General features: G+C 38.5%; 3 protein-coding genes and 2 pseudogenes across 3 annotated transcripts; 2 read left to right on the top strand and 3 right to left on the bottom strand.

Moving 5' to 3' along the window:
• Nucleotides 1-2,788: 2,788 nt before the first annotated feature.
• LOC115989823 lies at nt 2,789-15,000 on the bottom strand (annotated as a pseudogene).
• A 3,883-nt stretch (nt 15,001-18,883) lies between these two features.
• LOC115989492 lies at nt 18,884-21,994 on the top strand (annotated as a pseudogene).
• A 19,996-nt stretch (nt 21,995-41,990) lies between these two features.
• Nucleotides 41,991-43,707, bottom strand: LOC115989824. Its single transcript, XM_031113701.1, has 2 exons — nt 42,842-43,707; nt 41,991-42,741 (listed from the first exon to the last, which is right to left on the bottom strand). The coding sequence occupies exons 1-2, from the start codon at nt 43,705-43,707 to the stop codon at nt 41,991-41,993; spliced, it is 1,617 nt and encodes a 538-aa protein (XP_030969561.1).
• Nucleotides 43,708-45,791: 2,084 nt separating this feature from the next.
• Nucleotides 45,792-53,471, bottom strand: LOC115989825 (putative disease resistance RPP13-like protein 1). Its single transcript, XM_031113702.1, has 2 exons — nt 52,775-53,471; nt 45,792-46,786 (listed from the first exon to the last, which is right to left on the bottom strand). The coding sequence occupies exons 1-2, from the start codon at nt 53,469-53,471 to the stop codon at nt 45,792-45,794; spliced, it is 1,692 nt and encodes a 563-aa protein (XP_030969562.1).
• A 17,273-nt stretch (nt 53,472-70,744) lies between these two features.
• Nucleotides 70,745-71,206, top strand: LOC115989829. The gene has a single exon (XM_031113705.1). The coding sequence runs from the start codon at nt 70,745-70,747 to the stop codon at nt 71,204-71,206; it is 462 nt and encodes a 153-aa protein (XP_030969565.1).
• Nucleotides 71,207-72,089: the final 883 nt, after the last annotated feature.

Here is a 72,089-nt window from a genome sequence, read left to right on the forward strand (position 1 = left end):
GTGAGTTTTTTTTTTGCTCAAAATGTGTAAAATTGACTACTTTTTATATTTTGCAAAATTTTACATGAACTGATGCAGTTGCTCGAATATTAGTCCATCGCCATCAGTGATGAGCGGCTGCAATACAACAACAGGTAACATCACAGGTCTATTTTTAAAGGATTTTGCTAATGTGTGCCCCTAACCAGACCCATTTTTAAATTATTCCACATTTTTCGTGGGAGTAGGAGTTTGTTTGTATTGCAGAGATAATCATTCAGCAGCAATAATATCAAAGGCAAATGTACTATGATTGTAGAGTGAAGCAGAGAAATGTAGACTTTTAGCTTACTCATGAGTCATGCAGGTGGGACATGGGTTCACTAAATTATGTCTCCCAACAGTCGAAATACTGGTGATAACATGCCACACCAACACTTAACATGAGTCTAGTTAGCAAATTCACACTATTCTCACATGGATAGCAAAAATTTGTAACCAAATTAACAACTTCACCAACATCTAACATCCCTTTTTTTTTTGCTAGGTAATTGTTTATTGCGGGGGCTCGAACCCCCGAGCTAGCGGTTTCATGGTAAACTGGGTACCACTTGGGCCACAAGGCCCGGCGGTAACATCTAACATCCCTAATCCATATTCTCTTCTCACCTCTCTACTCTCAGCCATCCAGTACTCCACCCATCTGACTCAAGGACTTCACATTTGATCTCACCCACAAGAATCGCACTTTCAATTGATGATGACGAACAATAAATCTAACAATACAAATATTTTTTGCAATTTTTAAAATGATATATTATAATTAATATTAATTAAAGTAATGTTAGTAATGAAATCATATAGAAATGATATTACTTTAATCACATCATACCACTTCAGTTATGAATAATAATCTTTCCTCAAAAAAAAAAAAAAAAAACTTATGAATAATAATTACGTTTAACGGTAGTGGCATCTATGACACACATAAAAGAAAAATGATCGGAAGTTGGAAAAGGGACGGAAAAATGGCGTAAAATCCTCGTGATAGCGGAAAGAAAGATGAGCTTATCATGGGATGCCGAATCCTGATGAACATCTATAATGGAAAGAATGAAAATGAGAAAGGAAGTCTATAGTAAGATGCTCAAGAAGGGATAACAAAAACAAAGCACGAGACTCTGTGATGGAGTTATAGTAAGAGAGTGGGTGCAAAACAAAAGTCATCACCATGTTCAAGAATCTAGGATCTTTAGCAAAGGGCTTAAATTGGGTAAACTGACGATCACCCCAATCAGAAGGGCGCTCGAAGAAAGCAGACATGAGCTCATCCTTAGACACAGTCCTCAGACACTCACAACTAGGGTAGTTAGGAAACTCTACTCTAGGAATCCAAAGCACATCCGCAACAAGTTGCGGTGTGACAGGAAAGCGCGTACCTCAGTGGCAGAGCCAGGAATTTATATTTGGGAGGGCCAAACATAAAATTAGACAATTAATTATTTCTGTGTATATATTAATTATATCCATACTAATAGTAATGTACATACAATTTAATAATCAAAACCCAAAAGTGTATTATTTCTGAATTACCAACTCCTAAACTTGTCCATGAATCTAGATTTTTCAAATTAAATTATCAGCCATTAAATATAATGACTAAAATTTAAAAAAATACTAATAATTTAAAGATTTTTAAATAAAAAACAAACAATCATTCAAATTTCAATAAAAAAAAAAAAATAGCTATAACTACAATCAAATACATGTTATATTATTTTATATATAAATAAAAGGATAAAAATAATATATTTTAATCATGTACATTTATGATGTTATGATACATTGATTATTTTAATATTTTAAGAACAAATAAAAATATGAGAAAGTGAGAGTAGCCTACACAGCTACACAACTGCTTTTGCAGGAAGTATTTTAATCACACACATGGTTATGTAGTGGAGTAAAATTATTTAAGTGCTACCTCTACAATATTTTACAATAATTTCACAACAAATCTTAAGTGGTAAGTTATTATTAGTTTTAATTTTAATCCACAACTAAATAACTTTTTTGCGCACATGTAACAGCCTATAATAACTTACCACTTAAGATTTATTATAAAAATATTGTGAATATAACATTTCTTTATTAAAATAACTCTACTATATATGTACTAATTTTTTCAAATATTTTGGAGGGGCCAAGGCCCCCTTGGGTCCCAACGTGGCTCCGCCACTGGCGTACCTCGAACACGAGTGAAGAAGTGAGGTACAGAACGGTCAATTCCATGCATATTGGAGTAAAACTCCTGTATAAGCACAGAATGACTGGTGACCGGGATGTCACACGGCAAAACTAATCTGCTAACAATACCAGAGACAAGCAAACTAGACAAAAAAAAAAATATATCACGACAAAATGGAAGAACAATAAAGTCAGGTGCACATATCATGCAGAAATGTTCGTATACAGAACTCTTTCTTTTAAGAATTACACAAAACTTCAAAGCTTCAAAGTGCCACATTCTATTCTACGTTTACTTCACAACTTCAGATGTATGATTCTGGAAGTATCTCATCTCAGTGAAAATTCAGCTTTTTTAAAGTTTGTGAATCAAGGTTATTTTTCTGAACTAAAAATTCCTAATGTATTTTAGCCATCTCAATTCAAGGGGTTTCCATACAATGAAATTCAAGGTGGAATAGCTTCTAAAGTGTCATTCCAAACACTGATGGTTTTCTTCCAATGGATTAGTATGAATCACAATATTGGTGCAGCCAAAAGTCACAAAAGATTCCAGGGCTGAGTTATATAATATCTGTCTAAGAACATAAACGAGGAAAAACAATTCACAAGTAATTTATAATTTTTTTCTAAGTGAAGGCTAAGCCTAAACATTCATTGTATTTGAGTTCAAATATCACTGGGAGAACAGGGCCAGCTTAGTCATGAAGCTCTTAATAAGGGGGTACTTGGCAATAATTCAAACTTTCAAGACATAGCAAATTCATGGTAAGAAGAATTATTTAAAACTAAAGGTAAAAGTAAAAGAAAGAAGCCTTAAGAAGTTATAATAGTTACCTCCAACCACTGGTAGGATGTAGTTAATTCATAAGTTGCAAAGCCACCATCAGTATTCTGCAGTGATCTAAGAACATCCATTAGAATGTTTATAACTCACCAGCTACTGAATTGCAAAACTAATCTGCTAGCAATACCAGAGACAAGCAAACTAAACAAAAAAAAATATCACAACAAAATGGAAGAACAATAAAGTCAGGTGCACATATCATGCAGAAATGTTCGTATACAGAACTCTTTCTTTTAAGAATTACATAAAACTTCAAAGCTTCAAAGTGCCACATTCTATTCTACGTTTACTTCACAACTTCAGATGTATTATTCTGGAAAGAGTAATAAAACATTAAAAAAAAAAAAAAACCCAACATGCTTATAACCAAATTTAATACTCTGCACATCATCTAATCCAATCAACCAAGACTTTTTAAAGCATTCATGACGTTAAGATATGTGTAAGAAAAACTATAGAGTAGACAAACTACATCCTTTGTTGGAGGAATTTCTTTTCCTCTTCCACTATTATCTTCTGAAGATATCTATCCGAATAAAAAAGAGCATATGAGAATTATGAACTTCAGAGTAATGTCTACATTTTTCAGAGAAAATCAGACAATAAACGTTCAGGTTAATATTTTCATCATTTGTGAATCAATGATAAATCCTTGGATGTTCAGAGTTCAGTACTGCCAACACTTACATTCTTTAAATACTTAAATAGTTAAGCAAGCCCAAGCTGAAGGCACAATTAGCTGCCATCAGGGAGGGAAATTTACATATTATAAATTACTCTAGTCACTTCTACCCAGATGAACAAAGCCTTGAGTTAAACAAGTCAATTACAAGAATCATGAGAGTAAACTATTATGTCTTTTTTCAATCTGTTAACATTTTTTTTTTTTTTTAAAACTTGCTATGTCAGATTCCAACTTTGAGCTTCTAAAAATGCAACATATCTAACAATTACCTGTAAGGAAAGGAGAACATTTACAGCATCATATAACTGCTTCACATCTAACGACTTCCCAACTGTTTCTGATGGGAATGTTTATAGTAATAAAACAGCCTGCACAAAGAAATAGATATCACAAATTTTTTCCATTATATAGTATGGAACTGTTTGTTCTAACTTGACCTTCAATCCTTCTGCAGTGCAATCAGAAATAGGCCATCCATGATCTGCAGTTGAGAATGGCCAAGCACCTTTTGAAATGTGACAATACCAAAAATTTAGATCTCCAGGACAATCTTCTAAGACCTTCAAAGCAAACCACAATTGGTCATGAACATATGAAAAGAATAATTTTAAGATATAATAATAAAAAAATTCTGCAAAGGAGAACCTGCGAATCCTTTATGTAGTCATGTGCTTTTCTTAAAGTTGCTCCATATTCTTCAGCAATGTTAGTTGATATAATCGCTTGAATAGCAAAAGAAGTATCCCATGATTGACTCCCATTATAACCATACATCAAAATTAATACAAACACACAATGTACAATTCTCAATATTTGAGGTAGTGAAACACAATCATGGGCTCTATATACTTCGTTGAACAATTCAAAAAAATAGTAAGGGCTTCCCCCCACAGGGAGGGGGGGGGGGGGGGGGGGAATACTGAGAGAGAGAGAGAGAGAGAGAGATGCTTGTTAAGTCAGTTCAAAACTGTTAAACAGTAAATGTCTGAACCTGCATTTTCATGCCATCTTCAGCAATCCACAAATAATCAAAGATTCTTGGAAGATGTAATTTGAATGCCTCTGAGTTTGGATCCTCCACCCAACAACAAAGCATATTCAACACCTGCATCATCCACAAAATACAAGGCCAATAGCTCAATGGAACTACCAACAAGTACAGTGAGTGCCTTTGAGTGAAGGTGTAGAGCTAAAGAAGCTAATTAATCTAACTCTTCAATTGATATTATGCTTGAATGACTATCAACCATTTTTCCTCATAGCTTCAAATTAAAATTTTACAGTGTCAAACTTTGCTCTCTAGTTCTCTCTCACATCTTAAAAAAAATTACCTTATTGACAGGCCCTATGCATATATACCGAGTATTTTCATCTTCATAGTGGATATGCTGCATTACAGTTTGTAGAGCCTTCTCCCTCAATATTTTTGCAGGCCAACGCATAAAAACAGGTTCATAGGCATAGTATAGAGATCCCCAGAGGATATCCTGAACCAGTGGATGGGGTTAGTATAGATCTTCCTAACAATATTTGTAAAGCAACCCATGTATGCATCAACAGAGACAGTGAAACATGACAGAAGTTGCATATTAAATCTTATTTTGAACCAGATGTTCTATCGCATATTAACGTATCTAGGAACCCAAATTAGCTCATTGTCTAATTCAGTTGTTTTTTTCCGACCAATTCAGAGGGTATGTTAGTAAAACTTAAGAACAATAGTCATATAGTTAGCTTACATTCACATAGCCCCAAAAAATAAGTTAGCTTATATTCAATAGACAACAAACCTAAGATGTGATTTTTTTTTTAAATTAAAAATAAAAATAAAACCTTGATGGTATTGGAAAGTGCTAAAAAGCTAGCAAACTGTAGTAAGCAATAATAATACTCTGGGCACCATAGGGTTTTGATACATATCTGTAATTGATGTGACATTTTTTGTTTATGAACTCCACATTTTTTGATACTATGGATAATGGTTTTGAATAGGAAATCATGATACAATTTGGGTTTGGGACAGAAATGGGTTTGATGTTGACCCTCTGGGAGCCTGACCAAACTCTGCCGTATTGATTAATATCTTATTACAATTCTAAATCTTGACGCAATCATTATTACTTAGACAATATCAATTAATCCGTTACAGCAGCTATTTTGAAGTATCCTTGAAACCTAGTATTTGAATTATTTTTCTGTGCAACAGCAAGAGCTTGAAAAAAGAATAAAAAATATTATAGTGTGGAAGGCTAAAATTTAAATGTAGAAAACTTAAAGGAGAAGAAAAGGTATAATTTTTACCTACCTTTGCACAAAGATTGCGAGCCTCATTCCAATCTATCTCATGATAGGGAACCATATAAAGCTCCTTTCTCAAAGATCGGATTGTGGACGTGATAGGACCGACAAATCTTTTCCCATATAAATAAGACATGGGCAAATACACCATTCGGCAATGACACCACATCCTTCCTATTAACAGAAAACATGGAAATTCAAAACCAAGAAACTGAGGACAAAGCCATTCTACTGCAATTAGCAACCCTCTTAGTTGACACTCATGAATCAAAGTTCTTCCTCACAAATTTTAACAGAGAATATGCAGATTGAACAAATTTTAAGTGATATATATTTAGTTTGGCCCCTGAAAAAATTTATGACTCCGGATATATTTGAATTAGTTTGGCTTGATAACACATGGGTAAAACTAAACGTGTTAGGTCATAATGTGTTTAGTACAAATGGACACTGCAAAATGTTCTCTCTTGAAATAGTGATTATAATGGATAAGATGAAAGTGCAATGTATATATTTGTTTCCTGGAGAAAAGATTTTTGTTTAGAAGGTTTTTGGACAAAATATTTGAAAGTGTAACGTACAAAAGACTATGGCGTCTATATGTTAGAGTTTGTCATTTTCCCATATATTTACTATTTTTAACCATTCAAATTTAAGTAAAAAATTGATTCTCCAAAAAAAAAAAAAAAAAAAAATTGAGTAAAAAATAATTAATCTTATATGATCATATATGCCTAATTCAGACCAATTATTTTCTACGTAGATAGATATCTTTACATAGGTTTCTAAAAAAAAGATAACTTTACTTATTGTCGGTTATTGTTGACTTAATTTGTAAAGTTTTTTGTCGTCAAATAAGAGATCTAGAGTGTGTGTGTATATATATATATATATATATATATATATATATATATAGGGCTGGGTGCAAGTTACACCTGGTATAACTCTAAGCAATGTTACACCACCCAATAACTTGTTATTGAATTAATATTTGAAAATCCAATCGTTGAATTACATGTTCTATATGTTCTTAACATACATGCCAATTTTCATATCAATCGGATGTTATATACCATTGATTTATAAACTTGTCTTTTATGTATTATTTTAAACTACAAAAATTTTAAATTAATCTTTGATCATGGCTATTAATCTTTGATCATCTTGAAATTTTGTAAGCATGAAGAATATACAAAGATAATGTAATCCAACGGTGGATTTGTCAATATTCGCATCCAATTAAAAAATATTGAGTGGTGTAACATCACTTAGAGTTATACCAGATGTAACTTGAACTCAACCCATATATTGATATTTTATTCATATATCATTTTTTTGTTTGTACGTCTTTGTTAAAAGTTAAAACGCTGATAGTTTAGCATGAAATTAAAAAATTAAAAGAAAAAAGAAAAAAAAAGGATATTTTGCTTTAGCGTATGATAGGCACAAATTTAAAGTTTTGGATCAAGTGGAAAGCAATAATAAATAAAGAAAGAGAAAATGCTAGTATTAATTAGGTAATAAAGTAGAAAGCAATAACATTTAATAATGTTTTTTTTAACCGTTAAATCTCTTAGAAATCTATGGTATAAAAAATGTGTAATTTTACAAGAGTTTCACCAGGTCTAACTTTACAAGAGTTACACCAGGTCTAACTTTACAAAAGTTACACCAGGTGTAACTTGAACCCATCTTATATATATATATATATATAGTTATCATCTATTCGGACCAAATTTAACTATCAACAGATGACTGAACTTTATTTATTTATTGAACAATGCCAGAAATACAAACTATTTTACAAAAAATTTTACAAGCTGCTAATGTGGTGAGTGATTATTGGTAAATAAAAAAATGATATTAATGGTGGGTCTAGATGAAAACCAATAAGAGGTTAGTCACATCAACATTTTGTAAAAATGTTGTAAAATAGTTTGTGGCTATAACATTACTCTTATTTATTTTTAAGGTAGACCAAATCTTTTTTAAGTTTAAGGAATGTTTAGAAATAAAAATATTAATTTTTAAAATTTAGGAATGGAAAATGAATTTTTGGTAAGTTTTAGGAATGGAAACAATATTTTTTTACTTCTTATCTTTTTTAAAATTTTCAACTGATTAATTTGTCAAATAAAAAGATGGATAAACTACATAATTAGTCCCTATCTTTTACACCAAATGTCAATTTGGTCCCTAACATTTTAGTGTCATATCAATTTGGTCCATTTCGTTATCCTTTGGATGGAAAAATCAGACGTGTCAAATGGAATAATAAAAAATTGGTTTTCCCTACACATCAATGCCGAAGTGTACAACCATGACAAATTAAAAACCCCAAATTTCTATTCACCTGTGTGTTTAAAAAAATACAGTGTTTAACCTAAATTACAAGTCTATCTAGTATTTTAGAACTTAGAAAACAAAACATGGCACCAAGCAAAGCTACTCCTACTCTGTATGGAGGGCTAAATAGTTGTGCTACTTGGGAATCATATCAGCATTGTGGACTAGATCCCCAAGATCTCAAACTTTATATGCGTTTTTAGAAGGCAGTGTCACGATCTGAGTAGGACATTGAGGCTCTTGAAGCCTTTGTTCAAAGATTTAGAAGAGATCAATGTCAAAATCTTCGAAGAGACTGTTAAGGCTCTCATTTTTTTCAAGGAAGCTTTGGACAAAGCCAAAGATTTGCTTCTATTTGGAAGCCTAGGCAGCAAGCTTTACATGGTCACAACCAGTTTCTTCTTTTTCCTGAAAAAAATGTTTTGTTTTTTCAATTCTCTAAGATTTGATTGTGAAACTCTGCCTCTAGATTTAATGGTTTTATGTGGTTACAGATACAGAAGAGAGAACAAATAAATGATAGATTTAAGAAAGTTACAATTTATTTTTAAAAGAACGTCAACTGATATTTCCTATGTCAAATTTGACATCTTAGATGAAGTTAAGCCTATTGAAGAAGTGGAAATTTTAGATTTTAAAATTTTCCCTGAACTTTAAAACTCACGTGGGAATAGAAACTTTTTTTTTTTAATATAAAAAATTTGACGTGGCTGTATAGTTGATGGCTATATAATTGGCAGTTGATGTGGCAAGAAAAATTAATTTTTATTATTTAGTTTGACACATCAAAAATTTTCATCCAACGGATAATGACAGATATTAAATTGATACAATACTGAAAGGTTAGGAACCAAATTGACACAATTGAAAGTTTAGGGACCAAATTGACATTTGGTATAAAGGAAAGGGACCAATTATGTAATTTACCCTTAAAAGATTGAGTTTAAAGAAACCATCTACATTTTTAGTTCCCCACTCAATTATGTATTTATGTTTTTCTCATTGCAAATGTTAATACTTGATTTTTTTTTTTTATAGTTCTTTTATAATTTTGTTTACAACATAATATTTCTATTGAATTAAAAATGCCACCTAATAGAGTTTTGAAAAAAGTGTTGGATATATACGTGTGAACGGAAGTCTTCTTTGAAGAAAAATTCTATGTGTTATCTCCTCAATAAATAATATCAGAGCACATAATGGTGTGCAGTAAGATTAATCGCTTTAGAGGTGTGCTATGCAAGTTGAGTTGGGATGCTTTCATGTACCATATTTGGATTCGAAGAAATGTTAAGGCAATGCTGATCATACTAAGTCTTAAGGAGGGTTAATACAAGCTATGAAATGGATAGTTAGAACTCGATCATGGTTAAAATGAGCATTTTGAAACTTAATCCTTAACAAAATCCTTTGTTAAAAGTGGGGAATCAAATTCCCCTGAGTATTTTGATGGAGTAACTAATTAGTTTTGTAATTCATAGTGTATTTGGAGGTGTTTCCAAGTCTTAAAATTTCTTCTCTTATTATTATTGCTGTTGTTGTTTTGATAATTTGATAGTTACAACGCAAGAGGAGAGATTTGAACCTTAGATGTTATGTAAACACTAGAAGGTACAAACCAATTGAGTTACATGGCTCTTGAAAAGTCTTAAAATTTCTTTAATTTACTAAAAAATGGTTTCTTTAATGAATTTTCTCTAATTTATCTACTATAAAAAAAATAAAAACAAAAACAACAACAACAACAACAATGTGGATGAATCTTTATTGCCTATCTCTTTCACATTCTGAATATCATTATGGATTTTAGTATGAGATAGAAATAAGAATGACAATATATCCATCAATTTTGAGATGTGATATAGAAATAAGAATGACAACGAGTCGGGTATGATAAATTTAATCATTTAACCAAATACTTCTAACCATAGTTTTAAAAATCGGATTGGACTAGTCGATTGAACCAGTTCAACCGGAAATAGGGAGCTAATCTGGTCCAATTCTCTTAAAAAAACCAAAAATAATAGAAAAAGTATATTTAACCGGAATAACCGAAAACTAGTACGATTGAACCGATTTTGCAGATATTGTGAAGATGCTCTGTAATGGAGTAATTTTGCAGCAAAATGTCAACTTTTTTTTTCCTTTAGATCTGGAACTTAGGGCGGCAATGAAGGGAGGGCAGCAAAATGTTGCTTCTTCTTTTTTTTCTAGATTTGGAACTTAATAGTGCTTTGGGAAATTTTTTTACACTATGTTTCAGTTTCAAGATGCGGTGTTTTAGTTTTTTAGAGAGAAAGAGTACGCTAGGAAGAGAAACCGAGAGAGCCAGAGAGGTGGAGACGTTAGGTTGCTCGTTTTTGAGATATATATATATATATATATATATATATATTTTTTTTTTTTTATTTGACTATTTGATTTGTGGGGTAGTAAACCTCCAGTTACATCCTTCATCACTTTAATTTGGCTAATGCCAAATATTTAATTTGGCTAATGCCAAATATTTAATTTGGCACATATTAAACCAATCTGATTGGTCAAATAAAATTGAAAGGAAAATTTTAATAAATACCCTCCTTTTAGTCTTCCTTAACTTAGGACTAAATAACTAAATATTCTGTAAAGTTGTGTGTTACAACTATGTTTATGTTGGCTTTAATTCTGTGTTAAATTTGATTGTAATTCTGTTCAATCATTTCCTTGTATTTTTGTGGGATTTTATGCAAGGGCTGTGTGTGAGAAATTGGTGAAGAATCTATGAAGAAGTGGATTTCGTGACTTGCTCGCGACTGACTCGCAACTGTTGACCAGCGAAACAAGGTACATGAGAAGCACATGCTAGAATTTGAAGAATCCATGACATGCTAGATTTTGCGAGTGACTCGCGACTCAGGCCAAGTCGCGAGTGACTTGCAAAACTCACTTCTTGTTGCTTTTTGAGTGTGACTTTTCCCATTCTTTACCAACACTATATATACCCTCATTACCCACGAAATGTAAGGAGTATTTACAAGAAACTTTTGAGAGAGAAGCCCTAGCCAAACACTTGAGAGTAAGAGATTGTTTTACCCACAATCCTCTACATCATTTCTCTAAAGTTTCCATTTACTCCCACCTCTCCATCTACATATCCTTGAGAGGTTCTTAACCCAAACACTTACCTCACCTATTCTGAGTGTTGAGAGAAGTTTTGGTGCCTTTGGGAAGCATTGGAAGAAGCCATTGAGTGGTGGATACAATCGGGTGGAATTGCAGGATTCGGATAACTAGTGAAGAGAAGATTTCGAGAAGTACATTGGTAGCAAGAGCTTGGAGGGCTCAAGTACATTGGGTAGATTAGGCTTGGAGGGTCTTTTTGATATTAGTGTACTCCAACTTATTCACTAGTGGATCGATTTTGGCTTGAAGGGCCATGGAGATGTTTTTCGTCGAGTACTTCAGTTTCCTCTTCGATAATATGTCTTGGAGTTATCTTTGTGTTTGCATCTCTCTTCCCTACTCTTTAAACTTTGCATTTATTGCTTATTGTACTTGCTTATGACTTAGAGTAGTGTTCTGGTTTATTGTGCTTGTTTTATTCTTGTTCTGCACTTAAATAAGTTAGAGTAAAAGCAATTAAGCCGTAATTTAAAATTTTGGGGTCTAAAAAAAATAAAAACTTATCAAAAAAATATGGGAGAGAATCAAGAATTGGTGATAGAGAATTTAATAAATGAGTTTGGTTTACCTCCAATACTTTTTTAACTGGAATTTTCTTTAGTTTTAATGAGAAACTGCCACATCATCCACTATCTAAATAAAAGAGGGAGATTAAAATCCACTACCACTTGCCATTGTATATTTAAAATAAAAGGACATTTTCAGTTAAAAAAGTACAAGAAGTAAGCTAAAACCCTTAATAAATTATATTGAGACCTTTTCTTTTGGAGTGCATATCATGGTGGAGTCAATGGAGTATATGTGATACTCTAATTTGATTGATTGTGTGATGTGTGCAAGTGTGTGATAAGTCCCACATCGGGTATTTACTGGGTAGATCTGGGTTTTTATTAACAAATACAAGGAGTCTCAATTGTAAATATTCATTTTAAGGTATAGCACAGATGTGGCTAGCGCTTTTCCTTGGATTGTTACATATGGTATCAAAGCCGGCCCGGTAATCCCGTGTAGGCTCACAGACAATACCCCACAAAGTGGGCCCTAACGAGGATGTTAGGGATTTAAGTGAGGGAGATTGCGATACCCCAATTTGATTGATTGTGTGATGTGTGTGGGTGTGTGATGAGTCCCGCATCGGGTATTTACTTGGTAGATTTGGGCTTTATTAACAACTACAAAAAGTCTCAATTATGACTAGTCATTTTGAGGTATAGCACAGATGTGGCTAGTGCTTTTCCTTGGGTCATTACAGTATATGTGTGTATTTATGGTGTAATAAAGTAGGGCAAGCTAGTTTTTGACTGTTGGATAGCTGACCACCTTTCATAATTACACATTGCCTCTTTTCTTTTCTTTTTTCTTTTTTGGAATTTGGTACATTCATCTTTATTAAAGGAAAAACCAAAAATCCTATTGATTTTTGGGAAAGATTTATTAAATCCATTTATTCACTTTTTTTTTTTAATTCTTATGATATTACCAAATGAACATTAAACTTTCTTTATTTAAAACATTTAGTTTTGGGTATAATGAAATTATGAACCTATTTTTGGTTTTATTGGAGGATTATTGTTTATTATTATCTCAATGGTTTAAGAATAATTACTTTATAAAGTTAATATTTAGTTATAATTTTTATTTTTTTAATATTCTTAATAATATGTGAAAAATTACATAAAATTATTTATATATTTTTTTAACTAAAAATAATTAGTTTTAAACTTATTATGTATTTATTTAAATAATTTAAAAATTATTAATTAAATATTAATGGCATCACTAGTTCGACCATCGATCTGACCACAGTCGGACCATAAAATCGGGAACCACTCTTTTTTCCGGCTTTTTAACCAGTTTGGTTTTTAAAACCATGCTTCTAACACTCCCCCTCACGATAGAATTTTTTTTTTTTTTTTTTTTTTTTTTTTTTTTTTTTTTTTATTGCACCTGATATTTTAAATGTTTGATAACTTTTTTTATTTAAAAGGATAAACTATATAATTGGTCCTTATCCTTTACACCATATGTCAATTTGGTCTCAAACATTTCAATTGTGTCAATTTGGTCCCTGACCTTTTAATGTCATGTCAATTTGGTTCCTACCATTATCTGTTTGTTGAAAATATCTGACATGTCTAACGGATTAATAAAAATGTTTTTTTTTTTTTTTTGCGCCACTAACTGCCATCTGTATAGCGAATTCATACTAAAATTAAAAAGAAAAGAAAGAAAAGAAAAAACAATTATTACCCTATTGAAAAGAAAAAATAAAATTTTGATAACTTTATTTAATGGTAATTTTTGGAACTTTTATCTTTTTATTTAAGAGACAAACAATTAATGATACTCCCTTAAAAAGCACCCCATATTTTAAATTTTTGATAACTTTTTTTTTTTAATTTAAAATTAGAAATTTTTCGATAACTTTGTTTAAGGATAATGTAAGGTTGAATTTAATCAACCATTTTGTTAGCTTTATTCCGTACCAATTTGCTTGTAATTCAGCATTTAGAAATCCTGTATTTAGGTGGGAATCATGTAAGAGTAGTGTGTGAGAGAGTGTGAAGAAAAAGCTTAAGAGTATGCACTCAGCAGGGTCTAAAACTGGATCTCACGATTGGTTCGCGATTGGCAAGTCGCCGCACACGTGTGAAGCATGCAGAGGAGCTGAAGAGTCACGCCAACTGGAGCACTACAAGACAAAATTTCTAGTATGGGCAGGCCGTTAGCTCGCTACTCAGACTCGCGACTCAGTCAAGTCATGAGGCTAAGTCGCCAGATCACTCTGTTTGGGAAAAACTGACCTTTCGCATTCCAAACAAACACCAGAATAAATACCCCTAATACCCACGTATTGTAGAGAGCTTCCAGAAAGAATTTTGAGAGAAAAACCTTAGAGAAAAACAAGATTAACTTATCCACAATCTTCATCCTTGTTTCTCCAAATTTCTTTACTCTCACCCTCTCTATTGTTATATCCTTGAGAGATACATTTAGCCAAATCCTTATCTCACCATACCCATATCTGTGAGAAGGCTTTTGGTGCTTGGGAATCAATAAGGAAGGGACCAATTGATATTGGTTGATGCTATGGAATATAGCAGAATTCGATAAGCTAGAGAAGACAAAGGTTCAACGTAACCTCGTTGGAGCAAGAAACTTGGAGGGCTTAGGTACACTGGGTAGATTAGACTTGGAGGGTCTTCTACTGTTCATGTATCCCAACTTCATTATCTAGTGGATTATTGACCGCTTGGAGGGCGGCGGAGAGGTTTTACGTCAAGGACTTCGGTTTCCTCTTCGATAACACATCGCTGTGTTGGCTTTGTGTTTGCATCTCTCTTCCCTTAATATTTGCCATTTAATTTCTGCTGTGGTTGTGATGTTATTTGGTTTAGATTGTTTTATCAATTCTGTTTTAGCTTATCATACCCATTATAAAATGTCTTGTAGACATTTGCTTGATTTTTAGGGATTTTGTGTTATACACTATTTGGGAGATATCTCTTGTATACCTGATTGGTATTTGCATCACTAGGTTGTTCTTGGAATGTTTTGAGCACACACTTACGTTGTGATATGTTAAAAAGTTTGTGATAAAACTCTACTGCGTTCTGTTGCTGTGTGTTATCTCATGACATGTTGTTTTTGAGATGGATTGTAGACTAAATATTTGATTTAACTTTTTGTCCTTGTCAATGCTTCTAATTTGTTACTAATTGTTGGGTTTCCATATTTTGTTCTATGTTTTGTGGTCTTTGCTACTATGGTTTTGCAAATGACTCCTACAAAGAAGAAGACCATTGCAAAGAAGGGTGACAAGAGGATGAAAATGGACAATACAAAGTTCAGGTCTACCAAACATTTTGAGAGATACACTTAGTTCTACTTGAAGGCACCCATCATCCAAAAAAGATTTGTGGATTTGGTTGACTTGAAGGACACTTTCATTCCTAGTTGTTTTCAGGATAGAGGTTGGGATAAGCTACTGAGTGATCTGCCTGGGGTATGTGAACCTCTGATTAGAGAATTCTATGCTAATGCTATTTTAAGAGAGGATGAGATCAACTCTTGGATACGAGGACATGAATTCAACATAGATCTGGATGATATTGATGAGGTGCAGGGTTTTGAGGAGTTGGACCATGATTTCACACACTATAAGGACAGGATGCTCTCCATAGAAACTGTCCAATCTCATATTGGTGGAGTTAAGAGAAGGGAGATGCCTCAACACTATTACTTTTCCAGCTGACATGAGATGTCTTACAATGATCATGATGTTCAACTTGTACACAGTGAAGAAGATAACCACCATTAATAATGCTAGAATCCATTTTCCTTATGGAGCTCAAGGAAAGAAATTACATTGATATAAGTGCTTATATCTTCTTTATTATTGCTAATGAGACAAGAACCACTTCATGGCCAAAGCTGATTTTTCCTAGTCTACTTATGAGGCTTTTTAGAGCAAAAGGTGTGGAAATTCCTCAAGACATCAGTCTCATGTCTACTCTCTCAACCATTAATACTCTAACCATTACACGGATAAGAGTTCGTCTTCCAGGTGATAAAGAGGAGGGTGCTCAAGAAGAAGTAGAACCAATGGTGATTGAGACAGAAGCTGAAGGACAACCATCAAGTTCAAGAGGCCGTGGCAAAAGGAGCAGAGCTTCATCATCCTCTGCAGTACCTCCAGATGCACTCCAGATCATCCTTGAAAGGATTGATGGACTCCAAGATGTCCAAAATGAGCAATCTGACAGGCTGGCTGCTATCCAAGAGCAGATGAACCTACTTTCAGCAAAGTTTGACAGTTTTACCACCCAGCAATAGCCCTTTGGCCATTCCGGTCAAAAAGGGGGAGAATTTTGGAGAAGAAGAATGGATAGCTCTTGAGGGGGAGCAAAGCCAAAAACTTATTTTATGCACTTAAGAACTTTAGTTTATGTTTTCTATGGTTTTTGTTGTTATGTTATGGATAATGTTTGCTCAGTACTATGTTAAACTCTTTGGTTAAATACTTGGTTCTTGTTTAAATCTTTTGAGATATTTTGGTTTATATAGATATAAGATAATATTCAGCTTGTGTTTTGTACCCATGCTTTGTAGCCTAGTACTTGTTATTAAATGTTATGCATTTTTCTTTAAGTACTTCACTCTTGTGCCCTATGTTGGATTTTATATCCTTAATACAATTACCTTATGTTGTTGTACTGGTTGAGTGTTGGACATGCAAATGATACTTTGCATTGAGCTTATTAGCTTGTATGTCTGGATGTTCATTCCTTGTGTGAATGAGCATTGTGGTTACTATTTATAGTGATTGTTCATTTTTGGTCAAGCCTTGCTATTGCTTGATCGCATTGTGCTTGCTCCATATGCATTACAAGTTTTCTGCATACAATGATCATATTGTGTTGTTGTTTTTCAGGAGATACTTGTTCTTATGGTTCAAGAGCTACACAGATTTTAAAATTAGGTGTGAGTGAGTTTTGTTCAACTATTCTCAACTCACATGTTAAGCCTAGAGTTTGTTTTAGGGTTTTGTCACAGAATAGCCAAAGCGGAAGATTGTAAAGTTAAATTTAATCAACAATTTTATTGGCTTTATTCCATGCCAATTTGCTTGTAATTCAGCATTTAAAAACCCTGTATTTAGGTGGGAGTCATGTAAGGGTAGTGTGTGAGAAAGTGTGAAGAAAAAGCTCAAGAGTGTGCACTCAGCAGGGCCGCGTGACTGGATCTAGCGACTGGCTCACGGCTGGCAAGCCGCCAAAAGAGACACACATGTGAAGCATGCAGATGAGCTGAAGAGTCACGCCAGTTGGAGCACTACAAGAGAAAACTTCCAGTCTAGCCAGGCTGTTAGCTTGTGACTCAGACTCGCGACTCAGTCAAGTCATGAGGTCAAGTCAAGAGTGTGCACTCAGCAGGGCCTCGCGATTGGCTCACGGCTGGCAAGTCGCCAAAAGAGGCACACGTGTGAAGCATGCAGATGAGTTGAAGAGTCACGCTAGTTGGAGCACTACAGGACAAAACTTCCAATCTGGCCAGGCCATTAGCTTGTGACTCAGACTCGCGACTCAGTTAAGTCACGAGGCCAAGTCACCAGATCACTCTGTTTGGGAAAAACTGACTTTTCGCATTCCAAACACACACCAGTATAAATACCCCTTATACCCACGTATTGTAGAGATCTTTTAGAGAGAATTTTGAGAGAGAAACCCTAGAGAAAAACAAGATTGACTTATCCACAATTTTCAGCCTTGTTTCTCCAAATTTCTTTACTCTCACCCTCTTTATTGTTACATCCTTGAGAGGTACATTTAGCCAAATCCTTATCTCACCATACCCATATCTGTGAGAAGGCTTTTTGGTGCTTGGGAAGCAGTTAAGAAGGGACCAATTGATATTGGTTGATGTTATGGGATATAGCGGAATCCGGTAAGCTAGAGAAGAAAAAGGTTCAGCGTAACCTCGTTGGAGTAAGAAACTTGGAGGGCTTAGGTACACTGGGTAGATTAGGCTTGGAGGGTCCTCTGCTGTTCATGTATCCCAACTTCATTCTCTAGTGGATTATTGACCGCTTGGAGGGCAGCGGAGAGGTTTTACGCCAAGGACTTCGGTTTCCTCTTCAATAAAACATCGCTGTGTTGTCTTTGTGTTTGCATCTCTCTTCTCTTAATCTTTGCCATTTAATTTCTGATGTGGTTGTGATGTTATTTGGTTTAGATTGTTTTATCAATTCTGTTTTAGCTTATCTTCATATTCCGCAAATATATTGTTTGATAATAAGCTTGAACTGGTAATTTGTAATTTTGGGGTCTAAACGTTCAAGGTGTTTTACACACTATTTGAACATTCAGATAATTTTGGGAACATTTATCTTTTTATTTAAGAACAAAACAATAAATGAAATTCCCTTAAAAAGTTGGATTTTATAGATACGATATTCACAACAATTTCATAACATATTTTAAGTGGTAAATTGTTATTGTTATTAATTTGAACTACCACTGAAATTACTTTTTTGTCCACTGATAATAACATGTCACTTAAAATTTATTGTGACAATGTTGTCAAAATTTTTTTCCCCATAAGTTTATCATATTACCATGAATATCTCTATGCCTCTCTCCTCCCCAGGAACAGGAGGTGAGCCAAATGACCAAATTGCCAACCACAATTCTTTATTTACACCAATACTTGATGATGTGGCACATTATGGTTGGTTGAATTTACCGCGTAGCAGCAGATTTTTGTCTTCAAAATCTGGCCGTTAGAAATACAAGGATTCATCATTTCTTATCCCTATAGTGAAAAACTCTGAAAACTTCCCAAGACTATACTTTCAACTTCAAGGTCTCTTTTCTCTCCCATGGCTTTCTCTGCAACGTACTCACAAAACTCATTCTCATGCCTCTCTCAACTCCCTCACAACTTAAGAAGAAACCCTCTTCGTTTGCCATCAATTCGAGCAGTAAAATCCACTGAACCAGAGAAGGAAAAGACTGTGGAAACAAAGAGCGAATAATCATCTGTTTCTAATGCTCAACCATCAACCGCACCTCCGAAGACCCCCAGAAAGCCCGTCTTTTCGAGTGAGTTCTGAATTTTCAAGAAAAATATTCTATTTTTTCTTATGCTTTGACTTTTTTTTTTCTTTTATTAAAAAAAAATTATTTATGGGCAGTGAAGAGGTCAGATTGTGAGGGTGGACAAGGAGAAGTATCTCAGTAGTGTCAATGTAAGTTTAATAAGTGGGTTTTTTTTTTATAATGCTAAAGCTGGATTGGTTGAATACAATTTTCCCATGAAGTCAATTTAATGCTAGTCACAACGGATTTGATATTTGGTATTGTTGGGAAATTTCTGTAGTCATTTCCTACAAAGAAGAGGCTTGAATATGAATAAACTGAACTCAGCTATATGAATGTGTTATTATATAGAGGATATTTGAATCTTAGCTTTTGTGTGTAACCCTTTCTTTCCCTTTTGAATTTGACTCATTATATACTTAGCTTTGGCATAAGCTGGAATGTGTTTGATTCAAAATTTCAGTATCTATCTGTTGGGCACCCACCATACTACAAAGGCTTGGACTACATTTATGAAGACCGTGGTGAGGTAGCTTCTTTACACTCTCTGGCAGCACTCATGAAGTAAGGCTGGCCATTTCAATTTTCTGATGACAGCATAATACTCTTTTAGGTCTTGGATATACGTAATTTCGAAACCGGGGAGTATGCACTAGTAAGTGATTTATGTTTGAGCTCTTCTCTTTGATATAAAACATTCAGATTTATTTGGACATTGAAGATTAGTCTGCAGCTTAAAAATAATAAATAACATGGCTTTAATTTCTGTGTTATGTCATATGTGAAAGGCTTTCTGAAACTTATGTCAAGTAAGGAATAACCTGTGGTTGGTATGCTTGGATTAATGTTTTTGAACATGACATTTTTAAAAGTGTCAAACCATATCAAAGATTTTACTTTTATATACAAAAGTTGCAACATTTGCATTGAAATTTCAAGTTTCCTATGTTATGACTTTCACCATATCAACCAAGATAAATACTCTAAGTGAATATGTGACTTTGAAGGATTTAAGAATGATGTTTTTGCAGATTGGATGGGTTGGGATCCCAACTGCACCAGCTTGGCTTCCAACAGACATGCTTATCAAGGTACTGCTAACAGTTTGTTTTATTGGATGCTTCATACTGCTGCTCTAAGAGAGCCAACAAGCCAAGCTTAGCTTGGTGTTTAAGTATTGTGATTTTGTGACTGAACTTAGATCAAGATCAAGCTCAGCAAGCCTAATTCAACCTTGAATCATGTTTTATTTAGCTGAGCTCAAGTTATCCAGGCTAGTTCATTAGCCTGACATTGGTTCTATCTCAAAATCTAACACTTCTTTTAGACATTGCAAATTAGCACTTTCTTCACAGTCAAGATTTTTACTCAGCTCCATAAATTCTATTATAACCGTGCCAAACTAAATCGAGCTGAGCATATGTTACCAAATAAAAAACTTATTAGCAGTTAGACACTGGCTCATTTGATTGGTGAGGACGCAGATCTGCTGCTCAGTTGTGCCTTGCTTCACTCAACTATTCAAACCTTCTACTAGGAGCTTTTGTGGTTATTTTGGTCACCTGACCCTTGTGTTTGATTGCAGTCAGATAAACTCAATTACGAGAGAATGTGATCCAGGATCCAGAAGCATAATTGCCTGCTATTACTGATGGATGCCATCGCTTGCCATCAGAATTATATCTCAACAAGAGTCCCTTGGTTTCTGATAACCATCAGCAACTTCCGAATCTTTTGTCACAATTGATGTGATTGATGTTAGGCAAGAATAACATGATCATCAACATAATTTTGTTGAGATTTTGTTCTTATTCTAAAAAGTATACAATATTAAGCATATCAAAACTATGCATGTGAAACTGTTGAAGCCTTGAAGGTGCATTATTTCAAGCTATATATATATATAGTGCACAAAAATTGATAAACAATACAAGAAAATGACTTAAGTAATACACCATTGAACATTCAAGAGTGGATTTTAATAGCAATGTTTTAAACACGTTGATTTATGCATTGATGTTCTGCACTAGGCTAAACTGAGATAGGGGTAACTGGTAAGCATGTCCTTCTTACACATGGCTAAAAGAGTGATGAACACACACACAAACATTTATCGGTGCTTTAGGTCTTGCACGCACAAGATGAACCTTGGCATTGAATTGTGGTATCAATTCAGTTTGTTTTTTCTATATATTTTGTCCATTTGTTATGGTGGTACTTATAAAAGGCTATATTTTGTATCCTTCAAAGTTGAGGGGTTTTCTCTCCATTCTTTTTTGTTGCATTCCCTGAAATATCTTTGCCTGATGTGTTTTTGTAAATCAAAGACTGCAGTTTTCATCTCTTCTTGGCATGAGGTGGTGCGGATACTTTGAGTTAGACTAATAGAAAATGAAGATAAGATCAATAATCTGGTTTGTGCTAAGAAAGACTGGGGAAAAGAAAATAAAAAAACAGATTATGCTTATGACTTCCTCATATATAGTATATATAGTATTCTTTATTTTCTTTCCCTTGTTTCTGTTCCATAATTTTCTTTTATCCTTTTTCCCTAGTCTTTTATTAAGAAATAAGATAGTGAAAGGTACTGGCAGAGCCAGGATTTCAGTTTAGGGGGGCAAAATTAAAAGATAATATAAAATTATAAAAAAAAGCCTAAAGAAAATCAATCAATATTAATAATAAATAAATAAACCACTATAAACAACTATAATTGTTATAACATTTTGTTGTATCTCTAACATTACTTATTATTATATAATTATATTGTGTATAATATTAATATGGGGCCCATTGATTGAGTTGTTGTGGCTGGTTTGAAAAAAAAAAGAAAGAGGATTGGGGAGAAAATATAAAAGAATAGCGGGAATGGTGTAGTGTGGTGAAATCATGTGTGATAGTGGCTTTCAAGAAGTGAGAGTTGGTGTCTTTTTCTTAGGTGCTAGGCTTATTGATCAAGTAATATAGGTTTTTGGCTTTTTTCTTATGTCAGTGGTACATATTGATTATTGTGGGAATGCTTCTTTGTTTTTTCTTTTCTCATGTCAGGAGGGGCAAGACCTTAAAAGAGTTAAAGTTGTTGTTCATTTAAAAGTCATTTTTTGAGGAGTCAGGGAGGGTACTTGCCCCCTCCCCCCCCCCCCCCCCCGGGGCTCCGCCCTTGTTGGAAGGTTAAGCACCAAAACATTTCTTGTTGGGAATTCCCAAATTTGTGATATGCGAAAATAAGAAAGAAAACAATCACATTACACAAGAAATTACATGGTCCAGCAGTTTGTCTACATCTATGAAGTTGCAGTAATTTCACTATTTTAGGGAAATTTTATAAAATGTGGCAGTTCAGTTTTTTTCTCAATGCAACAAACCATATTTTGAAGCAAAAGTATCTATATCTTAGGGATGAAAATGTTGCCCCGTCCCGCAAAAGTAGTGGGGCAGGGATGGGGCAAGATTTTAGACCCGCACCATGGGTAAGGCGGGGATGGGTTTACACTTTTTAGACCCCACCTCGCCCCATCCCCACCCTGGCCCGCATTAATAAGGGTTAAATTGTAATTTTTTTTTCATACTCTAAAACCCTACTATTTAAACAAAAATATCATCAACTTATTTTATTCTACCTAACGTGGCTCTCTACCTCTTTTTTCTCTCTAGCAAAGTTGGAAATAAGGTACTAATTTTAACATTTTCTTTTGTCTTTATTAGAAACAAATTTATATACTATTGAATTACTGATTTCATTCATGATTCATACGTCTTTCTCAACTTACTTTTCATCATGAACATAATTTTTTTTTTTATTTTAATGAGGTACGGGTCTAAGTCTAAGACTCTAAATATTTGTGTTTGTGTCATTGTGTGTGTGTGGGCATTTGGCTGTTACCGGTTTGAGATTTTGTCCCATTCTCTATGAAATAGTCACAAAATGGGAGGACCTGAGTGTGCTAGTTTTTAAACTTACATAGGAAAAAAAAGACAACCAATACATCATATAGTTTTTCTTTGTTTGGACACAATCTGTTACTTTATTTTATTTTTTGGATTATTTTATTGTGTCATACTATGAGATTTTTGTTGTGATATTGTCTTGTTAAACATTTAGATAATATTATTCAGTTTTTGCTAAAAATTAGTTTGATTTGATAGAATAAATTTATTTATAATTTCAAGTATATTTTTATTATTGAAACATGTCATTTTATTTGAAAAAATGGTAAGAGTTGTAGGGAAAATTAACAAGAAATAAATTTTTACGGGGTGGGGCGGGCCTTCGCGGGGCCTTAACGGGCGGGGGATGGGGCAAGAAATTTTCCCCATCATGCAGGGCGAGGCGGAGATGGGACAAGAAAAATCTATGCGGGGCGGGGGCGAAGACCCCATCCTTCGGCCCTGCCCCACCCCATTGCCATCCCTACTATATCTCACTCAACAGATACACAATGAGCTAAAAAGGGACCAATTTTTTTTTTTTGCTTAATATCATGCTCAAATTCTGGCTATTTTATCTTATTAGGTACATTTGATTCAAAAAATTCACTAATAGTCAAATGGCACTGCTGAGTGGCGATGATGGCTAACTATTTGTTATGATATGAAATATCAAGCAATAAGTATAAAACTTCACAATTTCCAAAAACTCACATGAGCAAATGAATTAACCAACAAAATACAGTACAAACCCAATCATTACTATAAAAGAACAGTTACCAGGGCAGGGGAGAATTTGTAAATGATTTGGGCACTGTCTCGGAGAGAGACTTGGTAAAATAGTCATGCATGTGACCATCTGGACTACCTATACCGGGACAAAAAGACCCTGTGAGGGGGGAGGGGAGAGGAGTGTTCCAGAGTCATTTTTTCTAAGACTAAATTACATTTTTGGCACTTAAAGTTCAAGGTTGTTTTCATTTTAGTGTCACTAAATTACTAATAAAAATGAACAACACGACCAAAAGCAGAATCAAACATGAATGCCACACAAGGGCTTAGTTAGTTGATCTAATGAGAAAGAAGAGATTGAGAGGCAGAAAGAAAGAAGTGAAAATTAAAGAGAAAGAGGAGAGTGAGCGGCAGAGGAAGAGGAAGAGAGAATGATGAGAGAGCTGTTCTGACTTCTTTTCAGCGTGTGGGGCCTGTGCGCTTCACAACTTTTTCCCAAGTTTTAGTTTTTTGGGTGAGAACTACACCCGGGTAAAAGAACCAAACACAAACTTTTGTGAGAAGTGAGAAAAATAGAGATAGAGATATGAGAATTGGATTAGAGTTTAGAGTAATAAGAAATGAGTATTGAGAACTGAAATTTGAGTTACCTCTAAACCAAACACCCCCTAAATATCCCAAATGACAACTCCAAACTTTCTTTTTTTCAACATGAAAAAGAAGTAGGTTCATATAGAGGGCTGAATAATTATCTCATACACTGAATATATATTTTCTTTCTCTAATAATGTAGTTGTTCCATAGTCATAGGGACCTATACATAAGGATCTTACAACAGGATGTTGAAATCCCCATAAAAATACCACTATATCAACTGCCAGTGATTTCGTATCCGGTCAAAATCTTAGCTAATTGATCGAAGTAACACCAATATGTTGTAGGAAAGCGCCTCTGGATAGCACTCCCACCTCACCTCAATATTGATTGTGAAAATATTATGACTATAGAAAGATCTCCAAGAAATAAATAATAGGAACGAAGCAAACCCAAACACTGAAAATAAACACACAAACAAAGAACACCAAGAATTTACGTGGTTCGGCTTTTGGCCTACATCCACAGGCAACGACGAAGAAATTCCACTAATCAAATATAGAGATATACAAGTTGGTGTATCAATATTCTCACACACACCCAATCCCCAATACACGCAATAGCTCTCTCACAAATACAAGGAATAGAGAAAACCTTGCACCCTATGCTAAACTAGAGAACTCTCACAAAATCATGAAGCAGCCAAAAAAAAAAAAAAACTCTCTATTGCACTCTCTATTTTCTTTTTGCTTCTCTTTAATTGCCGCAATACCTATGTCCTATTTATACAAAGGTAGGTCACCTAGGTGATCATAGTTTTACACGTGACTTGCTATGAATCCTAGTCTATTACAATTAGGAAATATAGATGCACTTGAAATAGGAAATAGAATCCTACTTGAAATAGAATTCATGTCTTGCAAGCCACTCCAAAACTAACATGGATTAGGATCAGATCAAGCCACCGCCATCACACAATAGACACAGATCCTGGAATAAATAGGGTGGGATAGGCCCAACCACCACACTACGCATATAAACGCGATCCCCCTTGTAACTGTATGTGCGACTCTCTCTGCATACAGCTCACACAGGGACTCCTAAATCCAACTCGAGCCGCGAGGAGTGGGACTATCAACTATGGGAGTGGCTCAACCAACCAGAAACTCAAAAGATAACGCGAAGGGAAACTCAACTATATTTGATGCATTAGAGATAAGGTAAAGGTTATGAGAATATCAACCTATTTTATTTTGAATTTTTGATATGTTTCTAGCTTGTATGTGATTTGACACGTACCCAACAGAGTCAAAACACTAAAGCCTTCCGAATTGTCCCTTTTACAAAGCATACATTCAACACTGCGTGTGTTTGTATTTTTGGCATGAACTTTGACCTTGTGGAGCTTTTGGGGAAATTCTCGTATAACATACTGTCGTTTTTATTTAATTTAATTGTTCTCAAGCATGGTTATGTGAATTCAAGCTTTGACAAAAAGTAAATTGATGTGGAATGGGAAGTGAAGAGAACATCTTATTGTTAGCTCAAAATATTATAACTGCTAATGAAATTAGATAATTTATTTTCCAAACATAATATCAATAGAATCAAACACAAATACAAGTTTGAAGGAAATTATTTTGATTTACTCAAACGCAAATAAAATACAGATATAAGACGGGGTATAAGAACCATGTAGAATACTCGTCGATATACTATAAGCATGTTTATCTAGAACGCCAAACATGTCTTCCCATCCATTGTCAAACTTTATGAGCCTGCAATTACTTGATAGAAAACAAGGTAAATAGGAAAATGTCAAAGTAAGTAAAGAACTTAATACCAACATTTAGAGGGTTAAAAGTTTGATTTTTTTTTTTTTACCTTCTAAATATTCAAGAACGTAGTGCTAAATCCTAGCGCCATGAAGAATGTCTCTGACCAAATACAGCTCAGACAAGGCCTTGATAATGTCCCATCGTTCTTGTGGCAACTCCATAGAGCATGACACACCAATCTTGACCATGGATATTAAACACTCCTTTGTTCTGTCTGTATCTCCACAATTGTCTTGTTGAATCACTTCATCATCATTGTTTAAAAGTTTTGGGTCTGAAATCTCCATTACACGGTTAGGCAATGCCATGCTAGCATAGTTGTGAAGGTTAAAGCCTCCCTCAAACATAGGATTTGTGGGTCTCTTTCCTGTTATCATCTCCAATAATAAGATTCCATAGCTGTAGACATCTCCTTTTGTTGACACATCACATCCTACACCGTACTTTGCCATTCAAAATATTTGATATAGAAAATACGTTCACATTACAACTTGGGATTGCAAAAAGTAATTATGGTTAATGTGGGAAAGCATATGTTAATAATTAAAAAGTTTAGTAAATTGTTGTTACCTGGAGGAGTGTACCCTATTGTTCCCCTTATTCCAATTGAGTCGCTTTGTTTCGGATTTGTAAGTTCTAAAAGAAATTTTGCAAGCCCAAAATCTCCAATATGAGCAATCATATCAAAATCAAAAAGAATATTACTTGGGAGGGGTAGCTCACCATGAACACCCCACAGGGGCGTTACCAGGCAAGAATAAAGTCTCCATCAAGGCTCCACCAACGGCTAGAAAGAAACACCTGTGAGCACATGCATATAAATACATAACCCCAAAAGGGGAGGAGGTAAGGCAGAAAAATTCTAGCATATTATTTTCACAAGCTCTCTCTTGTCAATCTTCCTGACTTTGGCATCGGAGACTTTTTGGCAGGTACCACGCCAAAAACCTATACCCGTTCTTCTCTTCACTCGTTCCTAAGGATTGGGTTAGTTAAGGACGACATCAATCTGGACGATCATCCTTGGCTGATGATCCGAGCATCATCATGAACATAAAATTTATCTCAAAGTAATTTTTTAATGTTATATACTACATTATAAAAAAAGTTCGATAATTGTTTTATTAAGCAGCTTGCTTTACATTTCAAGTGATAGATAGCATTGAAAGTTTTATTATTGCTTTTGCTTCTCTCTCTCTCAACAATTTAGGAACGTTGAAGTGGAGATCATCTTCCTCTACATATAAATAATCTTATAAATCATCATAAAGTTAAAAAATATACGACTCTAAAAATATTTAGAGCTAAACTCTCTTCCACGATAAAAGATGACAAGAAGAATCTCCATGGTACTAATATAGGACAGGCTGGTTTTTTTCTAATATTGCTGAAGCAGGATTAGTTGAAATAACTTTCCCATGAAGTCAATCCGATGCCTAGTCAGAGACTCACACGATTTAAGCACAATAGTCTTGGACTCATTACTGCAAGTGATGATTCTTTTCCCCTCCTTTTCATTTCCAATGTGAAAAGTTTGCCTTTGTGCTTGACAAAATTATTGCATTTATTCGGCCGAAATATTGGTGCACCATGGCCTTGATATTGACAAAAATAAAAAGATTTATTTTTGTTGCTATCTCTTGTGACCGCGTACCAAAACAAACAACATTGTTGCCGCGCAACTTGCTTAAATAAGATTCAGGATAATGTTGACCGTGTGCCATTGATTGTTGACATTTGAAGACCAATCCTAGCCTACTTGAATTTTTGGTAGAATTCTAACTGAATTCCTATTCCTTGTGCTAGTGTCTGTTTGGATTTTTGTTTCAATTTTTTAATTAAAAATTTTTAACAAAATTAAGTTTGAAAAAAAATTAAAACTTAGATACATAGTTACAATACATTATTTTCTCCAATTCAATTCAAACACTTCGTATTTTAAATTTAATTACTACTAGCCGCGAACTTGCACATTGCGCTTGATAATTATTTTTATGGTGGTTTTATTTTTATTTTTTACGATTTAAACTAATTTAATAATAAGTGATGTATTTCATAATCATATTTTTATTTATTATAAAAACAATAAAAAATATAATATAAGAAAAATCATAAATCATAGATATAAATTTTGTCGTACTAAAATGAAAATAATACAATTTTTCTCAAAAATTCAAAAGGCAAGTTAACGAAAATATTCATTTTTTAATAAAAGTTATTTATAACATTATGGAAATCATTTAAAAGAATATAAAATTTGGAAATTATTCTTTTAGTTTTAAACAAACTCTCTCAAACCTTTTTTTTTTTCCTACCTATAATCCAAAATACCAAAAAGCATAACTAAAAAAATTAATAAAACTTAACAATGATTAATTGGACCAATTGGGAAAATAATTTGTTATTGATAATCTATTAAGATTATTTTCTTTGCAGAATATGTAATTTCATCCACCCAAAACATATTATTAAATAAACAATTATTAGCAAAATCTAAAAATTAAATTTCTATATATGCATTGTTAAAAAATAATAATAATAATAATGGTAGGGGCAAAGGCTCACAGGCCCAAAAGTCATACAATGGGCCTTGGGCCCCATACGAGACGATTAACCTTGTTCGAGGAGATGACGCAGATAACAAAAGGGGTCCCAGTCCAGTTCTCGTAGGCCTAAAGTCACGTAGAAGGTGGTCCGAGGAGAAATGTCTCCTCGAACGTAACAAATATGGCTCAAACATGCATTCTGCTTGCTAGAAGGACCCACCACAGCGGGCACTAGTAACAAGGATGAGTCCTACAGGCCGCAGGAAGGAAGGAAGCGTACGGTATCCAAGGAGAGGCTGCAGCTGCGGCATTAAATACATTGCAGCTACTTTTCTGGCCGCATTAATGTGGAGAAGATCTGTGAACAGTGCTACCTTGGCTACCACAACTCACAGAAAGATGGGGGGGATGTTCGATGGGACAGGCACTCAAGTGAGGGTCCAGATGATCAACAAGTGTAAGGCCCTGATGACTTCAAGAAGATTATGTAAGAAAGGGGAGTCCCCATGAAGACGGGGGGAGAAAAAAAAAGAAAACTAGAAGAGAAGAATAGTGAAAGAACCATAATCTTTGAACAAGGACCCTTGTCCGTTCCTCACGTCTCCTCGGACTAAGAATCTATGGACATGAAGGGCTCATTCTTACTTTCAATCGTTCTATGGCCCAACTTTAGCTTGTATACACTTTGTTTAGGCCTAGTTCTATAGCCCACTCTCTATAAATTCATTGTCTCAGGGTTTTTTGGACCAGAACCCCATACCTGTTGGGCCTGAACTCTGAATTGTGACCCTACAATTGGCGCCGTCTGTGGGAAGAATTTGTGCCTCAGCAAGTGAGACCATTAAAAATGGAAGGATCTGGTCTACGCCAAACGGGACCCGCAAACTCCCAATAGTAGGACAACTTTTTGAACCTCGAACGGGAGAGAGATCAAAACAAGCGACGAAAGGGTAGCGTGAATACCTCCCACACGAGCAAAAGTCACTCGAAAGGGAAAGGTCATGCATCCTAAAAGCGGGATGATACTAGGGCTCTACAGCAAGAAATCGACGACCTGAAGAGGAAGTTGCACCGAGCGCAGTGAAGGTGTCCTTCCCCCAATCCGACCACCAGCGATGAAGAGGACAATGAGTACAGGCGAAGGTCGAGAACCCCACAAAGTGAAACCTTCTCCTATGAGGAAGAGCAACCTCATAAACGCGGCCACAAAAGTCCGTCTTACAAGGGCTTGGTAAACTACGCCATGAGTAAGGCCTTGGACCGCATCTCTCAGTCACCCTTCATGCACAAGATAGAGGGGGCTGAACTTCCTCGGCGGTTCCACCAATCCACTTTCGCTATATATAATGGTCTGACGGACCCTGTAGAGCACGTGAGCCAGTTTAACCAGAGGATGGCCGTCCATTCCAGAGACGATGCGTTGATGTGCAAGGTGTTTTCGTCCAGTTTGGGACCCATGGCGATGAGATGGTTTGACAGCCTCAAGCCAAATTCCATAAATTCTTTTAAGCAGCTAACCTAGGCTTTCGGTTCTCGCATCATAACGAGTAGCAGAGTTTCTCGGTCTTTAGATTCCCTTCTGTCCTTGTCCATGCTAGAAGGAGAGACCCTGAAGGCCTAATCGGATAGATATTGGGAGATGTATAACGAGATAGAAGGAAATTACGATGACGTCACCATTAGCACCTTCTAGAGAGGCCTGTCGACAGAGCACGGATTAAGGAAGTCCTTGACTGGGAAACCGGTCACCAGCGTGCACCGGCTCATAGACCGAATCGACAAGTACAAGAGGGTCGAAGAGGACCAACAGACGGGAAGGACAAAGCGAAGGTTATCCTTCAGGAGAGGAGGGACTTCAGATCGGATCGATTTGGCAACAATAACCGGCCGAGAAGGGATTACTCGGAGCAGTTTGGATCCACCGGGGCACAGGCAGTCCATGCTGTGTTCCGAGAACCATTACATAAGATCTTAGAGAAAGTCAAGAATGAGTCGCTCTTTCAGTGGCCGAGCAAGATGGCAGGCGACCCCGCAAAACGTAATTAGAGCCTATATTGCGAATACCACCAAGAACTGGGGCAACCACTGATGACTATAGAAACTTGAAAAACCACTTGGACCGGCTGGTTCGAGAGGGAAAGTTGAGACATCTCTTGCATCATCCCGTTGGATGGCAAGAGCAGATGGGCGTCGAGGCAAGGCAAAGCACCTTGAGACTGCCTATTGGCACGATAAATGTCATTCTTGCCGCTCCAGGAAGAACCAGCTCCCGTCCTTCAGAGTGATGTCGGTGGCCCGACTCCCCGTTAAGGTTGATGACTGTGAGTCTATGAAGGCTAAAGGGATTGTCTCGCCCATACTCGTATTCTCGGATGAGGATAAAGTTGGAACCATCCAGCCCCACGACGATGCTCTAGTTGTCACATTCAGGATTGGGGGATATGACGTGAAGAGGGTGCTAGTTGATCAGGGCAGTGCTGTGGAGGTAATGTACCCCGATTTGTACAAAGGGCTGAAACTGAGACCAAAAGACCTGACAACATACGACTCCCCTTTGGTAAGTTTCAAAGGGAAAACTGTTACTTCGAAAGGCCAGATTAGGCTGCCTATATAAACAGGCTCGGACATAGTGGAGGTGGACTTCATAGTGGTGGACGCATATTCACCCTACACCGCCATTGTAGCCAGACCGTGGCTTCATGCCCTAGGAGTTGTATCCTCAACCTTACACCAAAAGGTGAAGTACCCGTCAGATGGTTAGGTCAAAGAAGTAATAGGGGACCAAGCCATAGCCTGGCAATGCATGGTGTCCGCTATCTCACAACGACCGAGTACCGAGCCCTCTACTTCTGCTGAGAATGGCTTATAGCAATTAACAGCCCCAGCCCCGGGTGGTGGGGGACCTGCCGAGGAGGCGAGTTGTGAGGATTTAGAAAAAGTTCTTTTGGGCTCTGATCTGGAAAGATTTTTTCAAGTCGGCTCGGAACTGCCACCCCAAGAGAAGGAAGAGCTAATTGATTTTCTTAAAGAGAATGTGGACGTGTTTGCACGGGACGCCTACGAGGCTCCGGGGAATTTCATTTGCCATCATCTTAATGTTATTCCAGCTATTACACCTAAGAAACAACCTCCTCGGCGACCATCGAAAGAGCATGCGGATGCAGTGAGGAAGGAGGTGATGAAATTAAAGAAAGTAGGGGCTATCAAAGAAGTTTTCAACCTTGAGTGGCTTTCCAATACAGTTGTGATGAAGAAGAAGAGTGGGAAATGACGAGTCTACATGGACTTCACGGACCTAAATAAGGCCTGCTCGAAGGATCCTTTTCCTATGCCTCGGATAGATCAATTGGTGGATTCCATCGTCGGACACCCTCGAATGAGCTTCTTAGATGCCTTTCAAGGATACCATCAAATACCCCTGGCTGCCGACAACTAAGAAAAGACAACTTTTGTCACTCTCGTTGGAAACTACCACTATAAGGTGATGCCTTTTGGCTTGAAGAACGCTGGGTCCACCTACCAGAGGATGATGACCAGGATGTTTGAACTACAGATGGGCAAGAGCATTGAAGTCTATATAGACGACATAGTGGTGAAAAGTAAGTTGGTGTCCAATCACTTGAGGGACCTCGGCGATATCTTTGAAATTCTGAGAAAGTACAAGCTACGCCTGAATGCCTCTAAATGTTCGTTTGGAGTTGGATCAGGGAAATTCTTAGGTTATATGGTGACCCATAGAGGTATTGAAGTCAGCCCCGACCAGATTAGAGCTATCCACAGCATGCAGCCTCCTCGGAACCCCAAGGAGGTCCAAAAGCTTACAGACATGATTGCCGCCTTGAACTATTTTATCTCTCGCTCAGTGGATAGGTGTAGATTCTTTTTTCTCTTATTAAACAAGTGGAAAGGGTTCGGGTGGATTGAAGAATGTGCCTTAGCCTTCCAATAGCTCAAGGAGTATCTATCTCGGCCGCTAATCATATCCAGTCCTGAAGCCGACGAGGTTTTATTTGCCTACATTGTTGTGGCCCCTCATGCAGTGAGCCTGGTGCTGATCCAAGAGGACAATGACATACAACGGCCTGTCTACTACGTGAGCAAGTCATTGCATGAGGCAGTAATCCATTACTTCCCACTGGAAAAGGCCATCTTGGCGATCGTACAAGCCACGCGAAAGCTCCCCCACTATTTCCAGGCACACACCATTGTTGTATTAACCCAACTCCCGCTCAGGTCAATACTCCGGAGTGCCAATTACACAGGGAGAATAGCTAAGTGTGGGACCATTCTTGGTGCCTTCGACATTAGGTACATGCCTCGCACCGCTGTAAAGGGCCAAGTCCTCGTGGATTTGGTAGCTGAGTTTGCTGAACCCTCACCAGAAGAAGGGAGAGGAGTACCAAGCGCAGACAAAAACTGGTCGGCACAGTCTCTCAACAAGGGCCTACTTGTTGGAAAGCATACGTTGATGGTGCGGCCAATCAAAGGGGCTCTGGGGTAGGGCTCGTCCTGATTTCCCTTGAGGGGATTACCATCGAGAAATCACTAATGCTGGGTTTTTCGGCTACAAATAACGAGGCAGAGTATGAGGCCTTGTTGGAAGGAATGTCTATGGTCGAGAAACTAGGCAGGAAGTCCATAAACATGTTCTCGGACTCAAGGCTTATTGTAGGACAAGAAAATGGGGAATTGGAGGCAAGGGATGAAAGAATACAAGAGTATTTAGTTCTGGCTAAGCGCTTGCGGATGCATTTTCACCCTTTTAGCTTAGAGCATGTGTCTAGGAGTGGAAACACCCACGTTGATTCTCTTGCCATGCTAGCCACCTCCTCGGCGCAATGCCTACCTCTAGTTATACTCGTGGAAGATCTACATAGGCCCTCGGTGGTGAAGGCCGAGTTGATGCATGCTCATAGCGTCAGGGCAGGCCTTAGCTAGATGGATCCTTTAATACTGTTTTTAAAGGAGGACGTCTTGCCCGAAGAGAGGAGCAAGGCCGACAAGATTAGAAGAAAGGCTTCTTGATTCTGGCTGTCCGAGGACTTGAAATTGTATAAGCACTCATTTTCAGGACCGTACTTGCTATACGTACACCCAGATGCCACAGAGCTTATCTTAGAGGAATTGCATGAAGGAATTTTTGGGAGCCATACAGGGGGTAGATCCTTGTCCTATAGGGCCATAACCTAAGGTTACTGGTGGCCGAGTATGCAGAAAGAGGCACACGAATACGTGAAGAAGTGCGACCAATGCCAGAGGTTCGCCCCAAATATACATCAACCGGGCGGGACCCTCAACCCGCTGTCCAGCCCTTGGCCGTTCGTACAGTGGGGCCTCAATATCCTAGGACCATTTCCTAAAGCAGTGGGGAACAAAAGGTTCCTTCTTGTCGGCACTGATTATTTCACAAAATGGGTCGAAGCCGAGTTGCTGGCAAACATTAGAGATGTAGATGCCAAGAAATTTATTTGGAAGAACATTGTCACCAGGTTCGGAGTCCCACACACCCTAATCTTGGATAATGTCTCCAGTTCGATAGTAAAGCTTTCAGAAGGTATTACAGCGAGCTGGGAATTGCGAATAGATACTCCAATCCAGCTTACCCACAGGGGAATGGGCAGGCCGAAGCCGTCAACAAAGTCATAGTAAATGGGCTGAAGAAGAGGTTAGATGACGCGAAAGGAAGATGGGTAGAAGAATTGCCCCATGTCCTGTGGACGTATCGCACCATGCCACACAGATCCACAGGGGAGACCCCCTTTTCAATAACCTATGGAACTGAGGCTGTTATTCCTTTAGAAACAAACTTCCGAACACTGAAGACTAGCACGTTCTGTCCTAATGTTAACAACGGGCTGCTGGAAAAAAGTTTAAACCTCATCGAGGAAAGAAGGGAAAGAGCAATGGTCCAACTCGCCTACTACCAACACAAACTTAAGCGAGGTTATGATGCCAAGGTGAAACTAAGACCACTAGTACCTAGGGATCTGGTATTAAGAAAAGTTTTGGGCACTGTAAAAAATCCCTCGTAGGGAAAGCTCGGACTAAATTGGGAAGGGCCATATCGTATCACCTCGGTGGCCGGCATAGGGGCCTACTTTTTAGAAGATTTGGATGAACATGTGGTGCCACGTCTTTGGAATGTAAATAACTTGAAAATGTATTATTATTAATGAAAGCTCGTATTCTTGGTGCTAACCACCGTGCGTTTTTCTCTAAGTGTTAAACAGAACTCAAGTCCTGTGTGGTTCCTCGGACTACAGGTTTGGGGGAAATTAATTACTACACCATTTTAACTAAGTGTTAAACAGAACCCAAGTCTTGTGTGGCTCTTCGGACCACAAGTTTGGGTGAAATTAACCACTAGGCCATTTTATACAAGTGTTAAACAGAACCCAAGTCCTGCGTGGCTCCTCGGACCACAGGTTTGGGGGAAATTAATCACTACACCATTTTATACAAGTGTTAAACATAACCCAAGTCCTGCGTGGCTCCTCGGACCATAGGCTTAGGGGAAATTAATCACTACGCCATTTTATACAAGTGTTAAACAGAACCCAAGTCCTGCGTGGCTCCTCGGACCACAGGCTTGGGAGAAATTAATCACTATGCCATTTTAACTAAGTGTTAAATAGAACCCAAGTCTTGCGTGGCTCCTCGGACCACAGGCTTAGGTGAAATTAACCACTAGGCCATTTTATCCAAGTGTTAAACAGAACCTAAGTCTTGCGTGGTTCCTTGGACCACAGGCATGGGGGAAATGAATCACACTGCCATTCTAACTAAGTGCTAAATAGAACCCAAGCCCTGCATGGCACCTCGGACCACAGGCTTGGGGGAAATTGGTTACTATCGTCATATTCATACTTAGCCGTATTACTTAAACTACGAGTAATGGGTTATCCCCAAAAGTCTAGTAACACCGTCAGAATTCATTCACAATGAAGACAAAAATGGAAGCAGTAAGATGAAGTTAAAAAAAAAGGGAAATTATATCATTCATTAAGCTCTGAGATGCGTCATCTTACAAACACTAACAAATGCTAAGGAAATGAAAGACAAAACAAAAAAATTACAAGAAAAGTCCTACACTAATGCCCTAGGCTTTATCTTGAGTTGAGCTCTTTGTAGGAACCTCTGCCTCAGGGTGATCACCTTTTGCTGTAGGTTTGGATTCGGCCTCTTTGGCTTGCACGACCACGTCCTTTATAGTGAGGGCGTCCTTAGGTGACTTGTCCTTGGGTGGTGGCTACACCTCCTCGTTCCCTCCTTTCCTTTCAGGTATGATGGAATCGGGAATAGTGGTTGGGGCGGAAGAGGGCTCCTCAAGAGGATCCGAATCAGGAATCTCGTGAATATCATCAGGGAAGAAGATATTCTCAATTCTCCTAAGGTTAGAGTTCATAGGAACTGCTGCTCGGTCCAAGGCTACTCCCTAGGACTCGGTGATGTAGTTCTTACAGACCACAGCCACCTCCTCAGTTAGCCTGGCCTCAGTATCCACCACTTTGCGTTCGTAGGAGGCTGCCACCACAGCCTCGGCCGCCTCCCTGGCTAAACGAGCCACCTCTTTCGCCTGCAGTAGCTGCGCCTTGAGGTCTGAGACCATTTGCCTCTCGGACGCAAGGTTTATCTCTGTTGTGTGAAGCTACTGGCGCATATCCTCGGCCTGCTTCGTTGTGGTCTTTAGCCCCGCCTCGGCACTATCTCGGGCCTTGAGTGCCTCTTTGATCTCCTTGCTCGAGCGCTCTTTATCCAGCTTGAGAGCACCTGTAACCTTCTCCGTGGCGAGGCGGGACTGAACCTCAGCGTTCAGCTTTTCCCGAGAGTTCTTCGCCCACTCCTCAGTGACGAAGACCTGTTGAGTGAGCTGCACAGAAATGGCGGAGAAATCATTAAAACGAGAACGACAGATAGATGAGCATGGAATAGAGAACCTAAACAAGTAAGAGTCTTCATTTTACCATGGCAAGATCTTTCTTCAACGACATGAAGAGGTCAGGTTTCCTGGTGGCTTGGAGCCCTTCTATGTCACGAGGCAGGAGGAGGGGATGCTGCAGGGCCTCGGTAAGGTACGATGCTTGCCCTCGCTGGGACTCCCAAAGAGTTGCATCCCACGGAATAGGGGTGCTATCCAACTCCAGGTGAGGAGACCAAGTGCGCTGCTCCATCCTAATAGCCGCCTCCTCTCGGTTGTCAATGGACTTTGTCCTCTTATCCTTTGGCTCTTTGCCTTTTTTCTATTGTTTGGCCTTCTGAGGGCTGACCTCACCTTCCTTCAATTCTTCCACTGGCTTCTTCCGCCTCAAATTGGGAATTGGTTGTAGCGCGGGATCAGTGGAAGGTGAAGGAGGAGGTGGGAGTTTAGCTGGAACTTGCTCCTTAGGGCCATCCCTAGAGGAATGCCCCTTGTTCCTATTGGACATGAGCCCCCTCAGCCCAGACCTCGACTTCAAATCCATATCCGCCTCTTCGATTTCTTGGCTTGTGTCAATCTGAGCAATTACTAGGCCAGAAGGGTCAGCCGCCAAGAATCAATCAAGATCCGAGCTAGAATCTGAAAGATCTACAGGCCTTGTTGACACCTCGCCCTCCTTGGCGAAATGGAATTGGTTAATTTCAGCCTCGAAGGATGAACGCGAGGAGTCAATTCCCTCCCCTAGAGCGGCTACCTCTTGGAGAATGAGCTAGACGAGAAGTTGGACTGGTGGTAGGTCCCTCAAAGCAAGGAAGCCCGGTTTAGAGACGTCAATACGGGCTAATCGGGGACTCCCAGCCTTTATTGCTTGGCCCACGTCTACAAAAGCGCGAGAAAGTAGTCCAAGATAAGGTGAGCAGCACGTAGTTGCCTGTCCTCGCTCACAAAGATCTCGGACCTTAGAAGATAGTTGAGGGCTTGGACGTTGACCAAACTTATCCTCGGAGTTGTTTGTTCCTTGTCTGCAAAATACCCAAAGGGAGGGTTATGTCAGTCCGATAAGGCAAATAGTCAAAACCAAAACCGAAATAAGTGAAAGAAAAGCTCAAAACTAAGATCCTCACCGAGGGATCTGACCTTATAGTGCCCCACCTGGTATCCCCACCCTAACTGGGCAGCGAAGACTGTCGTGCCATGCTTCGGAGACAATCAAATGGTCGTCCTTCAAACCTTTGTTGGACTTAGGAAGGCAGGATATCAACCTCTCCTCGTCGGACCTGGATTTCAGGTAATATGACTCATTGAGACAATGGCACTCATACAAGTGAACTACATCGTGCCATTAGAGGTTGAGGTTCATCTGTTCGTTCAGAGCGTCTACGCACCCTAAGATCCGAAACATGTTAGCGGCGCACTGGTGGGGGGCCAGCCTATGACCACGCAAGTAATCCCTAGTTATCCTTCCCATGGGGATCGTCATTCCTCCTTCTATGAAAGCGATCATAGGAATGGCGACCTGCCCAGTCTCTCTCTTGGTTAGAATTTGGTCCGAGGAGCAGTATTCGAGACCCACTCCCGGTGGGATACGGTATTTGGCCCTGAAACTTTCCATACAGGCCGGAGAGTCTACCAATTTCTAAAACTTACCCATCCTACTAACCCTAGGTGGCACGGAGAAGGTTTGCTAAATGGAAAAGATGCCGAGAAAAACAACAAAGAAGGAAAGTAAAGGGATATGGGGAAATGAACACTTACGCGAACGCAGATTCTAAACCTCTTGAGCTTTCAAAGAATCCGCCAGAAACCCTCACGGAAATGGCTATAGACTTTTGAGTGTTTTGTGAGAGGAAATGCTGAAATACTCTGGAACGTTTGGATGTCTTTTCTAAAAAGAGGAAGTAATTCCCCTCAGAAGTCTTATATAGCAAGGGGAAACTGAATGGGATTACTCCCGCCCAAAGAAGTGGGGAATGTCAACCATTGATTGAATGACCCACCGTTGGATATGGGGGACACAAAGCCGCTTGGTGCAATTAATAGCACCTCGTGGGCCACGAAACGCCAGTGGCAATAATGAAGCATGTGAGGCTGTACCCCCACATGCATAAGCCAAGAAATTGTGATAATCTACTCAATAAGTATCAAAATCCCACCTTTTCTCCTCAGATAAAGAGAGAAAAACCGTAATTTTGAGGGGCTATTGTAGGGGCAAAGGCCCACAGGCCCAAAAGTCATACAATAGGCCTTGGGCCCTATACGAGACGATCAACCTTGTCCGAGGAGATGACGCGGATACTAAAAGGGGTCCTAGTCCAGTTCTCGTAGGCCTAAAGTCACGTAGAAGGCAGTCCGAGGAGAAATGTCTCCTCGAACGTAACAAATATGGCTCAAACATGCATTTTGCCTGCTAGAAGGACCCACCCCAGGGGGCACTAGTAACAAGGATGAGTCCCGCGGGCCCGCAGGAAGGAAGGAAGCGTAGGGTGTCCAAGGAGAGGCTGCAGTTGTCGCATTAAATGCATTGCAGCTACTTTTCTGGCCGCATTAATGTGGAGAGGACCTGTGAACAGTGCTGCCTTGACTACCACAACTCACAAAAAGATAGGGGGATGTCCGATGGGACAGGCACTCAAGTTAGGGTCCAGATGATTAACAAGTGTAAGACCCCAATGACTTCAAGAAGATTATATAAGAAAGGGGAGTCCCCATGAAGACAGGGGGGAGAAAAAAAAAGAAAACTAGAAGAGAAGAATAGTGAAAGAACCATAATCTTTGAACAAGGACCCTTGTCTGCTCCTCACGTCTCCTCGGACTAAGAATCTATGGACATGAAGGGGCTCTTTCTTACTTTCAATCATTCTATGGCTCAACTTTAGCTCAAATACACTTCGTTTAGGCCTAGTTCTATAGCCCATTTTCTATAAATTCATTGTCTCGAGACTCTTTGGACTAGAACCCCATACCTGTTGGGCCTGGACTCTGAATTGTGACCCTACAATAATAATAATAAAATTGCAAAATCTAAAATTTGTCACTCATCCAATTATTTTCCTTTGGCTAACTTTTGTTTTTCTTTAAATAAATGACATTATAAAGTACTTCTAATACAACTATTAAGAATACTTTGTCCATGACAAAAGATTAAAAAAAAAAAATAGTAAAGTCTCATAGTTTAACATCTAAATGGAGTACCATTAAAAAAAAATGCTATGTAATAGAATAAATACCAAATTACAATAAATACCAAAGTATCCAAATCATATTATGTAATCGAATAATATTATATTTTTAGATGCTATATTTAATTCTTTACGATAACATTTAGCAATCAAAGAGAACAAAAGAAATTAAAAAAAAAAAAAACCAAAATATAGTTTTAAAGAATATAAAAAATTATCAACCTAAAGCAGAGATGCAAGAAAAATAAAAAAATCCATCAAAAAATAGAGAGAGAGAGAGAGAGAGAGAGAGAGAGAGAGAGAGAGAGAGAGAGAGAGAGAATCTTTTTTGTGAGGAAAAACTATGCATAAAATGAAAGAGGTAGTGGCGAATTTATACTAAGAGGGTGTGAATAAGAAGAGACAATAATAAAGGAAGATGAAGGGAAAGAGGAAGAATAATATTAATGTAGAGGGAAGTGGGGAGATGAAAAGGTAAGGGAAGAAAAACAGTTGGAAAAGTAATGAGGAGATGAAAAGGTAAGGGAGGGAGAAAGGTTGAAGTGTAAATATTAAAAAATAAATAAATGTTAAAAACAATTATAATAAAATTGGAAAGAAAAAAGATAATAACGTGGATGCTGATATGGCTCAATTGGAGCATAGCAACAATAGATGTTACGCTTCAGCTTTTAAATATATATAGATATAGATTAGAAAAGAGTATACGTTTTTCTATTATTACTATTGAGATGATAGAATTCCAATTTATGACACCCACTTTAAGATGATTTTTATTTATCAAAAAATCAAAACATAAATTGGTTTTTGATATAGGCATGATTTGAACCCTAGATCTCTTATTTGATTGTAAGAGACTACTTAAGTTTTATCTTTTTAAAAGTAAGCTAATTCTTGTTGTTTTATCACATATTTAGCAAATAAACTACCAAAAACATATCTTGTCTCATATTTAGCAAATAAGCAAAGAGCTCCTTAGGTTGTTTTTTTGTTACTCTATGTGTGCTGCAACAATTAATATTTGTAAGATCTTTTGGCAGTAATGTGCCTTTTTTTTTATTTGGTGCAAATTTCTTTAGTAGTTCTCTCTTTGGTTTGTACTTAATGGCAATTTGTATTTGGCAATTGTGCTTGACAAAGTTATTGCATTTATTCGGCGGAAATATTGGTGCACCATGGTCTTGATATTGACAAAAAAGAAGAAGATGTATTTATGTTGCTATCTCTTGTGACTGCATATCAAAACAAACAAAAAAAGATAATGTTGCCCATGTGCCATTGATTGTTGACATTGAAGACCAATCCTAGCCTACTTGTGTGTTTGGTAGAATTCTAATTGAATTCCTATTCCTCGTGCTAGTGTCTGTTTGGATTTTTGTTTCAATTTTTTTACTAAAAAAGTTTAACAAAATTAATTTTAAAAAAAAAAATTAAAACTTAGATACATGGTTGCAATACATTATTTTCTCCAATTCAATTTCAACACTTTGTTATTTTAAATTTAATTAACATTGAAAAAGAGTATACTTTTTTCTATTATTACTATTGAAATGATAGAATTCCAATCTATAGCGTCCGCTTCAAGATGATTGTTATTTATCAAAAAGTCAAGACATAAAGTGATTTTTGATATAGGCATGATTCGAATCTTAAATCTCTTATTTGATAACAAGAGACTACTTAAGTGTTACCTTTTTAGAAGTAAGCTAATTCTTATTGTTTTATCACACTTTTAGCAAATAAACTACCAAAAACATATCTTGTCTCATATTTGGCAAATAAGCAAAGAGCTCTTCGGCTTGTTTTTTTTTTTTGTTACTCTATGTGTGCCACAACAATTAATATTTGTAAGATCTTTTGGCCGTATTGTGCCTTTTTATTTGGTGCAAATTTTTTTAGTAGTTCTCTCTTTGGTTTGTACTTAATGGCAATTTGTATTTGGCCATGATTTGGTTTGGATTTTGTAGAAATCTCTTTGAGGGTGTTGCGGAGTGGAGAAAAGTCTCTATTTTTTTTTTTTTTTTGAAAGGAATATAGATTGCATTGCAAACGAAAAGGAAGGTACAGAAAGAAGCCTGCTGTGCAGGACTTTTAGAGCAATAAATCTACTTGTACAGTTGATTCTGAAAAGGAGGGAGTAACCCCTTTCCACAAATGATGAGATCCATTCCTGCGAGCAAAGAGAGCAAGCTCATGAGCTGCATAATTAGCAACCCAGTTTAGGTGCCTAAAAGAGCAAAAAGCAAAGGTTTCTTTGGCTTGAATAATGTCCTGAATAATGTGCCCAAATGGAGTCCCTAAGGCAGAATCATTGATAGCATTTATCACATTGGAAGCATCACTTTCAATCATCACATGAGTGAGCTGCAAATCTTGGGCGAGCAAAATGCCTTGCTCCAAAGCAAGGACTTCCGCTAATTTCGCTGGGAAGTGGGACTGAAGAGGTTTGCAGAGGGCAGCAAATGTATTGCCATTGCAATCTTTGATGATGACTCTAATACTAGAGGTTTCATCAAGGTCTGAAGAGGCTCCATCCACATTAATCTTGAATACACCAGGAGGCGGAGGGGACCAGCAACTAGCAAGAGTAGGCCTTGGAGCAGAAAAATCAATGGTTGCTACATCAGAGAAGTCTGCAATGGAACTTCTAGCCATCTGCCAGACTTGTAAGGGGGAAGAGCACTTGCCTTCATGAATAACTCTGTTTCTGTTATACCAGATTGCCCAAGCAGCAGTGAAGAATAATTCAAGATCTTGAGAAGGCTTATGAGAAAGAATGAACATGGCCATGTAAGGGAGAGTCCAATTGCTCCTACAACCCATCACACCAAAGATTCCAAACCTGGGTAGCAAACTCACAATGTAATAAAGTAAGATGAATAGGTTCAATCTCCCCATTGCAGATCGGGCATTCATTGCTGGTAATAATGCCACGGGAGCACATCTTTTCCTTGGAAGGCAGCCCATTGAAACAAGCCCTCCAAGCAAAGATTTTAATCTTTGCAGGGAGGTTGAGGTGCCACAAACACTTCCAGAGGGGCTTGAGAGGATCTCCCATAGGGCTTCCCACAACATCCTTTTCTTCAACCAAGCAGTGGGCAAAGTGGTATGCACTCTTCACAGTGAACTCCCCACGGCTGTTTCCCATCCATATTAATTTGTCTTCAGGCAAGCTTCGACTAAGAGGCAATTTTAGGATTGTTTCAACTTCAAAAGGAAGGAAGGTTGCTCTAATAACATCAACTCTCCACCATTTTGTGGCCGGGTCAATGAGGGAAGAGACCATAGGGAAAAAAAGGAGATTATTAGGGGGAGTGATGACTTTGTGTGTGGTGGGGGTCGGGAGCCATTTATCATCCCATATGTGAATTTGTTTGCCATTGCCCACACGCCACCGAGTTCCTTTCCTAATAACCTCTAAACTGTTAAAAATGCTCCGCCAAGAGTAGGATGGATTAAAGCCAAGAGTTGTACTAAGAATGTCACCGGAAGGAAAGTAGCGTGCTTTGAGGACCCGAGCAATAAGGGAAGTTGGGTTTGTGAGGATTCTCCAAGCTTGTTTTGCCAACATGGCTAGATTAAAAGCTTGCAAGTTCCGGAAGCCCAAACCCCCTTTAGATTTAGGATGACACATTTGTTTCCAACCAACCCAAGCCATTTTTGTCTCTTGGTGCTTTTGGCTCCACCAAAAATTCCTCATCATGCTTTCAAGATCATCACATAGGCCTTGGGGGAGCTGAAAACAGCTCATGGTGTAGGTGGGGATCGCTTGGGCTACCGCCTTAATGAGGATTTCCTTTCCACCCATGGAGAGCAATTTACCCTTCCAACAGGCTAGTTTTTGCCCAACCCGCTCCTTAAGAATAGAGAAGACCTAATTTTTTGACCTTTCAATGAAAGATGGGAGTCCAAGATATTTGAAGTGCCTTAAGTCTTGCATCAGCCCCAAAATGGCAAAGATTGCATCCTTTATATCCTAATGAGTATTCGGGCTGAAAAACACCGAGGATTTATCTGTATTAATCTTCTGGCCTGAAGCATCCTCATACATCCGAAAAATTTGCTTAAGCTTTTGCAACCAAACGTGCCTTATGCTTTGGATTGAGCCATCTTCATTGTACTTAGTTTTGTAAATCCATTTTAAGCCAATCACATCTCTTCCATTAGGCAGGTCCACAAGCTCCCATGTCTGATTCTTCTCAATGCTAGCAATTTCTTCATCCATGGCTTTTGCCCACACATTCTCCTTTGTAGCATCTTCACTCATTTTTCTCTTGTTTATCTTGGTACCAGCAATCTCTTTTAGAGTGATTAGGAATTTTGCATCTAGTGCATCTAAAACGACATTCCCTTGACTCATGACCAGGTTTCTTGCAAATAAAACATTGACCACTAGAGGTACCTGGTTTTTGCTGGTATTTTTCTCCATTCCTTCCTCGTCCTCTGTTCTGCCCTTCTTTGAAGTTGCCTCGACCTTTTCCATACTGACCCTTCTTTTGGTAATTGCCTCCTTTTTTCCCTTGTTCTTCTTTGGAAAATTCATTATGAGAAACATTCAGCTTTGATTGAAATGCTTGCTCCAATGGCTGGCTTGAAAATCTGCTCATCCTTCCTTCATGTGCTTCAAGAGACCCCATCAATTCATACATGGTAAGAACTGATAGATCTTTGGATTCTTCTATTGCTGCTACTACATGATCAAATTTTTGAGGCAAACTCCGGAGTATCTTCTCAACAAGTTTCTGCTCTTGAATAGTATCTCCATAGCTCTTGATTTGATTAACAATCTCAGCAACTCTTGAATTGAAATCTTTGACAGTGTTTCTTTCATTGTCAAATTATCAAAGTCTCTCCACAAATTTTGAAGCTTAACGGAGATGGCTTTTTTTGAGCCTTGAAATTCCTTTTGCAGAATCTCCCATGCATCTTTTGCCTTTTTAACACCAAAGATTCTAGGATAGATAGACTTGCTTACCCCATGATGAATGATCCTCAAAGCAGTAGCATTTTTCTTCAATTTCTCCTTGTACTCCTTTTGATTTTCATCAGTCCAGGAAGAATTTCCAGTTCCAGGTGGGTCTTGGAAACCATCTTCAATCAAATCCCATAGATCTTGGGAAATGAAAATGGTCATCAATTGAGAGCTCCAGTAGTCACAGTGTTCTCCATTGAAAATAGGAACCTGGTTTGTTGAATAAGAAAACAAGACATCTCCAGATTTGTCATCCATGGAGATTAACTTAAGAGAGGTTTAAAGCTGGGTGAACAAAGAAAAATCAGGTGCTGTATTGGCTGAATAGGCTGGCTCTGATACCAAAATTTGTTGGCATATGCGGGAGTTTTACTAAAAAATAGCAATGGATTACAAGGCTTTTTTATTTTGTGATGCAGAGCTGCTGCTCCTGCACAATGCTAGGCAGATTTTTCTGATCTGCATAAACCAGTACAATAGCACTTATTTATACTTGAAAGAGCCTTCTAGACTTCTAGATACAAGTAACTGACCCTTAGGAACACAGAACACCAACAGACCTGAAATACTAACAGCCATCATCTAGAAAATTACAAATTAATTCTAACAATCACTTCATTGTCAAGTTCTATGACTGGTATATGCTTTATCTTTTGCCAGTCTTCTCCATTCTCACTTTGGCACTGTTCTTTCAGCATCGGACATTTCTTGACTTTCAGAGAAGTTAAAGAAGTTGGCAAACCCTCTTCTGGCATGGACTGGAAAATTGGGCAGTAGCCAATACGCAAAATTTTAAGTTCAGTAAGATGCTGAAGCTCACCACCATTCAGAGATTTCAAATGCTGAAGATCCCAGATATCAAGGGATATAAGAGAAGATGGCAGCAGCCCCCTACCCGAAAGGACTCCAGATTTTCACATTTACCCTTGATACAGACTTCTAAGAGAGGATAGTCCCTGTAAACCCCACTCCACGCGGCCGGGAATTAGTTTGTCACAAGAACAGATTTCAAGTGATTTTAAACTGGATGGCAAACCCCCTTCTGGAAACGACTCAAGTTCTGGACAATTCTGTAAGCTTAAAGTAACAAGAGATGGGAGCAGGGTGTGCATCTGTTCAGGCAGTGCCTTCAAATTGTAACAGCTATCAACACGAAACCAGTTCAAGCTGGGGGCAGGCAGTCCCTCTTCGGGAAAGGATACAAAATTAGAACAGTTACTAATTTCCAAGCTTCTGAGAGATGCAATATGCTGAAGTGGTCCATGATTTGGAACAGAAAGGGACTGAAGATTCAGACATCCATGGATATCAAGTTGATTGAGCTTTGGAAATAAGTCTAATTGAAAGGACACAAGAGAATCACAGCTACATCTTATGTGCAAACTCTCAAGGGATGCATAGCATTGGTGCATTGGAAACATTAATTTCCCACAGTTCTTGACACTGAGTGATTTTAGTGTATCAGATATACCACTACTAGGGAGCAACATGAGAGATGGGCAATCAGAGATATCCAACTCTTGAAGACAATGGTTGTTGTCCATATGGAAGGACTCCAAGGCATCATAACCACTAATTCTAAGCTTCAACACCAGAGGTGGTAATTCATTCAACAACACCTTATGACAATATTTCAACTTCAATTCACGTATGGCTGGAGCACTTGGAACTGAAGCCACAAGCTGCTGACACTTATCAATCACCAGTACTTTTAAAGAAAAAAGGCCATCGGGAAGACCCTTGGTCAGTTGAGGACAGTTTTGTATAAAAAGCCGTTGGAGACAAGGGAAAGCTACCTTACCTCCGTTCACATCTGTGAAAGGAAGCCATTCCTTCAATTGCAACATGTTCTTGAAGCGCAAAGTTTCTAGCGATCCAAAAGGCTTTATCCCAAAAGCAGCAGTCCCATAAAAATCTGTATCAATAGTCTATACATTTAATCCCACAATGGAGAGGTACTTGAGATTGGGCAGTTTCCCAAATGGTGGCAAGAAGAAGCAATATTTACAATTATTATGTAGGTTTACATATTCAATTTTGTAGGAAGCATGTCCTAACCAATCTGAAAATGTTGTGCCACCATAATTTTCAATTGTAAGCCTTTTTAGATATGCATGAGGTTGCAGTTGGTCCAGTACTTCTCTATCTTTTTTGGTGTCATTCGTATGTCCACCCCATTTCAACACTAATTCTTCAAGTTGTAACTTATCCCTCAAATTGGCCTCCAAAGCGTCTCTAGCATTAACAACGTTTTCCAACTTCAAAACAGAAGGCTTCCCTTAAGTTGCCGAAGTTCCCTCAGTTCATTGATTCCTGAGCCGCCATTTTTTCCCAGAATAAAAGCAGATAAGGTTTGCAGACTTTTCAATCTTCCCATTTGCAGTGGCATTTTTATCAACTTTGTTCCGCTTATATCAAGATGACGCAGGTTGATTAGACATCCCATGCTGGCAGGCAACTCAATGAGAGAACAACAACATGACAAAAGCAAAGTTTGCAAATTGTATAGAGTACAGACAGATTCAGGTAATACTTTGATTGCAGTTTGAGAAAGGTCCAAATATCGCAAATGTTTCAAATTGCAAATCAGGTCTGGCAATTCTGTCAAATTTCTGTAGGAAAATAGAGATAGTACCCTTAAGCTTCTTAGTGCTGGCAGTAAGTTGAGTATAACATTATTACTTAAAGTATCCATGCGATGCTGAAAAAATTGAGGACGATTGTAGAAAGGTTCGCAAACCCTTGGCTTTATGTAAGGCTTCAAATCTCTCATAAGCATCACACTTTCTTCTAGAATATGAAAAATAACGAGTCTTTTCCGACAAGCCATCTGAATTGTTACCCTCCATTCTAAAACAAAACTCCCTAGACACAAATTTGTTGAAGTGGGCCGTGTGTGGCTTGAATTGCCACAAGCCCAGTCCACCTATTGACCAAATCCTATTTGTAATAGGATTTTTTACTCCAGCCGACTTTTGACATATATATATATATATTATGTTTAAGAAGTAGTGCAGCCGTGAGATTAAAAAAAAAGGAGTAATTCCAATTAGCCTAGTTAGCAGTCGCATGAGAGAAAATAGAGAAAAGAGAGGCAGTCAGTTTCTATTCTTATTTTTCTGTAAGAGAGTGCTAGGGTGCAATTGGGATTTGGGTTTCTTGAGAGTGTTCTTGTGCACTATTGTATTTTTCCCTGATAATAATGAAATTCCTGCAACTCCGTGGACGTAGGCAAATTGCCGAACCACGTAAATATTGTCTTGTGCGTGTGATTATTTTTCTTTGACGTGTGTTTTCTCTATTTGTTTTGTTTCTCACAGGTTAGGAATTTTTGGTTAAATTCTTTACAACTGGTATCAGAGCCTAGGGTCAGGTTTGAGTGGGAGCAATGGCAGAGGAAGCAGGAAAGGCGTCTGGAATAGAAAAGTTTGATGGCACAGACTTCGCGTATTGGAGGATGCAGATTGAAGATTATCTCTATGGGAGGAAATTGCATTTGCCTCTTTTAGGGACAAAACCTGAGGCTATGAAGGCTGATGAATGGGCTCTTCTTGACAGACAGGTACTAGGAGTTATCAGATTAACTCTGTCTAGGTCTGTTGCACACAATGTTGTAAAGGAGAAGACCACAGTAGATCTGATGAAGGCTTTGTCTGGTATGTATGAAAAGCCGTCAGCAAACAATAAAGTGCACTTGATGAAGAAACTGTTCAATCTGAAGATGGCAGAGAATGCATCAGTAGCACAACATCTGAATGAATTTAACACTATCACAAATCAATTGTCGTCTGTAGAAATTGACTTTGATGATGAGATCCGTGCACTGATCGTTTTGGCTTCTTTGCCAAACAGTTGGGAGGCAATGAGGATGGCAGTAAGCAATTCTACAGGAAAGGAAAAACTCAAGTACAATGATATACGAGATTTAATTCTGGCTGAGGAGATTCGCAGAAGAGATGCAGGTGAATCCTCAAGATCTGGTTCTGCCCTAAACCTTGAGACAAGAGGCAGAGGTAATAACAGAAATTCAAATTGGGATAGATCAAAATCCAGAAATTCTAATCGGAACAGAAGTAAATCTAGATCAGGCCAACAAGTACAATGCTGGAATTGTGGGAAAACAGGTCACTTTAGGAATTAATGCAAAAGTCCTAAGAAGAAGAATGAAGATGATTCTGCTAATGCTGTAACAGAAGAGGTACAGGATGCATTACTTCTTGCAGTAGACAGTCCACTTGATGATTGGGTTTTGGATTCAGGAGCTTCGTTTCATACCACTCTACACCTAGAAATCATACTGAATTATGTTGCAGGTGATTTTGGTAAGGTGTATTTGGCTGATGGTTCAGCCTTGGATGTTGTGGGTATGGGAGATGTTTGAATATTGTTGCCCAATGGGTCTATTTGGTTACTGGAGAAGATTCGACATATTCCTGACCTGAGGAGGAATCTGATTTCTGTTGGACAACTTGATGATGAAGGACATGCAATACTATTTATTGGTGGTACTTGGAAGGTTACAAAGGGAGTTAGGGTATTGGCTCGTGGAAAGAAGACTGGTACTCTGTACATGACCTCAAGTCCAAGACACACAATTGCAGTTGCTGATGCAAGTATTAATACAAGCCTATGGCACCACAGACTTGGTCATATGAGTGAGAAAGGGATGAAGATGCTGCTGTCAAAAGGAAAACTACCAGAATTGAAGTCCATTGATTTTGACATGTGTGAAAGTTGCATCTTAGGAAAGCAGAAAAAGGTGAACTTCTTGAAAACTGGCAGGACACCGAAGGCTGGAAAATTGGAGTTAGTACACACTGATTTGTGGGGGCCTTCTCCAGTTGCATCCCTTGGAGGTTCAAGGTACTACATCACTTTTATTAATGACTCAAGCAGAAAGGTATGGGTTTATTTTCTGAAAAATAAATCTGATGTATTTGAAATCTTTAAGAAGTGGAAGGCCATGGTTGAGACAGAAACATGTTTGAAAGTAAAATGTTTGAGATCAGATAATGGAGGAGAGTACATAGATGGAGGGTTCAGTGAGTATTGTGCTGCACAGGGAATTAGGATGGAGAAGACCATTCCTGGGACACCACAGCAGAATGGTGTGGCTGAATGCATGAACAGAACTCTCAATAAGCGTGCTAGGAGTATGAGGTTGCATGCTGGATTACCAAAAACTTTTTGGGCTGATGCTGTTAGCACTGTAGCTTACCTGATAAACTGAGGCCCTTCAATTCCCATGGAGTTCAGACTTCCTGAGGAGGTTTGGAGCGGTAAAGAGGTAAAGTTTTCAAACTTAAAAGTTTTTGGTTGTGTTTCCTATGTTCATATTGATTCTGATGCTCGTAGTAAACTTGATGCAAAGTCTAAAATATGTTTTTTCATTGGCTATGGTGATGAGAAATTTGGCTATAGGTTTTGGGATGAACAAAACAGGAAAATCATCAGAAGTAGAAATGTGATATTTAATGAACATGTTATGTACAAGGACAGGTCAACTGTAGTGTCAGATGTTATAAAGATAGATCAAAAGAAATCTGAGTTTGTCAACTTAGATGAATTGACTGAAGGTACTGTCCAGAAAATGGGTGAAGAAGATAAAGAGAATGTAAATTCACAGGTAGATCTGAGTACACCTGTAGCTGAAGTCCGCAAATCTTCCAGGAACATTAGACCTCCACAGCGTTATTCACCCACTCTAAATTATCTCCTGTTGATTGATGGTGGTGAGCCAGAGTGTTATGATGAAGCCTTGCAAGATGAGAATTCAAGCAAGTGGGAGTTAGCTATGAAGGATGAGATGGATTCCCTGTTGGAGAATCAGACATGGGAATTGACTGAATTGCCAGTAGGAAAGAAGGTTTTGCACAACAAGTGGGTATACAGAATAAAGAATGAGCATGATGGTAGCAAACGTTACAAGGCCAGATTAGTTGTTAAAGGGTTCCAGCAGAAGGAAGGCATTGACTACACAGAGATATTTTCTCCAGTTGTGAAGATGTCAACAATCAGACTAGTACTGGGAATGGTGGCTGCAGAAAACTTACATCTTGAGCAGTTAGATGTGAAGACAGCATTCCTTCATGGTGACTTAGAGGAAGACCTTTACATGATTCAACCAGAAGGGATCATTGCTCAAGGACAAGAGAATCTAGTCTGCAAATTGAAAAAGAGCTTGTATGGCCTAAAACAAGTTCCAAGACAGTGGTACAAGAAATTTGACAGTTTTATGCATAGAATTGGGTTCAAGAGATGTGAAGCTGATCACTATTGCTATATTAAGTTTTTTGACAATTCTTACATCATATTACTGTTGTATGTGGATGATATGCTTATTGCAGGGTCTAGCATTGAGGAGATTAATAATCTGAAGAAGCAAATGTCCAAACAGTTTGCAATGAAGGATTTGGGAGCTGTAAAGCAAATCATTGGTATGAGAATCATTAGAGACAAGGCTAATGGTACATTGAAGCTTTCACAGTTAGAGTATGTGAAGAAAGTTCTTAGCAGGTTCAACATGAATGAAGCTAAACCAGTGAGCACACCCTTGGGTAGTCATTTCAAACTAAGCAAAGAACAATCACTGAAGACAGAAGAAGAAAGGGACCACATGAGCAAGGTGCCCTATGCCTCAGCTATTGGCAGCTTGATGTATGCTATGGTGTGTACAAGGCCAGACATTGCACATGCAGTGGGAGTTGTGAGCAGATTCATGAGTAGGCCTGGAAAGCAGCATTGGGAGGCAGTCAAGTGGATTCTAAGATATCTAAAGGGTTCATCAGATACATGTCTTTGCTTCACAGGTGCAAGTTTGAAACTATAGGGTTATGTAGATGCTGATTTTGCTGGTGATATTGATAGTAGAAAGAGTACTACTGGGTTTGTTTTTACTCTAGGTGGTACAGCTATATCATGGGCTTCAAATTTACAGAAGATTGTTACTTTGTCTAGTACAGAAGCTGAGTATGTTGCAGCAACTGAAGCTGGAAAGAAGATGATTTGGCTACATAGTTTCTTAGAAGAATTGGGTAAGAAGCAGGAGATGGGCATTCTACACAGTGACAGTTAGAGTGCAATATTTCTTGCCAAGAATTCGGCTTTTCATTCAAAGTTGAAGCACATACAGACAAAATACCACTTTATCCATTACCTTGTTGAAGATAAACTGGTATTATTTGAGAAGATTTGTGGATCTAAGAACCCGGCAGACATGTTGACTAAGGGTGTCACTATTGAGAAGTTGAAGCTGTGCGCGGCTTCAATTGGTCTTCTAGCTTGAAGACAGGAGGATGAGTTGCAGGGATGAGGGATTGTGTTATGGAGGTATTGTGGCTAATGCTTGCAGCTTGTGAGCCCTTAAGGGCTAAGGTGGGGCTAATGGAGGAGTTTGCTCGTGTAGCTTGATCAATTCAAGCCAAGGTGGAGATTTGTTGAAGTGGGCCATGTGTGGCTTGAATTGCCACAAGCCCACGTCCACCTATTGACCAAATCCTATTTGTAATAGGATTTTTTACTCCAGCCGACTTTTGACATATATATATATAAATATATATTATGTTTAAGAAGTAGTGCAGCCGTGAGATTAAAAAAAAAAAGAGTAATTCCAATTAGCCTAGTTAGCAGCCGCATGAGAGAAAAGAGAGGCAGTCAGTTTCTATTCTTATTTTTCTGTGAGAGAGTGCTAGGGTGTAATTGGGATTTGGGTTTCTTGAGAGTGTTCTTGTGCACTATTGTATTTTTCCCTGATAATAGTGAAATCCCTGCAACTCCGTGGACGTAGGCAAATTGCCGAACCACGTAAATATTGTCTTGTGCGTGTGATTATTTTTCTTTGACGTGTGTTTTCTCTATTTGTTTTGTTTCTCACAGGTTAGGAATTTTTGGTTAAATTCCTTACAAAATTTTGCTAAATCATGCAACAGGTCATGCATAACATAGCGTATATTTCTACCACCTAATTGTTGGAGGAATGACCTAGATACTAGCTCATCGAAATACTCACTACCTACTTCTTCCAAATTCTCTGTTTTAGTGGACAGCAAAAAATCTTCCGCCATCCATAGGAGCAACAACTGCTTCTTTTTAAATTTGAAGTTTTTAGGGAAGATTGAGAAATCAGCAAAGCACGGTTTTAGATAAGAAGGTAGATAATGGTAACTCATTCTAAGAGCTGGGAGAATAATGCTTTCACTGTCTGAGAAATTCCATATATTGCTCTCCAATATTTTAACCCATTGCTTAGGATCCAACTTCACCCGCAAGAGACCGCCAAGAGTTTTTGCTGCTAAAGGCAAGCCATTACACTTTTTCACCACTTTCTTACCAATTTGTTCCAACTCTGGATATTCTTGAGAATCTATGTTGCCAAATGCATGTTTTGCAAATAACAACCAGCAATCTTCATCTGTCAATTGCATTAAATGATAAGGTTGAATTGTTTCTGTGTGTACAGTTAATGCAACACTTTTGTGACGTGTTGTTACAATAACCCTACTCCCATATGCCCCCGATTTGAAAACAATCAGAAAGGCATACCAATCTTCGTAATTATCACTCCATACATCATCCAGCACAATCAGAAATTTCCTTCCCATAACTGTTCTTCAACCTAACTTGGAGTAGATCTTGGTTGTCACTATCACTAGTTGAGGAAGTGACTGCCTCAAGAATACTTTTGGTGATCCTTAGTACATCATATTCTTGTGAAACAGAAACCCATGCTCTGACATCAAAAAGATCCATCACCAACTTGTTGTTGTATGCAAGCTGAGCAAGGGTGGTCTTGCCTACACCACCCATGCATGCCCACTATGGGAATCACACTAATGTTATCACCACTGCCATCGTTTGCTTGCAACAACTTGATTATGGAGAACTTGTCATCATCCCTACCGTATACACTGGATTCTTCTACCAAAGACGTTGTTTGCCACTTTTGTGACGGTTTCTCACCACCACCTTCTTTCAGACCAAGGATGTCTCTTTCCTTTGCAAGAGATTCTAGTCTGCCTAGAATCTCTTCTAACTTGGGTTCAATTCCCAGATTAGAAGAACTAAGAGAAGTCAAGTTGAAGCTTCGTACCTTACTTATGCACATATCCAGTTCGGCTTCCAGCTTGTAGCGCGAGGCATCAGTAGTAATCTCATCCAGTAAGTCCTGAGCTTGATAGGCAGTATCTTTTAGCTCGTTAACCCACTCTTTGACAGCTGGGTTTTTTATTTGCTTCTCTTCAGCGTTATTGAGCACTGCATTGATATACAGTAAAGTTGTTCTCAACTTCCTCAGAGATTCAGTATTAAGCTTCCATCGGCGGAAGAAGTCTAGTACCTCACGAGAAGCCATCCTGTCAAAAAAAACCTGGAGAAAAGCCGAAAGAAAAGCTCCTCCCACCAAGGCCTCAGCCATTTTTTTTGCAAAGGATGGAATTGATAAAAATAATATGGAAGTAACTGAGTACAATCGAGTACAAATGGATAGGCTACCTTTGAGGATCTATGACAAGTTCTTTTGAGCCAGATTTCAAAAATATGCTTGGTTGGTTGGGTTCTAAGAAAATTTGGACAGTGCTCGAGCATCCACACCAGCTTGTGGATACTCATCTAAAATACAAAAAGTGCTCCAATTTACACATTTTATCCCAAAATCCTTCAGTTCATGTAAAAATGTCTAAATATACATGATGTCTTGCAAAATGAACAGTAACTGTGCATATATACACGGTTACTGTTCACCATGTAAATGATTTTTTTATATTATTTCTCTCCTCAATCAAACTACTTCTCTTCCCCAACCATTACAACAACTCAGCGCACCAGAATAACCACCAAACCCAGCGCCACCACCAAACACCGCAATCTAGCATAAAGTATTAACCAAACTCAACTGAAAATTAACCCAAAATCAACAGAAAACCCAAAATCAACTGAAAACCCAAAATCAACTGAAAATTAATCCAAACACATCCACAGACAAATCAACATAGAGATACACTTGCTCAAAAGTGAAAAAAAGAAAAAGAAAACACAAAGATATACAAACACACCCGCACACAAACAAACCCAAATGGACAAACAACAAAGAGAGATCGGTGCTTATCGGAACGATTGGTGCTTGACTGGAATGATCGGAGCTCGTGGGTCTCGCTTGATCGAAGCTCGTGGGTATGGGTCTTGCCTAATCAGAGCTAGGGAGATACACTAACTGATCATTGCTTGTGGATCGGAGCTAGGGAGATCTCGGTCAAATCTGATCTGGCCAGATCTGATCGGTGCTTGTGGATCGGAGCTAGGGAGATCGGTGCTTGCCTGATCGGAGCTGTGAATCGGAGCTAGGGAGATCGGTATAGAGATGATTAAGAAATTTGATTCAGAAAGGGAGATCGGTATAGAGATGATCGGTATAGAGACAATCGGAGTTAGGGAGCTGTGGATCAGTATAAACCGAGAGGAGAGTTGATTCAGATTTGGGAATAGAGATGGGTTATGGGTGTAGAGAGCTGTATCAAAAAAAATGGGTTCAGAGAGAGAGAGTTGTATAAAAAAAATGGGTTCAGAAAAAATGGGTTGAGAGAGAGAGAGAGAGAGCGCGCGCGCGTATAATAAAGGTGTTGGTTGAGGAAATAATAACAAAATTGAGAAAATTGATTATTTAAATAAAGGAGGTGATAAAATAGATGAACTGATGTGGGTGTTTTGTAAGAGTAAATGTGTACAATAGAAAAAGTAAAAATGGATGTGTAAAATACATGGACTGGTGTGGTTGCTAAGTGAAATGAAGAAATGAAAGAGAAGGGGCACGTGGGTAGCAATTATATGTTCTAACCCAGTACGCAAATGGGTCTCACCACTAGAGAAGGAAGAGAGAGAGGGGCACGTGGGTAGCAATTATATGTTCTAATCCAGTACAGCGAATGGGTCTCTAGTACAGCAAATGGGGGTCTCACCACTAGAGAAGGAAGAGAGAGAGGGGCATGTGGGTAGCAATTATATGTTCTGATCCAGTACAGTGAATAGGTCTCCAGTACAGCAAATGGGTCTCGGGGCACGTGGGTAACAATTATATGTTCTGACCCAGTACAACAAATGGGTCTCACCACTTTATGCAAAATTTTGTATTATAGAGACTAAAGATATGAAACAAAACAAGCTTTAGTTAGAGTTGGAGAAAAAAGAGAGTAAGAAAAATAAGTTACGGGAATTGAGTTTTGATAGATGATTTTTTTTTTTTTTTTAATGGGAAATATGTGAATTTCAATCAACTGAAATTGAATTACAACAAAGAGATGAAGCATGAGCATTACAAACAGAGATCCTCAATAAGAAGATGCTTAACAAGACTTGGGAAAGACATTTTCCAAACCTGTGAAACACCAGAATTCCTAGCTACCCTTAGACACTCTTTAGTATCGGAGGGGGACAATCTAATGAGTGGGACCACGTAATATTCCCAGGCAAGGACTCTTAGTAGCATGTTAAGAGAGTCCAACATTGTTTTGGGAAAAAGTTTGGAATTAGGTGTATAAATGAACAAAGCTGGTTATGAATGGTTTGAACTTGGTTCCTTAAAAAACAAATAAGCCAAAATTAAGTATATGTTTAGGCTCGATTATTAAACAAGACACACTTAAACATATTTTTTTTGACAAACTCAAACATATAATGTGTTTGTGACAAACTCACTCATGAACATGAATGTTCGATTTAACTATATAATTTTTCATATATATTTTTATATGTATACATGTTGAAAATATACTTACATAGACTTAAGAATGAATTATATAAGTATGTAAATAGGTTCATATAATATCAAATTCATATTTGTAGTTTATTGATAATATAAACAATTCATTTATAGTAAAATTCATTGATTTGTGAAGGGCAAGAAATTTTAGTTATGGTTTTACAATATAAGGAAAAAAAAGAAGTTAATCAAGTAATTCATAAACAAGCTCCAGCTTGTTCGATAAGAAAAGGAATCAAGCTTAACTATATAATCTTATTCGGTAAATAAGCTCGAACTCGGCTTGTGTTTGAAATTAAATTAAACCAACAAACCCGAATTTGTGACACTAGGCTTGACTAAGCTTGTTTATAGGGATAGTTCCATGCAAGATTTGATTATGAATCTCTAAGTCTTCGATCATACCATTTAGCCAACTAGCATCTTGATTCTTGATGGCTTTATTCACAACCATTGTTTGTAACCTTAGTGTTTGATAATATAATAGTGGACTACAGTGTCGACCTTCAACTTCTTGGTGCTTTAGCAAATGTAAATAGGTAGCATGTAGTAGAATGATGCTTATCTTGATCACCATCATAATCTAGGTAACATAACCAACTATCTCCCAATAGAATCATCACTCCTAAACTCAAATCCAAATTAGCGGTTCCCAAAATGTTTTTCAAGATCCATTTAGCATGTTGCCAATGACCTTTTTCCTAATCATGCATATAACAATTAATTTTACTAACGGCCTATGAAAAGTCAAACCAAGTACATACCATTGCATACATAAGGCTGCCAACCAAACTTGCATATGAGACATGAGCCATGTGCGCACGCTCCTCATCAATGTGTGATGATAACAAAGTATTAATCAATGAGTACTCACAAGCTTGGTCTTGGAATCCAAATAAAAATGTTTTAGCACTCTAGTCGAATACTATTTTTTGAGTCAAATGATTATGTAGTACCTTCACTCTATCTCATGCAATCTCCATAGCAGGTATTTTCTATTCCTCTTTAAGGTTCTTTGTTTTAAATTTTGAACTCAACTAAGTCTTTAGACGATCAATTTCTACCTTGTTTTTACATGACACCACCATATCACAACATATAAAGCAAGTAGTCTTCAAACGATCGATCTCTTCGTTTACTTTCTCCCTATCATGAAGCGGTTAAACCGCTTCTACCACTATCAAGGGGACTATTTCAAACTATACGTAATTCCTTTAACTTGAAAACCCAATTTTCCTTACCAACAACTTTAAAACCTCCAAGTTTAGACATGTAACTCTCTTTCTCCAAATTCATATGCATTATGCAAATTGCAAGAAGGTAGTTTTCACATCAAGTTGAAGAAACTGTACAATTAAAGCTAACGGAATACAAATAGAGAAATTTAACCCTTTCCATTTGAGCATATTCGTTAGCAACCTTGAACTACACACTATCTTTGCTTGTATGTTTCTCTTTCTTTGTGTAGACCCTTTTGCACCCAATCTCTTTCTCACCTTTAAGAAGTTGTACCAAATCCCAAGTAAGGTGTTGAAAGGTTCAAAGCTAGGCTAGTTGCTAAGGGGTATACTCGAAGGGAAGGTCTTGATTTTCTTGAAACCTTCTCTCCTGTTGCTAAAACAGTTTCAGTAAGGGTCTTGATTGCTCTTGCTGCTGCCAAGCAATGGCCTTTGCAACAATTGGACATCAACAATGCCTTTTTGCATGGAGATTTGGATGAAGAGGTTTATATGACATTGCCACCTGGTTTTCACAGTAAGGGGGAGTGTGTTTCAGCTTCTTCCACTGCTCCTAGGGTGTGCAAATTAGTTAAATCTCTTTATGGGTTGAGACAAGCTTCAAGGCAATGGTACACTAAGCTGTCAACAACAATAAAGGAGCTTGGTTTTGTTCAATCTCAGGCTGATCACTCCTTATTTGTGCACAGCAAAGGGTCCTTGTTCACTGCTCTATTGGTCTATGTTGATGATATGGTGATCACTGGCAATGATCATGCTTGTGTTGTCTCTCTCAAGTCTATTTTAGATCAAAAGTTTGGTATTAAGGATTTGGGATCACTCAAGTATTTCTTGGGTTTAGAAATTGCAAGAAACAAGAGTGGGATCAGCTTAACACAGAGGAAGTATGCCTTGGAAGTGCTTGAAGAAACTGGTATGACAGGGTGTAAACCAGTCCAAACCCTAATGGAACAGCAACTGAAGTTGTCTAAAGGCAGTGGGGACTTACTTACCAACCCAGGACAGTATAGAAGGCTTATTGGGAAGCTTATGTACTTGACTTTGAGCAGACCAGATATCACATATCCAGTTCATAGACTCAGCCAGTTCTTAGCACAGCCTAGAGTACCCCATATGAAAGCAGCCTCTAGAATACTTCAATACATAAAAGGAACACCTGGTCAAGGTGTTTTCTTCCCTACTGAATCTGATCTACACCTAAAAGCATACTGTGATGCTGATTGGGCAGGGTGCCCTGACACAAGAAAGTCTCTAACAGGCTATTGTGTATTTCTTGGTGATGCCTTAGTGTCTTGGAGGTCTAAGAAGCAAAGCATAGTGTCTAGGTCTAGTGCAGAAGCTGAATATAGAGCTATGGCTAACACCACCTGTGAATTGACTTGGATTTTGCATCTACTACAAGATTTACATGTCAAACATGATAAGCCTGTGCTGATGTACTGTGACAACCAGGCAGCAATCCATATAGCAGCTAATCCAGTGTTCCATGAGAGGTCAAAACACATAGAAGCTGACTGCCATATTGTAAGGAATAAGATCCTTGATGGTGCACTTAATACCTTCCATGTTTCAACTAAGAATCAGTTGGCAGATGTGTTTACCAAGGCCTTGGGAGTGGAAAGTTTTTTAAGGCTGATTAGAAGACTAGGTGTCATTAATATTTTTGCTTCTCAGGTGGAATATCCTCATACTGGTATGGAAGATCAAAAGGCAAGAGCTGTACTCTTGAGGGGGAGTATTAAGAATGCAAAGAAGTGCTGCATACCTCAAGCCACACAGCTAGCTAGTGGTGTAGCTGGTACTGATGAAGGATGCACTAGCTCAGCCACAAGAGCAGCAGTCAATGCAGCATTTGCTGATGAGGTGCGCACTGATCAGACTACCAAGCTAGCATCAAAGGACATGATTAACTCAGCAATCTTGGAAATGGTTGAGTCCATGCCACATCATGAGTTCTTCATCCAGGATCATTGAGGAAGTTAGTTCCACAAATCTAGGAGTTAGTTACTTAGGCTTGCCACGTGTACAGCCTCTAGAAAGTTCAAATAACTACTTTTGGCGCCAATAGTAGAGTTAGTTATTTTTCTATGTATATAAACAGAGTAATGTGTAGATGTTTATTCATTCAATTCATTTCATTGTAATTCATTCTCAATCAATGAAATTCTCCCAATTCTATTTAGTCTCTCTGTTTTTTTACAATTTCAAATCACCCAAATCTTTTAACTTGAATTGTTGATCTAATTGAATCTTCAACTCATCAACTGCTTGCTTGTTGTCACTAGCAATCAATATATCATCAACGTAAACCAATAGGGCAATGAAAGAAGTAGAGTTCTTCTTAATGAAAAGAGAGTAGTCAGCCTTGGACTGTGTAAATCCAAGAAGAACTAATGCAGTGGAAAACTTGGCAAACCATTGCCTTGAAGCTTGTTTTAGTCCATACAAGGACTTAGTAAGCTTGCATACCAGCCCCCCCTTGCTGTGGAAGCCTAGTGGGAGATCAATATAGACTTCTTCCTTCAATTCACCATGAAGGAAGGCGTTATTTACATCAAGCTAATAGAGATACCAGCCTTGCATAGCAGCCACTGCGAGAAGACATTTGACAGTAACAAGTTTGGCAATAGGGGAGAAAGTTTCAATGTAATCAAGGCCTTCTTTTTGAGTGAAGCCTTTAGCCACCAACCTAGCCTTATATCTTTCCATAGTCCCATCAGATTTGTACTTCACCTTATACACCCACTTACAACCAATTGTCTTTTTGTGAGGTGGAAGAGTTGTGAGGGTCCAATTTTGAAAGAGTGAAAGAGAACAAGCAATATGATCACTTGCACCTGTGTCAAGAACCCAAGTACTACCACCAAAAACAAATCTATTCACAAGCTTAGCAGAGAAAATGGAATGCTTGAGATTACCTGCCAAAGGAGTTGAATGATAGGTAGAAGCTTTATTGGAGGAAACACTGTTGGCCATAGCAATTGGACTATTCTGAGAATCAGACCCTCCAATCATAGCAAGCAGTTTCTGGCATTGCTCCATTGTGAAAGGAAAATGCTGTGGAGTTGGTGTTGCAACAAAATCTTGAACAAAATCAAGGGAAGAGACCTGGTTTGCCCTTGCTTTGGTTTTATATCCAGGAGGATATCCATGGATTTTGTAGCATTTTTCCACGGTATGACCAAGCAATCCACAATGGCTGCAAGTAGGCCTCTCCTTTCCTTTCTTGAAAGTCTTAGAACCAGAACCAAAATTCATTGTTTTGGCTGCAAGGGCTGTGGATTCAACAAAAGGACCATTGTTGCTATGTCCAACTAACCTCTGCCTTTCATCTTGAACCAACAAAGAGTATACTTTGTCAACAGAAGGAATGGGATCCATCAACAGAATTTGACCTCGAATGTGAGAGAATGAATCATTGAGACCCATTAGAAGCTGCATAATTGCTTCTCTGTGATGAAGATTGGAGATCTTTTCATTCACATGGCACACACACTTCTCACAAGAGCAAAGAGGAAGTGGTTCATAGTTCTGTATCTCATCCCACAAGATTGAGAGGTTGGTAAAATAATCACTCACAGTGAGTTCCCCTTGAGAAATGCTAGCAAGATCTTTCTGCAATTGATAAACCCTAGGTCCATTGCCTTGAGAGAACATGTTTTGAAGCTTCTTCCAAACTTCCTTGGCAGTTCTCCGATACACCATACTAGTTGCAATCTTAGGGGAAACACAGTTGATGATCCAAGAAACCACAATTTCATTGCACCGTGATCAGCTTTGAACAAGAAGAGGAACTTTCTCCATGGCAGAAGTCAGAGAAGCAGAGCCATCAATTAACCAAAATTTATTTTTGATTCTAAGAGCTCTCTCCATGGATCGTGCCCACGTAGGGTAGTTTTCTCCTCCAATCAGTGACTGAGATACAAGAATCGCACCAGGGCTCTCAGCGTGGTGAAGGAAAAAGGGATGTGATTCATCAATGGTAATGCTTGTAGATGCTTGATCAGAAGATGCCATTGACGAAGCTTCGGAAAATAAAACCTAGCTTTTGAAGAAGAAGAAGAAATTGAAACGAAGGAATTAGGTGGAAGCAAGAAAAGATTGCTCAGAATCGAAGAAAAAACAAGAAAACGTTTCAAAATAAAAAATAGGGAGATCTCTCAAGAAAAATTTCTCAGAATCGAAGAGAAAAGGAGAAATTTTCTCGGGAAAATTTTCTGATTTGGAGAGAAAAGAAACTTCTAGAATCAAGGAAAGGAAAAGAAAAAGCTAGGAAATCAGTAAAACTGTGCTAGCTGCTCTGATACCATAATAGAAAACAGAGGAGAGTTCTGGAGAATGAAACTCTATTTCATTGAAAATGAATTGAATTATCAACTAATACAATCAGATAGGTATATATACACCAAAGCTGTAACTAAACCAGCTGTAACTAATCTTTCTCTCTACCACTAACTAACTAACTAGCAATCTAACAGATTTAACCAAACTGATACACGTGCCTGTCACATGCTAAGTTAAATACATATGTGAAACTAAAAACTACATGCCGTTTCTATCTATTATGCTTGTTGTCATTTACTGTACAAACTGATTGGAGCTCAGCTTCTTATCTGTGCTCTGCTTCTTATCTGTGCTCTGCTTCTTATCTGTGCTCTTGATTCTGCTCCTCTTAGCTGCTGCATTACTTCCTTTTGTATCTTGACACAACTCTCAGAAATACTCTTTGTACTTGCTTGTTGTTCATCAATCTTGCTAAACACAGTTAAATCTCTCTGTTAAATTTCTTCACTAATCAAGTTCTAGAGCCTAGAAAATAGCCCCAAAGCGTGTAAACTAAAATTATGTACACTTAATTTAATAAAAATTCGAAGAGTTTTCTCCACTATTTTTTAGTAGATTCCAGAAGTCCTTGTGAATTCAAGTTTTATTTGCTTGAAATAGACGTTACTCTTCTTACAACTTTTTCCCGTCTCATTGTCCATTGGATGCCATTTCCTCTATTTATCAGTACATATTAATATATTATCACAATTCCAAGCTTGTCCAGAGCCAGAAGCTTTCCCTATTGCCAAAACAAAGTCTTCCTATGTCAGACAACGGGTGATGATTACCTTACATAATTGATGATTACCTTAGAGCGTGCTTTTTCTTTGGTCGGGTCTGAAATCATTATGTTCACTATTTTTTTTTTTCTTAAAAAAACAACAGTGAGTCTGATTTACTCTCGTTTTGTTTTGAAAAGCTACAAAAGCAATCCACTTTCTTTCTAGGACAGACTCATTCTTTATTCATAAAGAATCATGTTAACAGATATTCAGGCAATTGTTAATAAATCATTTAAAAAAAAAGTTTTAATACAAACTTTATGAAAAATATAAAAAGTTAAAAACTGTAAAAAAAATCAATTTTTTTTTTTTCAATAAAAAGTTTCTAAAAATAATATCTAAACTAATATCCTTAGAGAATTCATTAACTTTTTCCTTTAAATCAATACTTAATGTAGAAGCAAAGTAAACTGCTAGGAAGTAGGGACATTTCACATTGATGCAAAACCAATAACGTACTCTTACATTGGTTTATAGTGTTAGGTACACCTCAATCCCGAGGGCATTCCATTACATTGTTGGGTTCTTTAACTCTTTATGCACTTGTACACATGTAAATTACTAGAAAGTTAACTTTGTTAGATTCTTGTTTGTTTTTTAAGGATAAAATTTGGCTCCAAATATGTTTAGACCCCAAGGTTCCAACCACGAATAAGAAAATAATATTAGTCATTGTTATGTACATTGCATATGAAGAAACACATGTCATCTTCTTATTGATAGTTAGAGCCCCAAACTACAAACATATTTGAAGCCAAACCAAACCATTTTTGTTTTTTAAAGTCATGCCTGAAACTCCATATATGCCCAAAAAGGGCCAATGGCAACAACACAGTTTTAGGTATTAAAAGAAACAAAACTCAAAATACAAGAACGAGAGTACAAATAATAAGGGAAATTTAATTTACGTTCAACAGTGAGGTAAACTGCTAAACAGCAAAAGTTGAATAGTGATTATTGAGTACTCCCGAAATACCATAAATGCGTACTCCTCCCTCTCACATAACTGTAGGTTCTACTAATTAAATTTATGATGAGACCAACAATTCATGTGAGAGGAGGGAGTACGCATTTATAATACTTCCTGAGTATTCAATAATTTTCCAAATAAAACAATGTGAAGATACAATTCTAACCCAAAGCAATTTATGCATTGGATTAATCAATTAATTATCAATTCACTAAGAGTTCGTTTGGTTGGAGAGATGGAAAAGTGAAAAGATAGAAAATGGGGAGGAAATAGAAAAGTAGAGGGATAGAAGAAATTTAATTTTCTCTAGGTGTTTGGCTGAAAGATGGAAAAGTAAAAAGATGAAAAACACTTTTATTAGGATAAAAAATATTGTTTGTAGAAATTTACTTCTATGCCCCAATTAAATATATATATATATATATTTTTTTTTTTAATATTTCATTAGGGGAAAAATTGGAGTTTGGTATTAAAAAACTTAATAAACATTATTTCAAGTGCAAAAAAAAAAAACAAAAAAAAAAAAACAAAAAGAAAAAAAGAGATTTAACGTTAAATAGTAGGGGAAGGAGTAGGGGCGAACTTGATAGTTGCTTTAGTTGCTACATAAAAAACTTTAAAGAAGATCTTAAACCTTTGAGTGGAGTCTCAAAGTCACAGGTAAGAGAACTTATGGCTGCAGCAGATCAAAGAAAGAAGTAGTCCGTGGACTCGGAATTGTCATGTGGTCATGGTAATAAGTTTTCTACTCGAGGTAGCAATAGGATTTAGTGGTTGTTGATGGCCATTTCGGAAGCCCAAGTGAAAGGGAGAAGCCCAGCAACATGGACAAAAAGGAGTTGGCAAATGGATAGAAAACCCATTAAGTCCAAGTGGTAGGAATAATGGATCACAGGCCCATGAGATAAATAAACGGGCCTTGAGGAGGTAAATGGGCATAAAGGAGCCCAGAATATGATGTGGAAAAGTGAGAATGGGCCACGACAAGTCCAAAGTGATAAAAGTAAAGAAAGTAAGAGGTTGATGGCAAGCCCATGAATCCCAAGGATGAGGAATGATGTAATTGGGTCAAGGAAGCCCAAAAAATTCAGTAAAAGCCCATGGTAATGTAAAGTTAAGAAAAGGGTTGAGGAAGCCCAAGGGAAGAAAACAGGACCGAGACGCCCAAGGAAAAACAAATGGGACACAAGAGCCCACCAGTGATATAACAAAAGAACCAATGATCTTACTGGGCCATTAGGAGAAGAATAAACGGCAGGCACAAAGAGGCCGAACTAGATTGAGGCAAAACAACTTCACGGTAGGAATGATAGAGTGGTATGGTAGGAGACGGTAGTGGGAAAAAGGGTGGGCTAAAAAAAAAAAAAAAGCAAAGCCCACCATCAAGCAAGGCCCAACCCCAAATAGGGCAAACCATAAAGGAAAGGGAAATCAAAAAATGATCAAGAATGGACGACAGATTGTGCAGGCCAACCACGGCAGATGCATGAGTAGTAGGCAGATTTTGGACATACACGGAAGAGAGACACGCGCAAGGCCTAGACCTCATCAGCCTGTACCCAGCCAATATAGGACACGGTGAGGTCATGGGTCAGAGGTAAGAGGGCATAGTTTGGCGGTGAGGAGAGGGGAAAAGCTGAGCTGGGATGACATACCACCCAAAGGGGCAAAGCTGAGCTAGAACTACTAGGTGCATGCCATGAGGGATAGAGAGAGAAAAAGCACCCACACCGTAGCAAGAAAGGGTGCCACGGTAGACAAACAAACAAAATAGCTTTCTTTTGTCTGGCAATGGGGAGTGGCACACAAACAGACCAATGGTGGTTGGCAGGTACACCCATACCAAACAAAGGTAGTTAAGGGTTAAAATGGTAAAATTCGGCCACGGCAAGCACTATAAAGAGGCCCTTGCCATGTATAGGAAAGGGGGACAACAAGCACCACATTATTGGAAACTTGAAAACCAGGAAATAGAAAACAAGGGTTAAGAAACAAAAAAGAAAAGAAAAGGAGAATATTAGAAAAGAAGGAAAGAAAAAAGAGAGAGAGTTAGAACGGCAGGCATGCACCAATAGGTTAATTCCCTCTCTCCCTCTTAAAATCTTGCTCTCTACTGGAAACAAAGGGTGTTCTTATGTACCAACCATTCAGGTCCGCTTCCCTCAAAGTGACTAATTTCTACGGCAGGATTTCCCTAAGAGATTATTCACTTTGAGAAGAGGCGTTCTTCCCTCTTTGGTTTTGGTCCAGCAGATCAGACTTGATCTAATTTATTTCCTCTCCCAATCAACTCATATACTTCCCACTTGTTCCCCTTACTTTTCCTATAAAATAATTATTGTTAAACTGTAATTATCTTTTTCTTAAGTAGGGATGATCTGTTTACCTCAGTAAAGATCTTAAAGTATTTTATTTTATTGTTATTATAATATCTATCTACCGCAACCCATCTGAAATAGTTCTACCCGCCGTAAGTGTACTCCTGGCAGACGAGGAATAGCTTGTACATAAGCCGGACCAAGTTGAGTTGTAGTTGGACCGGTCTTAACTCCTATACTTAGAATACTCAAGCCCAATACCGCAGGAGACAGCCTAGCCCAGCCCAGCCCAGCCCACCCTACTTTAACCAAAAAAGGTCTACTACATTAAATTGGCAACTCCACTGGGGAGTTGAGAAGCAAACAAGGACATAAGCCCTCGCAAACAAATGCCTCCAAAGTACAGAACAACACGAAATATGAGTGTCGTGCCCTCACAAGCAAAGTCCAAGCCAACGATGCCTCACCAATAGCAGCCTAACCAAGCGGAAGATGAGAACAAAGTGAGAGCTGGACCTCAGCCACAGCCAAGAATCCCTACTGACAATGTCAACATCTTCATTGAAGTTTTACAGTCCTTGTAACACTCACAGCAACATATGATGGAAGAAATCTGTCAACTGAAAACAGACAAAAAAAAGGAAAAACGAAGGCAGCATGACTTAGAGCATGAGGTAGACAAAGAAGAGACACCAGCAAGAGGTGTCCCATAGAATGCAGAACAATGTTTCATCACTATAACCGAGGTAGCGGCTCTCCTGGAACAAGAGAGAGCCAGAGCACCTAAGGAGAGATTTTACGCACAGAGGCCTCCTTACCCACTAAGGGTACTCAGCAAACCATACTCCGAGAGGTATAAACCAAGGGCCTTTGCACAATACGATGGCAGGAAGGGAAGTGCAGTTGAGCACATGAGCAAGTTTATTGATACTCTTGGCACTTATGCCACAAACGAAGACTTATGTCTTCGAGAATTTTCCAAGTCATTATGCGACCACACATACACCTGTTACATCGGCCTAAAGCCAAGATCGATCCCAACTTGGGATGACATGGTGGATGTATTTTGCACTAAGTACTTCCACGGAGAAGAAACAATAACGCTTGCAACCTTACAAGCAACCAAGTAAAGGAATGGCGAAGATTTGATGAAATACATCAAAAGATTCAGGGACATAGCACTTGATTGCTATGATCATTGTGAAGAAAGAACATTGGTGGAAATGTGTATGACGAACATGATCAGGGAGTACAGGGCAGTCTTGGAAAACTTAGAAATCTCCTAGCTTGTGCAGTTGTTGCAAAAGGCCAGAAAGACTGTCCAGTCCGTAAAACCAAGTTCAGATAAAAGAAATGCTCCGCAAGCTCTGGCAGTATCTACTGGCGAGCGGAGAAGGAAGACTGATGGAAGGGAATACGATACTCCACCACTGATACCATACTCTCCAAAAGAATTAGATGTGCTGCTAGACAAGTTGATAGCAGATGGAGTTATCAAGCCTAATCAAGTTTCTAGAGAACCCACAGAAGAGGAGTGGAAGGACCCCCGCTTCTGCCATTTGCACAACTACATGCAACATCCTACCGCAGAATGTTGGGCACTCCACAGATTGGTGCACCGTAGGATCAAAGAAGGAACTCTAGAACTATCCCAGCAGGAGGTTCAAAAAAACCCACTCCCAAACCACAAAGGGAAGGGTGTAGCAGTAGTGGTGATTTGCACGGATCTAGGGGAAGACAAAGAAGAAAATCCAACCCTACCTGCCATAGCAATTACCACTTTCCAAAGAAGCTCCAAATTCAAAATTTTGTTTAACCAGCTGGGACTCACAACAAAGGAAAGAAAGATAGCTACGGAGGCTCTAGTGAGCATTACCTCTGGGGCAGGAGTAGAATGCTTATCAGCGGAAATCCTAGAAGATAAAGCCCTCCTACAGGAGTCAACCAAGATCACTTTTAGTAATGAGGATATGGAGGTCGGATACCTAGATCATCGGAGGCCCTTCTACTTGGCAGCATCTATAAATCAAATCCCCATCAAGTAAGCCTTGGTAGATACAGGTGCTTCTGTAAATCTCATTCCATTAAGCACTTTACAAGCAGTAGGAATTTCGGAAAGAAAGATTCAGGGATGCCTAATGGAAGTGACGAGGTTTGGCAGAAGAGGCGAGTACACCGCAGGCCACATTCAATTGTGGTTGAAAGTGGGCCCTATAGCTTCTTTGGCACGGTTCCACGTGGTGAAAACAGAGGTCTCCTATCATGTGCTTTTGGGGATGCCATGGTTGCACAAACACTGATTGGTCCCCTCCACCTATCACTAGTGTGTAAAAGGAAGGTTGAATGGCAGGATGATACGCATAGCAGCAAACCCCTCGCCATTTGAACAGGCGGAAGCTCATTTAGTAGAAACTATGTTCTACGACCAATGGGCTTCATCTGGGGAAAGCTCAATATCGAAGCCACGAGGTACCTTCGTGCCTAAGTGGGAAGATGTTCAAGGTGACCTAGAGCCTGAACTAAGGAAGTTGCTAGCACAAAAGAAGAAAAGAAAAGAGGGACCTGCCACAAAATCAGATGACACACCCCAATGTGTCAGGGTTTGAGGCATTGATGGCAGGATTGTATACAAATTATGAAGGCGCACGGGGCCCACGAGTGGAATACAAGCGGGCCCCACCCAAGAAGGGTAGCACAAGAGTTTGGCATATTTCATGGCACAAGAAGGTTCAAGGGAAGAAAGTAATAAAGAGATAGATGAAAAAATTGCAGCAGCAGAAAAGGAGGTGCAAGTTGTGGCAGAAGAAGAGTTGGAGGAAGTTGACTTGGGATCTGGTTCACAAGAACCAAGGCCTATCTCAATTAGTGCAAGTTTGACAGAAAAGGAAAAATTAGAGCTGATACTACTGTTAAAATAATTCAGAGATATTTTCACCTGGGATTACAGTGAAATGCCAAGGCTAGACCCTGAGCTAGTGGTGCATACGTTGAATGTGGACCTAGAAACCAAACCAGTGGCCCAGCCTGCCAGGGTATTCCACATTGAAATAGAAGGGCAAATATTCAAGGAAGTATAGAAATTGCTGGCTGCAGGATTCATCAAGCCTATTCAACACCCACGTTGGCTATCCAACATAGAACCAGTAAAGAAAAAGAACGGGCAAATAAAATGTTGTGTAGATTTCAAAAATCTCAACAGGGCCTGTCCTAAGGACGAGTTCCCACTGCGAAACATGGATTTACTAATAGATTTTACGACAGGAAGCGCTGTATTTTCATTCATAAATGGGTTCAATGGATACAATCAGATCAGAATGGCACCAAGAGATGCGGAGAAAACTACTTATAGAACACCCATGGGCAACTTCTACTATACTGTGATGCCTTTTGGGTTAAAAAAAACGCAGGTGCAACTTATCAGCGAGCAATGATGGTCATATTTCATGACATAATGCATCAGGAACTAGAGGACTACGTGGAGGATATAGTGGTTAAGTCAAGGAGGAGAGAAGAGCACTTCCGCGCATTGAAAAGGGTATTCGAAAGGTGTAGAGCCTTCAAACTAAGAATGAACCCTCTCAAGTGGGCATTTGGAGTGTGCTCTGGCAAGTTCCTAGGCTTCTTGGTGCACAACAAGGGAATAGATGTAGACCCAGCCATAGCCACTATAAGACCATCGGCCACAGTAAAGGAGTTAAAGAGCTTCTTAGGGAAGGTCTCATATATCTGAAGATTGATCCCTCGGTTGGCATCAATCACCTCTGCTTTCACCAAATTGCTCAGGAAAGGGCAAAGCTTTGAATGGGGAGAAACGCAATAGACGGCCTTCAAGAGGCTACATAAGATCATGATGAACCTCCCAACGGTACAAGCCCCAGTCCATAAAAAGCCATTGGTACTCTACTTGGCCACCAACTCTTATGCCAATGGAGCATTAATAGTCCAAGAGGATTGAGGTGGTGTTGAGCAACCAGTATACTACATCAGCCATGCCTTAAAAGATGCAGAAACTTGTTACCCAAGGGGAGAAAGTGCGTGTCTGGCTATTGTGTATGCTTCGTAGAGGTTACGCCATTATTTCTTGGCCCACAAAGTATGGTTGATAACCAAGTCCCATGCCATCAAGGCTCTATTGCAGCAACCAATCCTCTTAGGCAGAATATCCCAGTGGTTGTTACAATTGTCACAGTATGACTTAAGAATGGGGACACCTAGGGTGGTGAAAAGCCAAGCTATAGTAGATCTATTGGCACAGTTTCCGAGAGAAGAAAAATTTCTGCTGGACGATGAAGTTCCAGGGGAAGTAGCCATGACAAGAGGTCAGAGAACAATGGGTAATGAAATTTGATGGGCCTTTTACCACCCAATCAAGGGGAGTGGGATTGGTTTTGTACCATGAACAAGATAAGGCAGTAGTGCTATCATTCAAACTGGAATTCCCCTGTTCAAACAACACGGGAGAATATGAAGCCTATCTAACTAGGTTGGCCATGGCTCTTGAAATGGGAGTCAAGCACTTGAAGGTGATTGGTGATTCGAACCTGGTGCTCTGCCAGGCCAAAGGGATCCTTTCCCTAAAAGAACCCAGCCTAGCCCCATACAAAGCAATGGCCCAGAAGATGGAGAAGAAATTTTCAACCTTTGAAATAGAACATGCTCCAAGGAATGAAAACCGGTTCGCAGATGCATTGGTTGCGTTGGGCTCACAAATAATGTTTAAAGGGGATAACACTAGGGTAGTGGTCAGCAAGAGGGAAGAATCCATTATTGAAGTGTTAAAGGAAAGATTCTGGGAGGAACGGTACGAAAGGGATTGGCGGATCACCATAAGGGAAGCCTTGATAAAAGAAGAAGGTGCCTCAGAACTGAAAGTACTGAAAGACTATGCCCTGGTGAGAGGAGAACTATACCGCAGGATGCTTGGTGGGGTCTTGTCCAGATGCGTAGGGTAAGAGGAGGCCTAGAGAAAGTTGAAAGAAGTACATGACAAGACTTGCGGATCCTGCGGGGAGGTCAGCCTTTACTGCAGACTTCAAAGTGCAGGTTTCTATTGGCCAAGCATGGGTAAAGACCAAGTCCAAACCCAATATGGGACCTACCAGCTTGTAGTAGACAGAGAAGAAAGTTACACTATGTTCATCAGCAAAGACTGGAGAAACCCATTTGTACATTACTTGGCAAAAGGCATCCTGCCACAAAAGCACGGTGACAGATACAAGCTTAGAAGGCTGGCAACGTGCTACTTTTTGCATAACTCAGTCCTTTTCAAAAAAGGGTAAGATGGTGACCCCTTAAGATGTTTGGGCCCTGAAGAAGCAAGAGAAATGATAAAATAAGTGCATTCGGGAGAGTGTGGGGAGCACCAGGGGAAGAAGAAACTTTACAGATGTCTGCTGCAAATGGGCTACTACTGGCCTACCATGAAGAAGGATACGGCAGAATTTGTGAAGAAATGCCACAGTTGCCAAGTGCAAGCCAACTTGATTCATACTCACCCGCAGAACTTATATAGCATGGTCAGCCCATGGCCCTTCCACACTTGGGGGCTTGATTTGGTAGGACTAGTTAACCCACCATCGCGTGGATACATATGAATACTAGTGGCTACAGAATACTTCACTAAGTGGGTAGAGGCAGTGCCACTCCGAAAAGCCACAGGAGGAGCAGTGGCAAACTTCATCAAGGAAAACATAATTATGAGATTTGGAGTGCCCCACAGGATTATCAGCGATAACGGCACACCATTTGTTAATAATGATGTAAAGAAAATGCTAGAGTTCTACTAAGTCAAGTACCATCGTTCATCGCCTTATTACCCTCAAGGAAATGGGCAAG

This window comes from Quercus lobata, chromosome 5 (genome assembly GCF_001633185.2).
Source record: "Quercus lobata isolate SW786 chromosome 5, ValleyOak3.0 Primary Assembly, whole genome shotgun sequence".
NCBI classification, from domain to species: domain Eukaryota; kingdom Viridiplantae; phylum Streptophyta; class Magnoliopsida; order Fagales; family Fagaceae; genus Quercus; species Quercus lobata.

What these genes read in the sequence shown, in the direction of transcription:
- LOC115989824 (XM_031113701.1), bottom strand. Translation starts at nt 43,707, where the DNA reads ATGGGTGGAAAGGAAATCCTCATTAAGGCGGTAGCCCAAGCGATCCCC. An exon ending in CTGCCTTCCAAGGAAAAGAT is followed by an intron (nt 42,742 to 42,841) that starts GTGCTCCCGTGG and finishes TTTGCTACCCAG; the next exon opens with GTTTGGAATCTTTGGTGTGA.
- LOC115989825 (XM_031113702.1), bottom strand. Translation starts at nt 53,471, where the DNA reads ATGGGAAGGAAATTTCTGATTGTGCTGGATGATGTATGGAGTGATAAT. An exon ending in GCATGATTTAGCAAAATTTT is followed by an intron (nt 46,787 to 52,774) that starts GTAAGGAATTTA and finishes CTATTGATACAG; the next exon opens with ATTTTTATGGGACTGCTGCT.
- LOC115989829 (XM_031113705.1), top strand. Translation starts at nt 70,745, where the DNA reads ATGGCTCTTGAAATGGGAGTCAAGCACTTGAAGGTGATTGGTGATTCG.